General features: G+C 48.9%; 2 protein-coding genes and 2 long non-coding RNA genes across 4 annotated transcripts; all 4 read left to right on the forward strand.

The window, feature by feature from the left end:
- Positions 1-11,213: 11,213 nt before the first annotated feature.
- On the forward strand, positions 11,214-12,437 carry LOC140667019 (uncharacterized). The gene is made up of 6 exons (XR_012046893.1): positions 11,214-11,460; positions 11,550-11,637; positions 11,710-11,826; positions 11,901-12,123; positions 12,190-12,295; positions 12,386-12,437. It is a non-coding gene; the product is annotated as an uncharacterized lncRNA (long non-coding RNA).
- A 6,514-nt stretch (positions 12,438-18,951) lies between these two features.
- LOC140666863 (uncharacterized) lies at positions 18,952-24,119 on the forward strand. The gene is made up of 5 exons (XM_072894408.1): positions 18,952-19,326; positions 19,415-20,024; positions 20,115-20,758; positions 20,907-21,544; positions 22,073-24,119. The coding sequence occupies exons 1-5, from the start codon at positions 18,952-18,954 to the stop codon at positions 24,117-24,119; spliced, it is 4,314 nt and encodes a 1,437-aa protein (XP_072750509.1).
- A 23,615-nt stretch (positions 24,120-47,734) lies between these two features.
- On the forward strand, positions 47,735-48,958 carry LOC140667024 (uncharacterized). Its single transcript, XR_012046894.1, has 6 exons — positions 47,735-47,981; positions 48,071-48,158; positions 48,231-48,347; positions 48,422-48,644; positions 48,711-48,816; positions 48,907-48,958. It is a non-coding gene; the product is annotated as an uncharacterized lncRNA (long non-coding RNA).
- A 6,512-nt stretch (positions 48,959-55,470) lies between these two features.
- On the forward strand, positions 55,471-60,639 carry LOC140666871 (uncharacterized). Its single transcript, XM_072894416.1, has 5 exons — positions 55,471-55,845; positions 55,935-56,544; positions 56,635-57,278; positions 57,427-58,064; positions 58,593-60,639. Exons 1-5 carry the CDS (start codon positions 55,471-55,473, stop codon positions 60,637-60,639), a joined length of 4,314 nt encoding a protein of 1,437 aa, XP_072750517.1.
- Positions 60,640-71,719: the final 11,080 nt, after the last annotated feature.

Consider the following 71,719-nt stretch of genomic DNA (forward strand, 5'->3'; position numbering starts at 1 on the left):
GGGGGAGAAATCTTGGTGTTAGCACGAACCTGGCTCTCTTCTTCTTTCCCTTCTTAGCCGTTTTGTTCCTCTGGCTGTTTTTGGGAATAGTATCCTGCGTCTTGGGCTGAGTTAGCGAGGGGATCTCAGCCTCGGCCTTTTTCCCCATTGGCGGCTGGGTGTGTGCGTTCAGGGGAGCAGCTTGGACCGCCCCCCCTGCCCGTTCGTTGTTTCAAAGAATCGCAGCATCCTTTCCCTCAAGTCAACACCGATTTGTAGGTGTTGATTGAGGGCTTCGTACAGGATTGCGAATTCGCCCTGGACTGGAAGGCGAGTGATTGGAGGAAGGGGTCGAGGGGATCCACTCAAAAAAGGTCCCTGTGCCTCCGTCACGCTCGCGGCCTGCGGTTCTACCTCCATGCATGGGTCCCCAATTAGGCTTGAGGACACGCATGCTGGAGATAGTCTGCCCCTTCTCGAGGCGGTCTTCCTTGGGGAGACTTTTTGGGGTGTTTTCAGCCTAACAAACTGCCACTCTTCGCTGTCGGAATCTGACCCTTGGTCAGATTCTATGCGATTCCGTCCTCTTGTGTTCCTGCACCCTTTCTTCTCACTCTTTGTGGCACTTCCCTCGTTGGTCAGGCGAGTACTGAGCTGGTTCGTCAGCACTTTTATCTGATCGGCGAGTTCCGCCATCTGCTTTTTGAGCTCGTCTCCTTTTTCTTTTCGGCTTTGAGGAGCTCCAATTGGTGCCGAAGTTCCTCCGCTTCAGCGTTGCTCGGTGAGGACGATGCAGTCCTGTCGTGAAGGACTGCTGTGGCAGCCATGATGGACGCCACAGCCTTCTTTATTTCTTCTTCTAGCGGACCTTTGATGTTCTTGGAGACCTGCAAGCTCTTAAAAATGGTCACGCAGTTGGCTATCGTGTCGGACACCACAGCCGGTGTCGGAGAGTGGCGGACCATCTCTCTCGCTACCCTCTGGTTGTTCCGGCATCTCTCCCAGGCCTGTCCTTCGGGCATTGAGGCACCTAGAGCCCAATCCGTGTCCCCTCTCTCTCTGGCCTCTTCCCTCGCTCTGGCCCTTGCCTCCCTTTTCTCCCTTGTCCCTTCACCCGTGGTGATGGGCCTTCCTCTGCCTCTCTTGACGGAGCTGACGTCCGACTGCTCGTCCTCGGAGCCAGCATAATACGACCCAGCGTGCGATTCTGCTTCGTACTCGTCAGGATCACCCGCCACGCTACTGGCGCGTGATCCCACTGGGAACGCCAAGTCCTCGTCACTGGGAGCAGGAGTAATACATGTATCGGTATGTTTCCTCCTTTTCCCGCTCGCTCGGTAGCTATGGCATATATGCCTCGCGTTGTGAGGGCATTTGCTCGTTTTTTTGGCCATTGGAAATTGGAGGTATTTCCTTTCTAGTGCCTCCCTCGCTGCCTTACCATCCTGAATGGCCGTGATGGTAGGTTTGCCGCTAGATGTCGATGGCCCTGTGTACGAAGGCATATCCTTCTCAGAGCCCTCGGGTATTTTGGGGACCTTAAAGGTCTCCTCAGTCGCTCCATCCGCAGACAATTCTGCGGTGGGTTCCGCCTTAGTCTTCTTATTTATTTTTTGGAAATTCATTATTCTGAATAATCCCGCTTCCCGCTGCGGCTCCGTCACCCAGGGTGTACCCTCACCTGCCGCAGAGTGTCCTGGAACATGACCGGCAACACTCCACGACAGGGCCCCAAGTTCCCCCGAAGGGGTGACATACGACACGGGCCGGGGGATATACATCCCCGGCACTGTTCCCCGGCCCCTTACTCACCCATGGAGGTTTTGACGCCTCCATGAGCTTTCGGGGGTTCCCGGCCTCCGACCTTCGGGATACCGCAGCGGGTGGTGCCACCCGGGGGGCCCCATGGACAGTTAATGTGTGAGCCGTTCCCACGAGTGGGAAAGGCCCGTGCTACCTCGCCCTTTCAGGCATACGCCACATTTTTACATCCACTGTCTATCGGAACCGCCCCGAGACGGGCGATGGAAAAATCCAGTAGCGCCTGCTGGTTCGTGTGTGCAGGATGGACAGTTTGGCCACGACGAATAAGCTCATCCTTCCTTCCTTAGGGTGACATAAACTCCGCCGGCTGGCATTCGCCACTATCCGACTCCTTCACCTCTTTATCTTATCCGTCGTGCCCACGGGGACCACGGGGAGGCCTGTCCATTTGCATCCCGACCTGGATGAACGCTTCTGACCCTGTCGGGCGAAGGGAATGGTGGGATAGGTGGGCGTATCAAGGTAATTGGAGTCCTACCTAATTTTATCTAACGCGACGCGAACGCTGCTCGAGAGCGTGGTTGTCCCGAGAAGATTACGGGATCACACCCCCATACCCGAAGGCTCCGACCTCTTCGGTTGAACAACGCGCCTACCTAATATATGATCTACGCTTCGTATCCCTTTAGCCAGAGGGATTCTCGACAAAAATCGGTGAACACGGAAATGGCCTCTGGGTTTGACACGAAGAAGCGTGCCACATCCGGCCACTGCCATTCACCTTCCGGTACGACGCTTCGCATTATCTCTCTCTGCGCGTCAAAGAGGGGACATTCCAGCAAGAAGTGCTGGACTGAATCGATTCCACCTCCGCAAATGCACACGTCACTTTCCGCGAGACCTAACGACGCGAGTCTCTCCCTAAAGTCTCCGTGTCCAGTGAGAACCTGTGTGCTCCAATGATTTATCTCTAACGAACGCGCGGCTAGTCTATCTCGCACGTCCCTAAAGAAGGCGAACGTGGTACGACCCTTACTTGAAGAGTTCCATCGGGTCTGCCACATATTTATCGCCTCATTTTTAATTCCTACGATCGCGGTTTTTCTTTCGGTTCCGGCGGGGATCTCGATATTACCGATCTTGGCGTCTTTTTTCGACCTAACGTTATAACGCGCGGCACTTTCGCGAAGAACTATATCTACAGGAGTCGCTCCTCCGACGACGCAAAGCGACTCCCACGAGGCCGTGCGGTATGCGCCAGTCATTGAAATTAGGACTCGACGCTGCAAGGCTCTCAGAATTCTAATATCTCTCTCCGTACACAGGTCGGCCCACCCCGCAGCAGCATAAGCCACTGTCGGTGCGAACACGCCCCGGTAGATTGTGGAGAGTGTCCTAAAACGCAGGCCCCAATGGGCTCTCGCTACTCTACCTAACTTCTCGAACAGCGGACCGACTTTGCTGTTTAAATATTCGCAGTGCGATCTGACCTTTAAATTTCTATCTAAATAGACGCCAAGATACCTAACCGTTCGCTTAAATCCTATTTTCGTTTCACCGATTTTAATGGTTGGCGGTCTATTCTCGAAGTCGACGGTTTTCTTATTTGTTTTTCGCTTCCTATCCGGTCGTGCTCCTCCCCGTCTACCTATCGGGTTTCTCGCGATCGCGTCGGATTTCAGAATGATGGCTTCAGTTTTACGCTCGGAAATCTGAAGTTTCGCGGACCTACACCATTCTGTTATTATGTTAACTACACGTTGGCCTTCTGTCTCGAGTTCCCTTCGCGAGTTTCCGTTTATGACGACCACGAGGTCGTCCGCGTACGCGGCGAATCTATCTGGAATCACGTCTTCCAGTAATCTCAACAGGCCATCAAACATGAGGTTCCAGCAGGCCGGGCCCAGAACGGAACCCTGAGGGCATCCCCTCTCAGCCCGCTTGGACACCTCCGCGGAGCTAAGAGAAATTTTTACATTTCGATCGCTGAAGTAACTCCGGAGTACTTCGAAAATATTACGCGGACAATCTCGTTTCTTAAGGCTATCTAGCACAAGGGGCCACCAGACATTGTCAAAAGCCCCGGAAATGTCGAAGAGAAGCGCAATGGCGTACCTCTTTTCGGAGGCAGAGACCATCCGTCGCAACTCCACGACAGCTTCCTCCGTCGACCTTCCGGGCATGAACCCGAACTGTCGATCGGAGACCTTCCCCGGTGCCAGTGACGTGTCTAGCAGACGAGCTTTTATAAGCTTCTCGAAAAGTTTTCCTACTGCGGAGAGGAGACAAATGGGTCTGTAGGATTTCGGGTCTCTCTCATCCTTGTCTTCGCCTTTCAGGAGGATTCGGAGTGAACCCTCCTTCCAGACAGAAGGAAAGACGCCCCACTGGAGACACCCGTTAAAAAGCCTAACTAGTTGACCGGGGATTATTTTACAGGCCGCCTTGAGTACGGCGACCTCGACTAGATCTAAACCCGGAGCTTTATTGTTTTTAAAAGTCTTTACCGCGCGAGCCATTTCCGCCTCCGTGAAGAAAGAGGCGTCGGCTGTATCTGGAGCGACCCTGCATTCGTTTCTAATTTCACGCTGTTCGAGCGTGTCTTCTATCTCCCGGTCATCTGGGATGTGCACATCCAGGAGGTAACTAGCGGTCTCCCCTAGTGACTTTGTGGAATATTCACCACACCGGAGTGTGCTTAGCACCCTCTCAACCTGGAGTTTGCTCGCCTGTTGCTTGTAAACGAAGCCCCAGGGCTCCCGGTTGCCGTGCGATGTGACGAACTTCCGCCAGCTAGCGAGTTTCGCCCGCTTCACCTCCCTACAGTACTGCCTTCGTGAAGAACGATACTCCAGCAGTACCCGGAGGTAAGTAGGGTCCTCTCGCCCTCCCTGAAGGGCACGGCGCAACCTATATACCTGTTTCTTAACTATCGTTAGTTTTTTAGTCCACCACGGGTTGGACTTCCTAAATTTGCGCTTTCTGGGCATTGACGCAGCACAGGTCTCTGTGAGCACCACTGTGAGCGTTTCTGCCATTTTCTCTACTTCTATTGTGGAGCACAGATCGATAGCCTCCAGTTGCGATCTTGAAAGATCTGTCAGGGTGACGGAGAACCGTTCCCAGTCGGCCCGACTTGTGTCGAACCTCGTGTTCCCAGCGCCCCGATCGGCACCTGACTCTTTCGGCAATCTCAATCTTATGTCCACGGCCCTGTGGTCACTGGTGGTCCAGTCACACCTTACCTTCCAGTCACAGATGAACTTGTTCATGGAGGGCGACGTCAGGGTTACGTCGATGAATGACGAACCCCTTGTCGTCCAAAAGGTGGGCGGCTGTCCAGCATCGTTGACCACTGACAAGCCAAATGCTCTGATGAGGTCCTCGAATCGGGCACCTCTATCGTCTGTCTCTTGGGGACCCCAGAGTGACGATCGAGCATTGGCGTCTACACCTATAATAAGTCTCTCCCCCCTCAGTGAACGAAGCACCGTTTCGAGGTGGCTGAGGTGCTTCTCAATCTCGTCGCTGTACTGGAAGTAGCACGAGACAACGTAGAAGGAGAAGCTGGGGGCCCGCACTTCCACGCAGACACAATGCGTAGTGCTAAGCTGCGAGACGAAAACCGTATCTAAATTGGGATTGCAGATTACCACTGCTGCCCACGGACGTTGTGAGCGCACTGCGGCAACCCTCATCCCTATGCCTAATCCTACGACTTTGTAACCCGAACCTTGTTTCCCGACGTGTGGTTCCTGCAATGCTAAGACGTCAAGTCGCTTTTCGACTACGAGTTGACGTACCTCGCCCGTTACTACAGCCGAACGTCGCATGTTCAGCTGCAGCATCCTAACACCCGTGGACGCACTACCTAAGCTAGAGCTTATCCTATCTAATTCCTGTGGCGCCGGGCCACTCGCTGTGTGGGGTACGGTTGGGTCCGCGAATCTAACCGTCTTTCGCACCGTTGTCGCAATGTTCGCGGATCTGAGCGCGGATCTAAGCGCGGATCTAATCGCGGGCTTCTCTATTTCGCGCGCTATTTGTTCGGCGCCTGTTCCCGATTCTCGCGCTAAGTTATATGACGCCGACCTAATCGAAGTAATAGCACAACGCTCTAACACGACGTACGCGGATCTAATCCCGGTTATTTCGCGATTCACGAACGCGGTTCTAGCGGCAGGAAGGCCGCAATCTCGGGGCTGTGCGCCATCGCGTATTGTGTCACGGGCCCGCCCGCGCACAGCTCGGTGAGGCGCTCTCGAGGAGGCGGAGGCCGCCACCGAGCACGCGGTCGAGCAGACCCGCGACTCAACGACGGAGACACCCCGCGCTTCCCTACTCGGGGCCGCGCCAGACCGGAAGCGGTCGGCCAGGCGGGCACTCCTCCTCACCACGTCAAAGATTTTATTGAGTTTCATTTTGATTCCCACGAGTACGGTGGAAGGGGTGGTCGAGCGACGTAGAGCCACCTTTACGCCGCCAAGCCTAGATACTCCGGGAGGACGGCAGGTATCCCGGAGCGGACCGTTCGCGACCGCGACATTTAACGTCTACGCGATCATGCAGACCCTAAGCACGGTTCCTAACACCTTAGTCTTTAGACTTTATACGGACCCGACCTCGACGAAAGCGACCGCGACGACAACGACGACCTAATGACCGCCTAAGCCGACGAAGCCACAGACGGCAACATCTAAACCCGATTGTACCTGAAAATAAAATTCCTGAAAATAAAGATAGGATTAGTAAACACACACACACACACACTTACACGTGGGAGTCACTGGGATCGGGGTGGTCCCCGCCTCTGGCCCGGCGGGTGACTGAGTCACCCATCCAGTCCTTCGGGCGAGGGTCCCGATCGGCTCCCACTTTTCCCCACTGAGGGACGCTTCACGGCAGGAGCACCCACCGCTCCGCACCCTCATCCCGCGGGAGCACCCGCATATAATTGGGAGGGAAAAAAAAAAAAAAAAAAAAAAAAAAAAAAAAAAGGGGGGGACGGCCGTAGACCGTCTGAACAACGCACGAGGTGCGCTTGCCACATAAGAGCCATTCGTTCAGCAAGCTGACACCGACTCGTGGCAATGCTGTTTGGGCACGTTGGCTTCACCTTTCGGTTACTAGGCCCCCTCACCACGACAAGGTGTGCCCACGAGGGGGGGGCCCCATGGACAGTTGAGACTGGGTCGCCGCTCCCCGGCCCAATCTTACCCGCCATGGCGGCCAGCTTGCACGCCTCCTTGACGGAAGTTACTTTCCGCCAAAGGGCCCCGACGATGCACCGCTTCGGAAGGGAAACTGTCGCGATGCACCGTCGGGCTCCATCCCGCCGTCGAACCCTGCCTCGGAATACGTCCGAGCGGCTCCGACGGCCGGGCCGACCCGGCGCCGTTGGGCTGTGCCCGTGCGGCCCGCGCCGGCCCTCCTCCGCCTCCCCGACCCCGTCCTCGGAAAACGTCCAAGCGGCTCGGGAGAGGCCCGGCCCGATGGGTCCGGGAGTTCCGGAGTTCCATCGGCCCGTCCGCTCCCCTCGCGGCGCGCACTCAGGGGGCAGAACCCACTGAGCCGCCTGCACGCGAGATGGAGCCCCACGACTGTGGAACGCCAGCCCATGCCAGCACCCACATCCCTCCGAGGGACGCCGCACGGCGGGAACACCCACACGCGCGGAAACCCTCATGTGCCAGGAGCACCCAGCGGTGTGTCACGGGCGGGGAGCAGTCCTCCCCCAACAGTGCCGTACCACCGGGCGATTGCACTTAGGGCCGCCTACCCCTACCAGCGATTGGGTCCGCGCTTTAGACCACCCCCAAGGGGGTGGGCGCAGTCCCTAAGGGAGTCGCTGGGCTCCCCTTGTACTCTTACTAAGGATACGGTGCGCTCTTAGTTCCCCTTCCACCCCGGAGGTTCACCCAACTTGGCCGGAGCCGTGTGGGTGTTCCATGGGGTTTCAGGGTTAAGCCTCCTCACCACGACAAGGTGGCGCACGACGGGGAGGGATCGGGGAGGAACTTAACCTAACCTAACCTAACCTAATTTTTTTTTTTTTTTTTTTTTTTTTACCAAGCAAAGGGAGGAGAAAATGCAGTTAGGTACACCCCCCGGTCCTCCCGGGGGTAGTGTTGGACTCACCCGGCCCGTCGGCGCAAGCGCCCGGCCAGTCCTACCAACTAAACTCTCCCCCCCGTGGGCGGGTGTTGAGACCCAGGTAAGTCCTGCTGTCTTCTCCATGTGTCCGGGCCACGGGTACGCGTGAGCACTCTTCCGCGACCCGGACGGAAGCGAGGCTTGTTTAGCCACCTAAGTTGTAGATCCTCTGTTTTCTTCTTCGGTTGCTTGACTAGAGAGGCCCTCCTTCGGGACCGGGGGTGGCAAATTGGGGACCTGGGATGGCGTAAGGTTCTCTTCTGTCTGGTCCTCCGATTGTACACCTAAAGCCTTGATAGGATCGTCTTCAGGTTCCTCTGTGTTACGTCTCGTTACCGCCCGCGCTCATTCCTGAGCAGGAGATAGGTTCCGTCTTCGATTACTTAATATGTTGGTTCAACCTAGGGTTAAACTTGAACTATGAGTTAAGAGTATCATAAACTACATGCTATCTTTATACTACATATCACTTTAACTATAACTAGTTTTACGACTAGATTAAATATTTCTTGATTATAACAGCTATATATACGCGGTCTCGCACTATTGCACGGCCGGCTTAGACCTACATACAACCGAGCCCATACGGTGCGAAAATTCCAGGCCCGTCTCTTTACACAGTACACACTGTGTCACTACTTTGCAGCCATTGGCCATCAGGCCAGCTTGGCCGCAATTATAGCAACAGCTTCCTCTATCTACTGTAGCTGTGCACTTCACACTGATATGGCCAAATGACCAGCACCTGTAACACTGCACAGGACGCTCCACAATTTTCACTTTCCCTCTGCACCATCCTATAACTAATGCACCTTTTTTGGATATCTTGGAAGCCACCAGCACCGGACAGTTCGCCTATGCTGTACGTGGCATCGCCTTTGAGGTCTTCCTAAAATTGCTCACTTTAATCTCATCCCGATGGCAGTCACCCTCACGGGCTAAAGCCATCGCGACATCCTCTTCAGATGGAAACGTCCAAACCCGAGATTCTCATCTCGGCTCTCAGCTGGGGCCTAGTCACCCTGGCAGAGTCACCCAGAACCCGGGTGATTTTCTCTTTCAGAGCGTCGGCCTTGCTTCCGTCCCCACAGCCAGTGAGTTCCACGATTAGTCCTCCGTTGACAGCTCCTCTGACTTAGGTTCCCTCTATTCCTAAATTCTTCAGATTAATCTGTTCGCGGACCCTACACAGAGCCTGAGCGTACGACGTCTTGGAAGTATCCACTCTAATGAGAACCGCAGCTGTCCTGGCGAGACGAGACTTATTCCTCAGTCTAGCCAGTTCAGGTGACAGGTCTATCCGTCCAGGTTTAATTAATTCCTGCTGATAATTTTCAATCCCTGGAGAGTCCTCTGTAGAATTGTCTCTGGAAGTGCTGGGAGCCTCCAGAGTCTTCTTCTTTTTCCGCGTCTTAGGAGTAATCCACTGTTTTCTTTCCCTCTTTTTTTAGGCATCATCGACAGTTTGCTCTTCGTCGAAGTCGAGTTCGGACTATCGGCATCCTTTTCGACTATACAGATCGTAGGGACCGGTGTACTCGCGTGGGCAATCTCCCCTTTGAGCACAATCTTCCTCAGCTCGCTGACTTCCCTTCTAAGTTCCTGGATGTCGTCCTCATACTTTTGCTTTGCTTCTTTTTTTTGTTCCTTCATGGTAACCTTGACGATATTGGTAAATTCTGTCACTCCATCTTTGATTCCTTGTATGACGTCGTCATTGTCACGTCCTATTACTGGAACATTCTTTTCACCTTGTAGGTCACGCACCTTGGCGTGCAACACTCTATTTTCTTCCCTGAGCGTTTCAACCTCAAGAGATATGGCATCATATTTGTCCAAGGTCCGCAATGCTTCTCTCAGCTTCTTACTTATAGCGTCTAGAGCCTCCTTGTAGTCTTCGCAACAATCTCTTTCGTCGATATTGCCAAGCGCGCTCAGCACGTCGTACGTAGCATAGCACCTGTCAAACATCCTCCGCTGGTCATTTTCGCCTATATCTTGGCGACTCTCCACGAATTGGTAAACCTCTTCTATCCAGGTTTTGCCGGCATCCGTAAGAACATCGTGATCGTAACCGACAAGTTTCTCAAACGCTACAGATTTCCTACCTCTAAGATATCTATCAAGTTTAAGACTAATTACTTCACCATTTTTGTCCTTGACCTCACTAATCACCTCCGCTTCTTTATCGGTAGGCGAGAGGTCTTCTTCATAATAGTAAAACATTTTCCTCATCTTTTGCGTGCTCTTCGCCATTATGACCTCTAATGCCTACTTATTGTCGTTTATTGTTTTGTCTAATTCTATAATTAGCCTATCATAAACTATATCTATTTTAATCAAGTCTCTTAGTGCGCATGCACACAAGAAGACTTTAACACGTAGTCGCGTTTCAAATACGCAGCAGGAAAGAGAGCGTCCAACGAGGATCCCCAGGCACAGCGCGTACTCCCCAACAAACGCGTGATCGTACTGCCGTACTGCGCACTGCAAAAGTCCAATTTTGGGTTAGAATCGGAAACCAGATGTGTTGTGGCCCTCAATGAGAGCCCATGAATAAAACCATATTGATGCGCATGCTAATCTATAACCTCAATTTTAATGCGCACCAATAATTGGGTTTTGGGTTCAGGGATAGTTAGGGGATCTCCATGTGTCTCCAAAAATCCAATTGCGCATCCACAAAAAGTTTCACAGCGTTACTGCGCAACCTCTAAAGTTTGCACCAATGGTATGTGTTATCGTAGTTGCGACACGTTGGTGAACACTACCTTATGTCTCATTTCAAGATTCGAGCTCGGAGTCTCGAAATATTCGCTAAAATACTATTTCCCTATCTGGTTACTTTGGAACGCATGTGAGACTCATGCGAACTCACCATAGTCATCGGCGAGACGCGAACTTACTATCGCGACTGTCGGCACGAATTAATTCTGGTCGTGATTGTATCACTACCCAAAATGGCCGCCAACATCGCGATCGCGCTGCTCCCGCGTCGCTCAATTTGTTCCTTTGTTAATAACAAGGTTTGTGTTATTTCCGCGTGTCGCGCCCGTCAAGGTGGCTATTGGGGGTCACCCGCCTCCCCGCGTGCCCCAACAGTGCTTGACGTAGCTCAACTAAGTGCCAATTATCTTGCGCGACCCCGATGCGCGGTGACAATTATCGCGCTGCTAATGATATGTGCCGTCACTTCATTTAATACACAGCGCTGCCACTGACAAGGATCTCAGCCTCGCAGGGCAGATATCGCTTGTGATTTATCATCCACTACACATGATCGTTTAGTAATTGTACTCCTATTGTCTTCAGGCACCGAGTTCATTTAGGCAGGCCGAACATAACCGCACCTGTCATGCCAAGTATCGTAAGCCGAAGGAAGTATCGATAAATATATCTATACAAAGCGTAATACTTATTCACGTCTATATTATTATCCACGATATTAATTAGTTCTTATTTCAGGTATACAAGTATTCGCAATCGTTTGCTGTTGTGACGCCGGGAACATGCATCAGATGCGCCAGAAAGGCGCATCGACAATACAAAGTATCATCAACAACAGTACGTTCCGGTTTTATTATATTTTACAATCTATTACAGCGGTCAACGCAGTGCAACTACAGATAACCAACAACTTTATCTTTTTACAGGTTACTAATCTTCAGCACTACACCGGAGAGGATGACAACACATCATCGACTCGTCGACGGTGTTAGCTTTGCAACGATTAGCGTTACGGTAAGTATTCGTCTGTTATTTAATAATATATGTAATATTATTTAATATTAAGTATAATGCTTCTTGTTTCAGGTTCCTCATCAGAATTATTTCTGTCGCAAGATGTTTTGCAGTGTCGAAAGCGCTCTAGGCTCATCAACGACGCTGGCAGACTCACCCACAATATTTATAGTTAATAAAGATATTACGGTAAGTATTCGTCTATTATTATTTATTGCAATAATCCTAATGCTCCTAATGAACAAATTGTTTTTTTGTTTCAGCACCTGTCATCGACCAAGATCATCTAACCTGCATGTGTCACTGAACATGTGTGCGACCGCCAAGCTCACCGGAGGATCCAAACACTCAACAGTATCACTTAGTAAGACGGCTACGCACACCGGACACCGCTAATTATGCTCTTCACGTTCCAGTGGAGATTGCTTCAATACTTTCAATATTTCTTCTAAATTAAACGTCTGTTAATCGTACAACATTATTAAGGTAATTATACACTATTATTGTTTCGTTCTTTTCAATATATTATTCCTCTATGTGCATAATTCGCAGATAACCTGTTACCCCATAGCCGTCATTGATATGTGCACGGTCGCCAGACGCACCGGAGAAAATGGTTCCTCAACAGTGTATGCGGCGTACACAATTCATAATTTTGGTAATATAATGGGTATTCGTCTGTTGTATAGTATAAACAACATTCATGTATACAACCATGTATATATATGATAACCCAGTGCATTTACAGGTAATCTACAACTGTCACTATCGCCTTTATTACCAGATGCACCGTAAAACCAGATCCTTCATCACACTAAGTATGAATGTACACAAGGATTCTCTATTCTAATATTATAATAAGTATTTCCTATAATTATGGTCTTTCTCTTTACAGGTAATTAACTATCCAAAAAGAGTCATAATCGAGCGTTTCTAATACTACGGTAAGTAATACTATTTCTATAATAATTCATTATTTATAATATATTCTTCTTGTTTCAGGTTTTACAGGATACTATCTCTCCTGGAATTCCTTCAAATCTGTGCTTCTATCTTCATACAAGATAAGTAACTCTCTGTGCTTATTCGTTGGAGTGAATAAATATACTATTTATTATCTAATCAAGCAAATACGTCTGTGTCATAATAATCATCTAATGTTCTTTTATTTTATCCTTGTTTCAGAAACTCCAACGCGCGAAGCAGACAGGAGGCCACGAATATCACCAGAGTCGAATTCCGCCATGTACAGACACGCCATCGTCAGGAAGTCTTCGCGCGCGAACCAGATCTTCAGATATTTCCTAGAAAGAAAGAGCAGAGACCAGACGAGCGCGATCACCGAAACAAGTTTCAGTGATTAACGGATCATGTTGACATCACGGTCGACAGTTGTTCGCCGAATAAACAACCTTCTGGAGTCCGCACGACGCCGTCCTGCAATAGTCTCCGGCTTCGACAAGGAGCCCATGAAAGAAGCCATTATCGTAAAAAGGGTACGTATAGTCTGTTATTACATTTGTTTATACTATATTAATAAGAGCAAGTGACAGATTTGATAACCTATAAACTTTGTTCTAGGTTACTGCCACTGTCCATCACTGACGCTCCAAGATGAAACCTCAATTTTATAAATAAAAATATAAAAAGATCGTCTATTTTATTCTACCTTAACTAACAAAAATGAAAGTACATGTACCATTGCACAGAGGTTCGATGTTAGTACTAATTTTTGTGTTAATAGTACGGTTATTTCGTCTATTTTATGTCTAATTATTTAGGTCACTTTTTTATGTGTTAATATGTAGTTATTATCTGATCCTATGTTTCTAATATTTTAAAAATCATCCATTTAATCAAGAACATGTAGCATTGTCACTGTTGTACTTGTTTGTTCGCCATTTCCAGTAGGTTTCCCTTTCCACATGTTTCTTGTCTTTTCCAATCGTCACTCCCGTTATCCACTGTTAGGACTACCAACCCCTTAGCAGTTAAGTCAAGTTCCTCTGCCTGTCTTTCTAATCCCTAAATGTGTCACTGTTTCCAAATGTATATTTCATGTCATCCGTTTTATGTCATCCAAGTGTATTTCGTCTGTTCTAGTGTGTCATGTCCTTTGTCAATCGCCAAGAGAACACTCCACTAAAGACAATAAAAAAAATTTTATGAATAAATTATGATGCATATAAATAAAATTAATTTTTTAGTTGTATTAAACTTTGAATAAATATTGAATATTAATATTATATTTTAATGTATTATGAAGCATAAAAATTTTTGAAATTTTTTGAGATAGTTTAAATCTATTAAATATAAAAAAATTAATTTAAATGAAAACATATATAAATTATGTATGATTTATTCTATCAAAATAATCCTTTTATCAGGCATATCATTAAATAAATTTTTAGTTATTAATAAAATTTAAATAGCAAAAATAATTAATTAAATAAGAGAAAGATAAAATTTCTATATTTAGGGTATGAACCTAAAAGCTTAGAGAATTAGCTTACTTACTTTAATTAAATAAATATAAATTAGTATAATATTTTTGAAAATTGACTATTAATCATTAGTTAAAATTAAATATGATAAGTAAATTTAATTTAAAAAAAGGTTATAAGTAAATTTAAATAAATAATTTAAATTAAATTTGTATTAGTAAAAATAATAAAAGAATTTATTAAAATTAAAGTAGTTATAAAGATTAATTAATAAATTAAATAATAAAATATTATAAATAAAATTATTATAAAAATTGATTTTTTAAAAATAATTAGTTATTATAGAATTAAAAAAGTATAATTAGTTAAAATAAAATTCAGAGGGAGAGAGTAATTTTATTTAAATTTAATAATTGACTATTTTAATTATATGTATTTATAAAAAAAAAATATATTATTAAAATTAAAATTAAAAAACTTATCTATAAATAAAATAATTAATAATAATTAAAAATCTTATTTATATAAATTTAAGGAGAGTATTTTATAGAAAGTAAAAAAAATTAAAAATTTAAGTTTTTATTTATATATACATTAATATTATTTAATATTTATTATTTAATGTTAATAAAATATTTTAATTATTTTTATAAATATATAATTAATTATATATATTTAAAATATTTAATTAACATTAATTATTTAATATTAATTAATTAAAACTTATTAATCATTATTTTTAATTTAAAATATTAAAAACCTAAAATATAGAAAAAAAAATTATTTATTAATAAAATATTTTAATACATTTAAATAATTATTAATAATTAATAATAATGATAATAATATAAAAAAGGGGGGGGGGAATATTATTTAATTTTTTTTTTATGTATATTATAAATTAAATTTTATATTCATATTAAATTTAAATTTAAATTATTTTTATAATTTGTTTTTAATAATTAATAAATATAATTACAAAATTAATTTTTTTTTTAAATTTATTTTATAATTTAAAGTATAAATAAAATTTTAAAAAATTATATAAAATTTAAATAATTTAATAATATATAAATTAGTATTTATAATAATTAATTAAATAAAAATTTATAATAGAAAATTATAATTTATTATTAATAAATAAAGTGCCAGCAATTGCGGTTTATACTTTAAATAAAAATAAATTTAAATAATTATATATAAATATAAAATATATAAATAAATAAATATATTTAACTAATTTATTTTTTTATGGTGAAATATGAATAGATATTAAAAGTTAAATAATTTTATTTAAATTAATAATAAAATTAAAAAAATTTATATAATAAATTAGGATTAGATACCCTATTATTTAAATGAAAATAAAATATAATTAAATATTAAATGTTAATCATTAAAAATAAAAAATTTGGCGGTATTTTATGATTTAGAGGAACTTGTTGATTAATTTGATAATCCACGAATAGAATTACTTAATTTAATTTTTATATATTGTTGTTGAAAAATTATATTAAAAGATTAATAATTTAAAAATTTAATTATAATTATAATTCAAATCAAAATGTAGAATAGTTAAGATTTAAATAAGTTACATTTAATTTAATTAATTGAAATAAATTTTTAAAGTTTTATAAATATCGAATTTAATTGTAAAGTTAAAAAAATATTTAAATTGAATTTTAATTAAAATATGTACAAATTGCCCGTCATTTTCATTAATAAAAATTTATGGAAAAAGTCGTAACAAAGTAAATATATTGGAAAATGTATTTAGAATAAAAAAAAATTTTAGTTTAAATAAAAATTTTTCATTTACATTGAAAAGATTAATTAAAAATTATTAAAATTTTATTATAATTAATAAATAAATTATTAATAATAAATAAATATAAGAAAAATATTATAAATTATTAAATAAAATTATATTAAAAAAAAAAAAAGTTTTAGTAAAAAATTTTAAAATAATTATTTTAATTTTAATGATAATGTAATGTAAATGAAAATAAAAAAATTTTTTAAAGTAATTTTAGTTAAATGTACCTTTTGTATTAGGGTTTATTAAAAAAAATTATTGATAAATAAATTTCTCGAAAGAAAAAGAGTTAAATAAATAAATAAAATTTAATATAAAAAAATTATTTTTAATATTTATTTAGAGAAGATACTTTAATCAATTTTTTTGATATCTAATTTTTTTTTTTATATAAATTTAATTTAGATATAAATTTAAATATGTAAATTTTTATTAAAGTTTAAAATAATTTTTATTTACAATAAATATATTGATTTATATTAAAAATTTATGGGATAATCTATAAATTAATTTTAAAATTTAAAAAATTTATTAATATTATTTATAAAAATTTTATAAAAATGGTTTTAGAATTTAAAATTTTTTGAAAAAATTTAATAATTTATTTATTTTAGCATAGTTTAATTATAATTTTAAAATTAAAATAAATTTAATAAATTAAAAAAATATTTTTATTAATTTAAATTAAAAATTAATAATGATAAAATTAGTATTATTTATAAAATTTATTTTTAAAAATTTGATAATAATTAATAATTTATATTTAATTAAAGAATTAGGCAAAATAAATTTATTTAATATATTTAAATAAAATTAAGTCCACCTGTTTAATAAAAACATGGTTTTTAGAAAATAATTAAAGATTTGTTCTGCTCAATGATGTGTATTAAATAGCCGCAGTAATTTGACTGTGCTAACGTAGCATAATCATTTGTCTTTTAATTGGAGGCTGGAATGAAGGAATGAATGAGATTTAAGCTTTTTAAATTAAATAATAAAAATTTAAATTTTGAATAAAAATGTTCAAATAATATTATGGGACGATAAGACCCTATAGAATTTAATATAATTTTTATTAAAATACATTAGTTTTTAAATTTAGTATAAAATTATATTTAGTTGGGAGGATTAAAAAATTTTATAAACTTTTTTAATTTTATTTAATAGATAATCATATATTTATGAAAATATGAATAAGTTTTAAAAAAAATTATTGAAAAATTAATTACCTTAGGGATAACAGCGTAATATTTTTTTTAAGATCATATTATAAAAAATGATTGCGACCTCGATGTTGAATTAAAATAAAAATTAGATGGAAAAATTTAATTATTTAGTCTGTTCGACTATTAAAATTTTACATGATTTGAGTTTAGATCGGCGTAAGCCAGATCGGATTTTATCTATAATTAAAGTGTAAATAAATTTGTACGAAAGGACTTTTTATTTGAAATTTTTTTTAAATTAAAGAATAATATTAATTTTATAAAAATTGTAGATTACTTTGGCAGAATAGTGTAATAAATTTAGAATTTATAAATATATAAAAATAATTTATATAAGTAATAATTAAAAATATTTATTATTATTTAGTTTTAAATTTATTAAATTTATTAATTTTATTATTAATTTTATTGTTAGGGATTGCTTTTTTAACTTTATTAGAGCGGAAATTTTTAGGATATGTACAAATACGTAAAGGTCCTAATAAGGTCGGGTTAGTTGGTATTTTGCAACCTTTCAGCGATGCTATTAAATTATTAAATAAAGAATTATTTTATGTTTATAAATCTAATTATCGATTATTTTATTTGACTCCTTTAATGAGATTTGTAACTATATTATCTATATGATTATTATATCCGTTTGCTACTAATTTTTATTATTTAAATTATTCTATTTTATTAATAATTATTTTTATATCTATTAGCGGGTATTCCCCGAAATACCCGAGGGCTCAGAGGGGAAGGTTATGCCTTCGTACCCAGGGTCATCGACATCCGGTGGCAAACCTATCATCACGGCCATTCAGGATGGTACGGCAGCGAGGGAGGCGTTGGAAAGGAGATACCTCCAATTTCCAATGGCCAAAAAAACGAGCAAATGCCCTCACAACGCGAGGCATATATGCCACAGCTGCCGAGCGAGCGAGAAAAGGAGGAAACATACCGATACAGGTATAACTCCTGCTCCTAGTGACGAGGACTTGGCGTTCCCAGCGGGATCACGCGCCAGTAGCGTGGCGGGTGATCTTAACGAGTACGAAGCAGCATCGCACGCTGGGTCGTACTATGCTGGCTCGGAGGACGAGCAGTCGGACGTCAGCTCCGTCAAGAGAGGCAGAGGAAGGCCCATCACCACGGGTGAAGGGACAAGGGAGAAAAGGGAGGCAAGGGCCAGAGCGAGGGAAGAGGCCAGAGAGAGAGTGGACACGGATTGGGCCTCAATGCCCGATGGACAGGCCTGGGAGAGATGCCGGGACAACCAGAGGGTGGCGAGGGAGATGTTCCTCCACTCTCCGACACCGGCTGTGGTGTCGGATACCATAGCAAACTGCGTGACCATTTTCAAGAGTCTGCAGGTCTCCAAGAACATCAAGGGCCCACTGGAAGGGGAGATGAAGAAAACTGTGGCGTCCATCATGGCTGCCACAGCAGTCCTTCACAACAGAACTGTATCGTCCTCGCCGAGCAACGCTGAAGCGGAGGAACTTCGGCACCAATTGGAGCTCCTCAAAGCCGAGAAAGAAAAGGAGACGAGCGAGCTCAAAAAGCAGATGGCGGAACTCGCCGATCAGGTAAAAGTGCTGACGAACCAGCTCAGTACTCGCCTGATCGAAGAGGGAAGCATCACAAAAAGTGAAAAGGAGAAGGGGGCAGGAACCTGAGAGGACGGAACCGCATTGAATCTGACCGGGATTCAGATTCCGACAGCGGGGAGTGACATTCTCTCAGGCTGAGGACGCCCCAAAATGTCTCCCCAAAGAAGACCGCCTTGAGGAGGGGCGGACTATCTCCGGCATGCGTGTCCCCGGGCCTGGCTGGTGACCCCTGCATGGAGGTAGAACCGCAGGCCGCGAGCGTAACGGAGGCACAGGGGCCCCTCTTGAGTGGATCCCCTCGACCCCTCCCACCGGTAACTCGCCCTACAGTCCAGGGCGACTTTGCAATCCTGTACGAAGCCCTCAATCAGCACCTACAAATAGGCGTTGACTTGAGGGAGAGGATGCTGCGATTCTTCGAAGCAACGAACGGACAGGGAGAGGCGGTCCAATCTGCTCCCCTGAACGCACATACTCAGCCGCCAATGGGGAAGGAGACCGAGGCTGAGATCCCCTCGCCAACTCAGCCCAAGACGCAGGGAATGGTTCCTAAAAGCAGCCAAAAGGAAAAAGCGGCCAAGAAGGGAAAGAAGAAGGGAGAAAGCCAGGTTTGTGCTCACTCCAAAATCTCTCCCCCCCCCTTCTCTGCCGGTACCCGCTGCCGATGAGAGAATACCTGGAAAGAAATCTCGCCAGGATGCGGAACCCTCTGGGGCTCCACCCTCTGGCGGAGGACTATTAGGCCCGGGGCCCTTCGACAAGAAATCGACAGACCCCGGGACATATGACCCCTCTCCGACCACGGAAACTCCGTGGAGCGTGGTGGTCGGACGTAAGGGAAAGAAGAAAGTAGGACAGACTCCCCTCCCCTCCAGAACTGTACCCGTTGCTGCGGCCCAGTCACCGCCCAGTGAACAGGGTAAGCAGAAGCGGGGGCAGGTAGCGGGGGGAGAGAAACCCGGTAAAATGAAGGTTCCCAAAACCTCGGCGGTCATGATAACCTGCCCAGAAGAGAAATATGGCGAGAACATGGCCGCCATCAGAAAGGAGGTAAAACTAGACCAATTGGGTATCAAGGAAGGAAGCCTCAAGATAAGGAAAGGTCTCACCGGTGCCTTAATTCTTGAGATTTTCGGTGAGGACAAGGCACGCAAGGCGGGACAACTCGCTGAATGTGTTAGAGAGGTGACTGGGGACAACGAAGGGGTGCGAGTCAAGTGCCCCCAAAAAATGGCCGACCTCCGCATTCGGGGGCTGGAAGACTCCATTACCCGGGCGGAGATTGTTGCCGCAATCTCCGGGGAGGGTAAGTGAGGGTTCTCGGACGTCAAAGTGGGAGCGTTCGTGAAGGTCCCCCGCACCGGCCTCAATACGGTGTTGGTGCAGTGTCCAATAGACGCGGCCAACAAATTGACACAGATGGGAAAGGTACCGATATCGTGGTACAAATTACCCATCGAGCTGTTGCCGCGGCTCCCCCTTCGATGCTTTAAGTGCATGGAGGAGGGGCATGTGCAGCAACAGTGCGGCAGCGACCGATCCTGTGCCAACATGTGTTTCCGCTGCGGCAAGGAGGGCCACAAGGCCAATTCCTGCTCCGAGCAGAAAGTGCACTGCGCACTCTGTGTTGACTTCGGGGCACCCGCGGGGCACAGGATGGGGGGCATGAATTGTCACCCCCCGAAAAAACTCAACAGGAAGAAGGCCAAATCGATTCCTCCCTCCAAAAAACCCACCCCGTCGGTAGGAGAGGAGAAGGGGAGAATCGAAAACAAGAGCCCAATTCCGTCCCTGATGGAGGTCGTTGTGGGAGAAATCCCACAAGCGAACCAAACGGCTTCAGCCGAGTCTGCGCCCGCGCCGATGGACACATCGGAGTGTCGCAAGCGGCGCGCAAACTCGGTCAGGGAAGGAAACGAGAAGGGTGCGGGGGGCAAAGAGCTCTGCTCCGACTCCCCCAAGCCCCAAAGGAAGCCACGCTTAGACCCTAAGCGTGGTAACGTGAAAGGAGACACCCTTACCCCGGGCGAAATTGAGCCCGTGGGTAATGCGCCATCGAACGCGGATGGAGCCCCCCTTCCACAGCCACGTGGTGCGGGGTCTGAATCGACGGAGGCCCTCTCTACCGACATCAATGAGGGCCTGTAAATTCATACAGGCAAACATTAACCACGCTCGGCGGGCGCAGGACTTACTCCTGCAGACTATCGCCGAGCGTGGTATAGGACTGGCGATCGTGTCGGAGCCGTACCGATCCCCATCAAACCATCCTAATTGGAGGGTGGACGGCTCTGGCACGGTCGCAATCATACGAGGATCGAACAGCCACAACCCCCCCTGTTCCTTACTCAAGTCAGGAAGGGGGTATGTGGCGGTGAAATGGGGATCCATCGCGGTGGTGGCGTGTTACGCACCGCCTAGTTGGGGCCTCTCCCAATTTGAGCTGTATCTGGGGGAGTTGGAGCACTGCATACGCAGCATACTCCCCCAGGAGGTGGTGGTGGCCGGTGACTTTAACGCCAGAGCGCAAGCCTGGGGAGACCGGCTTACCACCCCCAAGGGAGAGGTCCTACTGGACTGGATAGGGGCTCTCGGGCTATGCCTACTAAACACCGGCAACGAGCCCACGTGCGACCGGCTACTGCGGGGGGCGTCTATAGTGGATCTCACTATGATAACCCCCTCCGCGGCACGCCTAAATTGTTCATGGGGGGTGGTCGACCAAGAGACTCTATCGGACCACCGATATATAGAGTTCGGTTGCACCACCCTTCAGCCCGGGAGCCCGACCGGCGGTGCGCCACCGCCGCGATGGAACCTTAAAAAGTTAGACCCGGATAGGTTGACGGCGGCCGTCCAGGCCACCCTTTGACAACACCATCCGCCAGAGGAAAGAGTGGGGAGCCTGGTGGAGGATGTCGCGCGCCTGGTAGACTCGATCACACAGGCGTGCGACTTCTCCATGCCCAAAAGCAGGCCCCACTTGCGCCGGGCTGCGTACTGGTGGACGGAGGAAATCGCGTCTCTTCGCCGCTCCTCCGTCGCGGCAAGGAGACTCCTCAAACGCGCCCAGCGCCGTGGCGACGAGGCCTGGACAACCGAGGCACTCAGCGACTACCGGTCCGCTCGAGTGGCGCTGAGTGTCGCCATTCGCTCCTCCAGGGCGAGATCGTGGGACGAGCTCATCGCGTTTCTTGACGCCGACCCGTGGGGGCGCCCATACAAGATAGTGACAAACAAACTACGTCACTGGGCGCCTCCCGTGACGGAAACCCTCCCCTCGAAATCCCTGGACCAAATAGTCGGGACTCTGTTCCCGACTAAACCCAATCCTCGAGGTCTCGATTGAGGCAGCGCGAACACCGGCGCTGCCGAGGCCTGGTCCAGGGATCTCGAAATCACCGAGGAGGAGTTGAGGAATGCCGTCCGGGGGGTCAAGAACAACAAGGCCGTTGGCCCAAACGGCATCCCAGGGCGCGTCTGGAAGCTCGCCTTGGAGGAGCCAAACCTATCCGGGTGGCTACGAGGCATCTTTAATAGATGCCTCGCGGAGGAGAAATTCCCCCCAATGTGGGGAAGAGCCAAGTTGGTTCTTCTCCACAAGGGCGGTAAGAAGGAGGGTGACCCGTCATCGTACCGGCCAATTTGCCTGCTAGACGAGGTCGGCAAAATATACGAAAGGATTCTCGTTCGCCGAATGGTCCAGCATCTGGCGCGCAATGAGGTCCCTTCCCTTCACGAAGAACAATACGGTTTCCGTGAGGGCAGGTCCACGGTGGACGCCGTACTGCGCGTCAAGGCCCTCACGGAGTCAGCTGTGGAACGCGGGAGGGTGGCGTTGGCCGTCGCTTTGGACGTGTCCAACGCCTTCAATACCCTTCCGTGGAAGGCAATCGGGGACGCGCTTAACACCCACCGCGTCCCCAACTACCTCGTGAAGGGAATTCGAGCCTACTTCGGTCACCGTAGGCTCGAATACAGGGACCAAGAGGGCCAGGGTCACACCCGTCGCGTGTACTGCAAGGTCCCACAGGGCTCGGTGTTGGGCCCGCTGCTGTGGAACCTCGGGTACGACGGGGTCCTTCATACCGCCCTCCCCCTCGACTGCCGGGTCATCAGATATGCCGACGATACCCTGCTGGTAGCCAAGGGGGACAACTGGGGGGAAGCCCTAAACAGGGCCAACAAAGGGGTGGCAGGCCTCGTGAGGGCCATAAGCCGGACTGGCCTGAGGGTGGCCCCCAGCAAGACCGAGGCGGTCTACTTCTACGACCGCCGGGCCGCTAAAGAGCCTTCCCCCACCTCCCGACTAGATGTTGACGGTACTGTTGTCCCAGTGGGGTCCCAGATCAAATACCTGGGGCTCCACATCGACAGCCGATGGAGCTTCGCGGGTCACTTTGACCGCCTGGTCCCGAGAGCACAGAAGGCGGCGGCAGCGATTAGCCGCTTGCTGCCGAATCTCGGAGGGCCGGACGGTCGGGTGCGCCGCGTCTACGCGCACACCGTCCTTAGCATACTAATGTATGCAGCACCGGTGTGGGCGGGCGAGGCGATGGCCATCAGACGCATACAGGACGCGATGCGTCGCGTCCAGCGTAGATTGGCCATTCGTCTCGTTCGAGGCTACAGGACGGTGTCGCACGCGGCGGCCACCATCCTGGCCGGACTCCCCCCTCTGCATATGGTCGCAAATTCATACAGACGTTTGTATGACCGGAAATCCGCGGCACGCAGGGGAGGAGTCGCCAAGATTTCGGCCAGGATACTATGCACTTGGAAGCTCCAGGAGAAAAAGTCCCTCGAGCAGCGATGGATCGCGTCGCTGCACGAGCGCCCCCCAACATCCGGGGAGAGGACTGTATCGGCCGTCCTGCCCTGTCTGGAGGAGTGGCTGGACAGGGCGTGGGGCAACAGTACATTCAGAATGACGCAGGTGCTCTTCGGACATGGGTGTTTCGGAAAGTACCTGCACCGCATCGGACGGGAGGCAAGCGAGACCTGCCACCACTGCGGTCACAAGAGGGACACCGCGCAACACACCCTCCAAGCATGCCCAGCCTGGAGGGACGAGCGCGACGTCCTAACCCGGACTATCGGGGGCGACTTGGCGCTGCCGAGCGTCGTCGTCAAGATGCTCGGCAGCGAGGACAACTGGAGAGCCGTGGCCGCCTTTTGCGAGGCGGTCATGGCCCAGAAGGAAAGCGCCGAAAGGGAGCGTAGACCGGGACGGGCGAGGGGAAGGGCTCCTGGCAGGAGACCCCAACCTCCCCCACCACCTGGGCCCCTCTTGCGTCCGGTGACGGTCCGGCTGGTGCGACTTCCGCCGCACCCGCCGCTGTCATCGTCGCCATTGGCGACGGCGCACCCACCGACACTTACGGGAGCGCCGCCGAGATGACAGTGAGTAGGGGGAGGGAGCAGACTGGTTCTGCTCGCCCTTCCCCTTTTTACCTCCCCCTTTTTTTGCCCTCCCTTTTAACTCCCAGATGAAATGAGGGTCGAGATCCCCAAAGTCTCGACTCCTTCCCCCCACCATCGGGGAGATGAGAAGACACGACGGGAGGAGATAGTGGCCCTCCCGTCGCAGCGTCAAAGTTTGATTTGGAGAGGAGGGGAGTATAAGATATATTCTTTTCTCCCCTCCCTCCCAGGAAGAACTCCAATTAAGGAGTGCGGCGAGGGGAGGCTCCTGAAGTATTGCATCGCTAGTTCCAGGAGTCTCCCCTATAATCGCCAAAGAAGCCACTCGTGAGGTTTTTAGTGGGTATGCCCTTAAATAGGGAGAGTCCCACATACCCCCCGGATACCCACATTCGGGGGGGATGCGTAATGCATTTTCCTCACGTAAAAAAAAAAAAAAAAAAAAAAGGTTCCTCCCCGATCTTCCCCGATGATGCGCCACTGTGACATGGTAGGGAGGCTTTGTCCTGAAGCCCCGGGAAACCGGAGTGGAGGGATAGCTAAGAGCGCATCTTTAGCCGGATTTCCTCTTGGACTTCGGCTCGGGCAGGATGCATAGCACCGGCATGCATACCTGGGTGTTGGACGTTTACAAATCGGTCCCTGCTACAGACGCGACGGTCGCGGCGGAAATGATGGTGAACGCCACATAGTACGCCGAGGGCGAAAGCCCTTAAGCCGGAGCGTGGCTGGGCGGGGGTTGAGGAGTAACGAAGGCACTACGCGAGGACCTTAGCGCGCCCGCCTGAAGAGCGTCCTCCCTTCCGGAGGAGTCCTCTTCAGAAGAGCCGATCGGATGGAGAGGCAACCGATGCTGATCGGGCTCCCCGGGTGCCGATCCTGAAGTGAGGCTTACGCGTCGCAAATCCCAACAAGACGGGAAGCGAGCGGTCGGGGCGCGGCTTCTTGGGGGGAGGCGGACCTACGGGTGCCGACGAGCCTCCCGGGACGGTCGCGCTTCCGGGCCATCTCGGTGTCGGGGGATCCGCCTGCTCCTCGGGGACTGCGGGTTTGGCCGGAATCGCTTTGGTCGTTGTAGGGTAGTCGCAACCCTACGATGCAGGGTTCGGGTTGGACCCGACCTGTTGGCTTGACAGCAGGGCGAGGCATCAGGGGGCCGCTCACCCCTGATTCGGGTTTTGATGGTGGGTGTTGGAGGAATTTTCGGCTGGATTCGAGTCCCAAAGTCACCAAACACCGCAACAGGGGTCCTCTTTCCTCTGTATAGGAATCTCAAAAGACGGATCGGTTAACAGGACGCCCGATGTAAGTTGAAGGACCGCAGTCCCGATGCTATACACGGTACGCACAAGGGTCCGCCTTCCCCCTCGTATAAAAACGCGGAGGCGAAGACACGGTTTAGGAAGCCCGATGTGGGTTGAAGGACATTACCGTCCCGATGCTACACACGGCTCGAACAGGGGTGCGCCTACCCCCTGTACAAAACACGGAGGCGCCCGGTGCAGGGTGTCTATCAGCATGCGATGGCACTCTGCCTCTAGATATAAGGTAGTTCTTCACCTTACAATGTGGGTGCGGGCAGAACCTTAGCAGTTTGTTTCACGTGGAAACAATCCTTGAATTAGCGATGTAATACTTCAGGAGCTTCCCCTCGCCACACTCTTTAACAGGAGTTCTTCCTGGGAGGGAGGGGAGAAAGGAACATATCCTATACTCCCCTCCTCTCCAAATCGAACTTTTACTCTGCGGCGGGAGGGCCACTACCTCTTCCCGTCGTGTCTTTTCTTCCTCCCGATGGGGGGTGGTGGGGGAGAGTCAAGATTTAGAATCTCGACCCTCCCTCTCATCTGGGGGAGGGTTAAATAGAGAGGGCAAAAAAGAGGGAAAAGTAAGGGGGGGAAGGTCGAGCAGAACCAGTCTGCTCCCTCTCCCCACTTACTGTCATCTTGGCGGCGCTCCCATGGGTGTCGATGGGTGCGCCGTCGCCGGTGGCGACGATGACGGCGGCGGGTGCGGCGGAAGTCGCACCAGCCGGACCGTCACCGGACGCAAGAGGGGCCCGGGTGGTGGGAGAGGTTGGGGTCTCCTGTCAGGAGCCCTTCTCTTCACCCGTCCCGGTCTACGCTCCCTCTCGGCGCTTTCTTTCTGGGCCATGACCGCCTCGCAAAAGGCGGCCACGCCTCTCCAGTTGTCCTCGCTGCCGAGCATCTTGACGACGACGCTCGGCAGCGCCAAGTCGTTCCCAATAGTCCGGGTTAGAACATCACGCTTGTCTCTCCAGGCTGGGCATGCCTGAAGGGTGTGTTGCGCGGTGTCCTTCTCGTGACCGCAGTGGTGGCAGGCCTCGCTTGCCTCCCGTCCGATGCGGTACAGGTACTCTCCGAAACACCCATGTCCGGAGAGCACCTGTGTCATCCTAAACGTACTGTTGCCCCACGCTTTGTCCAGCCACTCCTCCAGACAGGGCAGGACGGCCGATATAGTCCTCTCCCCGGATGTTGGGGGGCGCTCGTGCAGCGACGCGATCCATCGCTGCTCGAGGGACTTTTCTCCTGGAGCTTCCACGTGCCCAGTATCCTGGCCTGGATCTTGGCGACTCCCCTGCGTGCCGCGGATTTCCGGTCATACAGACGTCTGTATGAATCCGCGACCATATGCAGGGGGGGAGTCCGGCCAGGATGGTGGCCGCCGCGTGCGACACCGTCCTGTAGCCTCGAACGAGACGAATGGCCAACCTGCGCTGGACGCGACGCATCGCGTCCTGTATGCGTCTGGTGGCCATCGCCTCGCCCGCCCACACCGGTGCTGCATACATTAGTATGCTAAGGACGGTGTGCGCGTAGACGCGGCGCACCCGACCGTCCGGCCCACCAAGATTCGGCAGCAAGCGGCTAATCGCTGCCACCGCCTTCTCCGCTCTTGGGACCAGGCGGTCAAAGTGACCCGCGAAGCTCCATCGGCCGTCGATGTGGAGCTCCAGGTATTTAATCTGGGACCCCACTGAAACAACAGTACCGTCCATATTTAATCGGGAGGTGGGGGGAGGCTCCCCAGCGGCCCGGCGGTCGTAGAAATAAACCGCCTCGGTCTTGCTGGGGGCCACCCTCAGGCCAGTCCGGCTAATGGCCCTCACAAGGCCTGCCACCCCTTCGTTAGCCCTTTTTAGGGCTTCCCCCCAGTTGTCCCCCTCGGCTACCAGCAGGGTATCGTCGGCATACCCGATGACCCGGCAGTTGAGGGGGAGGGCGGTATGGAGGACCCCGTCGTACCCGAGGTTCCACAACAACGGGCCCAACACGGAGCCCTGTGGGACCCCGCAGTACACACGACGGGTGTGACCCCGGCCTTCTTGGTTTCTGTATTCGAGCCTACGGTGACCGAAGTAGGCTCGAATTCCCTTCACGAGGTAGTCGGGGACGAGGTGGGTGTTGAGCGCGTCCCCGATTGCCTTCCACGGGAGGGTGTTAAAGACGTTGGACACGTCCAAAGCGACGGCCAACGTCACCCTCCCGCGTTCCACAGCTGACTCCGTGAGGGCCCTGACGCGCAGTACGGCGTCTATCGTGGACCTGCCCTCACGGAAGCCGTATTGTTCCTCGTAAAGGGAAGGGACCTCATCGCGCGCCAGATGCTGGACGAGTCGGCGAACGAGAATCCTCTCGTATATTTTACCGACCTCGTCCAGCAGGCAAATCGGCCGGTACGATGACGGGTCACCCTCCTTCTTACCGCCCTTGTAGAGAAGAACCAACTTGGCTCTTCCCCACATTGGGGGGAATTCCTTCTCCGCGAGGCATCTATTAAAGATGCCTCTAAGCCACCCGGATAGGTTTGGCTCCTCCAGGACGAGCTTCCAAACGCGCCCTGGGATGCCGTCCGGGCCAGGGGCCTTGTTGTTCTTGACCCCCCGGACGGCATCCCTCAACTCCTCCTCGGTGATTTCGAGATCCCTGGACCAGGCCTCGGCAGCGCCGGTGTTCGCGCTGCCTCAGTTGAGACCTCGAGGATCGGTTTTCGGCGAAAACAAAGTCCCGACTATTCGGTCCAGGGATCCCGAGGGGAGGGTTTCCGTCACGGGGGGCGCCCAATGACGAAGTTTATTCGTCACTATCTTATACGGGCGCCCCCACGGGTCGGCGTCCAGGGACGCGATCAATTTGTCCCACGATCTCGCCCTGGAGGAGCGAATGGCGACACTCAGCGCCACTCGAGCGGACCGGTAATCGCTGAGTGCCTCGGCTTTCCAGGCCTCGTCGCCACGGCGCTGGGCGCGTTTGAGGAGTCTCCTGGCCGCGACGGAGGAGCGGCGAAGACACGCGATTTCCTTCGTCCACCAGTACGCAGCCCGGCGCGAGTGGGGCCTGCTCTTAGGCATGGAGAAGTCGCACGCCTGTGTGATTGAGTCTACCAGGCGCGCGACATTTTCCACCAGGCTCCCCACTGCCTTCTCTGACGGATGGTGTTGCCAAAGGATGGCCTGGACGGCCGCCGTCAACCTATCCGGGTCTAACTTTTTCAGATTCCATCGCGGCGGTGGCGCACCGCCGGTCGGGCTCCCGGGCTGGAGGGTGGTGCAACCGAACTCGATATATCGGTGGTCCGATAGAGTCTCTTGGTCGACCAATTTATGCGTGCCGCGGAGGGGGTTATCATAGTAAGATCCACTATGGACGCCCCTTGCAGCAGCCGGTCGCACGTAGGCTCGTTGCCGGTGTTTAGTAGGCATAGCTCGAGAGCCCCCATCCAATCCAGTAGGATCTCTCCCTTGGGTGTGTCACGTCCAGCGCCTCCGCTTGACACCAGTCGCCGTCCGTTGACTCCATACGTCACCTGTTAAGTAGACATAGTAAGCGTTAAGCACCTATAAAATTCTTTTATTTTTTATATATATATATATATATATATATATATATATATATATATATAGTTATTATCAAAAATAGATTAAGCCGATAAATAACTTTTATTATGTTTCCGGCTAGAACATCCTTTTTTTTTTCTTTTTCTTTTTCTTCTCTTTTCTTGTTTTATCCCCATCACTGGTTCTCCCCTATCACCTACCTAAAAACGAAGGAAAATAATTAATTAGTTGTCCAATGAAAATTCTTACCTATTTTCCGGCCACCCGGTATATCACCTTCTGGTCCGCCTCCTCAGCACCTGAAAAAGGGAAGAGAAACGACCCACCAAGTCGGTCAAACATCTTAATTTTATTATAATTACCCATTTAGTTTTGTCACTCTAGTTGCAGTACCTGAAAAATAAAAAGGAAACATAATATTAAGTACGCGTCAATAGAATAACGTAAATTAAGTAATAGCGATAATATAAACCAATGTTCACTCCACCTCGTCGTCATCACTCTTACTAAACACAAACATACACGTACACATCACCATAGACACACGCATCGAGAATTAACCACCACCCGGTATAACAAAAATATAAAGTAAATCTATATAACAAGCTAAAATCACGCAAGGAAAGAGATCATAACTGCGAATAAGCGGAAATACAACTCCCGATACATGTTCACCTTAATAAATTGACACCCGGTATATAAACTAACATTGTCACATTATCCAAACATTAGTATAAAATAGTGTTTAACAACCGACCGATTCATTTGGTTAAATTCCATAAGCTTCATATAATAAACTCCGATCGGTACTTTCGGGACACCCTGTATATGAACTTTCATTAATTATTAAAACTGAGCAAGCCAAGTAACTCGTATGTGCAATTGCAACTTCCTATGCACAGTCTAAATCACTTTTCTCAATATATCAAAAGTTGTCGCAACATCAAAAAGCACCCAATTTTTAACGGTTTAAACATCACATAAAAAACCCGCTCAGTGACCTTAATTAATTATTTCCTGGCGCCTTGACTCATAAGGAACCAAAAAAGGTAGCAACTTATAGAGCTACAGCCCCGCCATAAAAAGTTAAGCGCACATTGTTATAGACCCATTTTACTTCAGGAACACCTCATATTTTCAACTTTAATAAGTCATTTATTTTAATCCGCACCTCCAATATATAATTATGCCTTCATTATTAAATGCAGTTTTATATCCCAAAGCCGAATTAATACCACAATAACGTACATGTCTAATGATTCTGTCACCCAAATATAATAACTTGTCAATTTTACTCATATTCCATCGCAGCGCAGTGATTTCAGTAAATTCAAATTTTAACAATAATAAAAGATTCGATCAAACCCATCATCTGCATAATAATTCCTTACCATGAATCCAATTTGGTTTGCCAATAAAAATCCGGTCAGCTATCATTTATAATTATTTCATATATCAACCATGGAGATAACTTGGTGCATGCACATATACATATATATATATATATATATATATATATGCGACTCGCTGCAGAAATCATAATCCACAGATGTTTTAAAGGCAAATTATAATGACCTGACAAGAACTCCTCGAGGCTCAGACAATATTTAAGTGATCAATTAAAACCAATAATAATTAAAATGAACTACTCATGATAAATATATATATATACATATTATAGTGAAAACAATATAAATATCCCATAAAGAGTTTAAAACGAATAAAAGCTCTGGAAGATAACTAAAGTTAAATAGTCACACTCAAATATATACAATTACTTAATTAACTCTTACTTATACAAGGTGTCTGAAATAACTTGAACGTGATAATATTCTCAAAAACTTCTTTATCATTTTATTGAGGACGAATGATAATTACAATATACATATGCATAATAAACAAAATGACCATACCTATATATACGGTGGTACGATAATACACACATCATACACTACATAAACCAAGTATAAACGCATAATGAACACCCAGAAATAATTACATAGATACACGCTCCTTAACAAACACACCATAAAATTATATAACAATAGTCACCTAATATACCCGGTGATACAAAAGTACGCGCGTTATAAACTTATCATCTACACAATGTTTAATCAGTATCTGACTATTATAGACATATTATCCACCCAGTAACACGCAAATACACACACTCTATAAATAATTTATATACATAGTGACACATTAGTACGCACAAACGAAGCACTCTCAATAAACCTATTATAAACTTATTACAGGCATATTCATATATTAACATACACATAATCAATGTATCATATACATGGTAACGCAATAGTTTCGGATCTTATAGCTAATTCATACATATTCCATGCGTATCATTTAAATTACACACTCAACCTCTCACAATATAAACTTGTTTTAAATTTATGCATTTATACACACTTACACACTTCTCATCCATTCATTGTAAATATAACACGGCATATTACATGTGCATTTATACCATTATTACTTATATATATATATATAAACTTTTACTACTAGTTATAATAATATACATACATATAGTTATATAATAGCGAGTTTAACGTCTGTAGACTAATTTAGACCTTGTAATCCACGAATAACCTTATGCGACATCATAGATAATTGTTAATTAATAAGTTAATTAGCAAAATGCTCTCATATCTCTACAATTATCTAAGTACAACGGTATAATACAATGCGACGATAAGTAATTAATCAGATAAGTTATCGTAACGCTAGTAATAATTGCGATATATCTAGAAATAACAATATAGATATTATATTATAATGCTAGTCCCGAAGCTTCTAGAACATTCAGGAACCGGATCACGTGAAAATTTCGGACAAACACCGTGACCGCTTACTATTGCTCGGCGCGTGATACCCGTGACAAACAAGCATGACCAGGATCGGACCACGTTGCGCGCGCTACAATTCAGAAGGTGGGAGCCCTCAGCGACCACGGGTATATAAACGGGAGCACCGTGTGCTCAAGATACAGAGTATTCAGTTCTCGCCCAGACAGTTCAGATCATTAGAGTATTCAGTTCTTGCCCAGACAGTTCAGATCATATTGAGTATTCGGCTTTCGCCCCGACAGTAAAATCTGTTGTACGGTTCGTTCCGACCATTCAGTTTTCGCATAATCACTATTCGATCAGCAGTCAATACTCGATTCATACAGTACCCAGTAAATTCATTGTACGTACAGACAGTCATTCATACGATTTAATAATCGGTTATCCTTATAACATTCGATCATACATACGCTCTCGCAAATTTTCGCACAGTGTAATTAATATTATATCTTCGAATCAGTGTTTTCTAGTTCATTACTCGGTATTATTCACACAAAATCATTAACTCAAAGAGACTTCGAGACTAGCATATCGCGAATACTATTAATTAGCCTTCAGTTTCTTACGTTTACTGTCGTATAAATTTATTCTTGATTAATTGTATCCACTGTCACTATTATACTTCCTTTCTCTTTTTCGATTTCCACGGCGCTCACAATACATATCGAATTCTATCTATCACTTTTAAAAACATTTTATCTTAATTTTCATTCGCAGTGAATTACTTCTATCAACAATATAAGCGTATTATCTTTTCCTCTCCAGGCAATTATTAATGCCGCCTATCTATAATATCGTTTACGCGTCCGAAACCAGTCTGCGCGAGAAATCATAGTCAAAGGAAAGTTCTATTAACTAATGTTGTAATACTAATATTGTAGATCCACATTCTCGTGTACACCCGCGTGACAGTGTGTTCCCCAGTGGTTCCTGTAACACATAACAATTTAGTGAAGTGAGTACGTAGTCGTAATTATTAAGATATATTCGTGTAATCATTAATCATATTGTCTACGTGTAATTACTCGAAATATACATACTTGTGTCAGTTCGCGGCCCCTGTCCATTCCGGGCGTCGGTCATCTTTTCGGTGTCAATTCTTCTCGCCGTTAACCTCTCGCGTCTATACCTGTAAATATAAAGACAAGCTTTCTATTCTAATTTTAATATTGAAATTATCGGGCAAATTAGTGCTACTTATCTGACGAGGTCATCCTTCCTTCGAGCCTACGTCGGGCTCTCTCTTTCATCCTGCGGCGACGCGCGCCTCCTCCAGGGCGTTCTTGTATTCCTTATAGCTTCTTCCTTTATCTTTTTTTTCTTTTCTTTTTCCTTATCCGCTCACCAGTGGCAAGGTCCGCGACGTCCGCCTTGACATACCCAGAGCCTCAGATATCTGTAACTTATAATCGAAGAGATTAATATTTTATTCAGACGTCTTCATAGGGAGTGTCATTAGACAGAGAGCGATAACCATCCTTACCTACACCGTAGGGCGCCTCCTCCAGGGCGACCTACATTCTTCCTACGTAGCGCGCCTCTTTCAGGGGGATTCTACGTCCCTTCTAGCAGTGCGCCTCTTTCAGGGCGGCTCTGCCTTCATCCTTCGTAGTGCGCCTCCTTCAGAGCCGGACTACCCCTATCTAGGTCGCACGCCTCTCTCAGGGCGAACGACTCTCACCTCCGAGGAGCGCCTCTTTCAGGGCATTCCGCCTCCTAGCGTGCAGCGCGCCTCGCTCAGGGCGATCTGCCTCCTGTCAGTCCACGAACCGCGCCTCTCTCAGGGCGTCTCTCACAATTCCTCCGATCGCTCTTCTTGGTCTGAAATATAAAATAAATATTAAAGTAAACTCATTAAGGCTCACCCTGTCCCCGCAACTCGTCAGATAAGGTCAAGTCAACTCGTTTACCAATTTACTTTAACGCGTATGTTTTTTTCTTTTTCCCTTTTCATCACTCGCGTTACTATTGCTAACCCCAGTCTATACCCCTCCGCGTATTCAACTATGGCGTTGATTATGATTTCGCTTACCTTCTTAGCTGCGTCATGGGTCGGTCACGTCGAGCAGGGCGTGCTCATCAATTGAAGCGCCTCATCCGGTCACTATACCAAGGCGGCTCCTATCTGACGGTCCGAACAGCTGCGTCTCTACCAGATAGTCAGAGCCCAGCATCCGTCGGGTACTTCACTTACCCTCCACCGGGAAACCATACATCGGAGTCGTCAACCCCTGACCCGTTACACGACGCTGTCACTCCACCGGCATCCAGTAGCGGGGTCGTCGCTTCCTCACATAGGCCCTATCGAATACCGTCCGTGACCCGTGCCCCCGCAGTTGATAGACTTCGGGATTACGCAACCGAGGATCATTTCCTCCCAGGCTTTCTTCGGGCGAGTATGCATCCTGCCGGCCGTTGAAGCACCTATCAATTCGCCTCCCAATACCCGTCCGTAATTTAGTTGTCTAATCGTCTTGAAAATATAATATAACTGTATATATATGTTTAGTATAAAATAATGATAAATACATAAAAATTAGTATACGTAAACAATCTGTACTCATTGTCTACTCACTTCACATCCTCCCTATTATCCATTACGTCCCGACCTCTAATTTCCGGTGCACCGCTACGCTGATCGTGACAGGTTTACCGCTCGGCCACCGCGATCCGCGTACACCAACCACCGCAACCGCACCTCGCTCGCGAACGCAGAGGACGTAACAACTGGTGACAGCGGTGGGACGTAACAGGGGTGGTGAGCCGGTCTCCCCAGGTTTGCGCTCTGGCGTTGAAGTCACCGGCCACCACCATCTCCTGGGGGAGAATGCTGCGTATGCAGTGCTCCAACTCCCCCAGATACCGTTCAAATTGGGAGAGGCCCCAACTAGGCGGTGCGTAACATGCCACCACCGCGATGGAACCCCATTTCACCGCCACATACCCCCTTCCTGACTTGAGTAAGGAGCAGGGAGGGTTGTGGTTGTCCGTACCGCGTACCACCGCTACCGTGCCAGAGCCGTCCACCCTCCAGTTAGGGTGTTTTAACGGGGGACGGTACGGCTCCGACACGATCGCCAGTCCTATACCACGCTCGGCGATAGTCTGCAGGAGTAAATCCTGCGCCCGCCGAACGTGGTTGATATTTGCTTGCAGAAATTTACAAGCCCTCATTCACGTCGGTAAAGTTGGCCACCGTCGTTTCAGTCCCCCCTCCACAGGGCCGTGGAAGGGGGGCTCCATCTGTGTCCGGTGCCACATTACCCACGGGCTCAGTTGCGCCCGGGGTAAGGGTGTCTTCTTTCTCGTTGCTTCGCTTAGTTTTACCTAAGCGAGGCTTCCTTTGGGGCTTGGGGGAGTCGGAGCAAAGCTCTTTGCCCCCCGCACCCTCCTCGTTTCCTTCTCTGACCGAGTCCGCGCGCCGCTTGCGACACTCCGATGTGTCCATCGGCGCGGGCGCAGACTCGGCTGGGACCGTTTGATTCGCTTGTGGGATTTCTCCCACAACGACCTCCATCAGGGACGGGCTTGAATTCTCCTTATCGATTCCCCTCTTTACCTCTCCCGCCGACGGGGTGGGTTTTTTGGAGGGAAGAATCGATTTGGCCTTTCTTCTTGTTGAGTTTTTTCGGGGAGTGGCAATTCATGCCCCCCATCCTGTGCCCCGCGGGTGCCCCAAGATCAGCACATAGTGCGCAGTGCACTTTCGGCTCGGAGCAGGAGTTGGCCTTGTGGCCCTCTTTGCCGCAGCGGAAGCACAAGATCGGTCGTTGCCGCATTGCTGCTGCACATGCACTTAAAGCATCGGAAGGGGATCCGCGGCAACAGCTCGATAAGCAACTTGTACCACGATATCGGTACCTTTTCCATCTGTACCAGTTTGTTGGCCGCGTCTATCGGACACTGCACCAACACCGTATTGAGGCCGGTGCGGGGGGCCTTCACGAACGCTCCCACTTTGACGTCCGAGAACCCGCATTTACCCTCCCCGGAGATTGCGGCAACAATCTTCGCCCGGGTAATGGAGTCCTCCAGCCCCCGAATGCGGAGGTCGGCCATTTTCTGGAGGCACGTGATTCGCACCCCTTTGTTGTCCCCGGTCACCTCTCTTACACGTTCGGCGAGTTGCCCCGCCTTGCGTGCCTTGTCCTCGCCGGAAATCTCTAGGATTAAGGCTCCGGTGAGACCTTTCCTTATCTTGAGGCTTCCTTCCTTGATTCCCAATTGGTCAAGTTTAACCTTCTTCCTGATGGCGGCCATGTTCTCGCCATATTTTCCTTCTGGGCAGGTTATCATGACCGCCGAGGTTTTGGGAACCTTCCTTTTACCAGGTTTCTCCCCCCCCGCTACCTGCCCCCGCTTTCGCTTACCCTGTTCACTGGTCAGTGACCGGGCCGCAACAACGGGTACAGTTTTGGAAGGGAGGGGAGTCTGTCCTACCTTTCTCTTTCCCTTACGTCCGACCACCACGCTCCACGGAGTTTCGAAGGTCGGAGAGGGGCCATATGTCCCGGGGTCTGTCGACTTCTTGTCGAAAGGCCCCGGGCCTAATGGTCCTCCGTCAGAGGGTGGAGCCCCAAAGAATTCCGCATCCTGGCGAGATTTCTTTCCAGGTATTCTCTCATCGGCTGCGGGTGTCGGCAGGAAAGGGGGGGGAGAGATCTTGGTGTTAGCACGAACCTGGCTCTCTTCTTCTTTCCCTTCTTAGCCGTTTTGTTCCTCTGGCTGTTTTTGGGAATAGTATCCTGCGTCTTGGGCTGAGTTAGCGAGGGGATCTCAGCCTCGGCCTTTTTCCCCATTGGCGGCTGGGTGTGTGCGTTCAGGGGAGCAGCTTGGACCGCCCCCCCTGCCCGTTCGTTGTTTCAAAGAATCGCAGCATCCTTTCCCTCAAGTCAACACCGATTTGTAGGTGTTGATTGAGGGCTTCGTACAGGATTGCGAATTCGCCCTGGACTGGAAGGCGAGTGATTGGAGGAAGGGGTCGAGGGGATCCACTCAAAAAAGGTCCCTGTGCCTCCGTCACGCTCGCGGCCTGCGGTTCTACCTCCATGCATGGGTCCCCAATTAGGCTTGAGGACACGCATGCTGGAGATAGTCTGCCCCTTCTCGAGGCGGTCTTCCTTGGGGAGACTTTTTGGGGTGTTTTCAGCCTAACAAACTGCCACTCTTCGCTGTCGGAATCTGACCCTTGGTCAGATTCTATGCGATTCCGTCCTCTTGTGTTCCTGCACCCTTTCTTCTCACTCTTTGTGGCACTTCCCTCGTTGGTCAGGCGAGTACTGAGCTGGTTCGTCAGCACTTTTATCTGATCGGCGAGTTCCGCCATCTGCTTTTTGAGCTCGTCTCCTTTTTCTTTTCGGCTTTGAGGAGCTCCAATTGGTGCCGAAGTTCCTCCGCTTCAGCGTTGCTCGGTGAGGACGATGCAGTCCTGTCGTGAAGGACTGCTGTGGCAGCCATGATGGACGCCACAGCCTTCTTTATTTCTTCTTCTAGCGGACCTTTGATGTTCTTGGAGACCTGCAAGCTCTTAAAAATGGTCACGCAGTTGGCTATCGTGTCGGACACCACAGCCGGTGTCGGAGAGTGGCGGACCATCTCTCTCGCTACCCTCTGGTTGTTCCGGCATCTCTCCCAGGCCTGTCCTTCGGGCATTGAGGCACCTAGAGCCCAATCCGTGTCCCCTCTCTCTCTGGCCTCTTCCCTCGCTCTGGCCCTTGCCTCCCTTTTCTCCCTTGTCCCTTCACCCGTGGTGATGGGCCTTCCTCTGCCTCTCTTGACGGAGCTGACGTCCGACTGCTCGTCCTCGGAGCCAGCATAATACGACCCAGCGTGCGATTCTGCTTCGTACTCGTCAGGATCACCCGCCACGCTACTGGCGCGTGATCCCACTGGGAACGCCAAGTCCTCGTCACTGGGAGCAGGAGTAATACATGTATCGGTATGTTTCCTCCTTTTCCCGCTCGCTCGGTAGCTATGGCATATATGCCTCGCGTTGTGAGGGCATTTGCTCGTTTTTTTGGCCATTGGAAATTGGAGGTATTTCCTTTCTAGTGCCTCCCTCGCTGCCTTACCATCCTGAATGGCCGTGATGGTAGGTTTGCCGCTAGATGTCGATGGCCCTGTGTACGAAGGCATATCCTTCTCAGAGCCCTCGGGTATTTTGGGGACCTTAAAGGTCTCCTCAGTCGCTCCATCCGCAGACAATTCTGCGGTGGGTTCCGCCTTAGTCTTCTTATTTATTTTTTGGAAATTCATTATTCTGAATAATCCCGCTTCCCGCTGCGGCTCCGTCACCCAGGGTGTACCCTCACCTGCCGCAGAGTGTCCTGGAACATGACCGGCAACACTCCACGACAGGGCCCCAAGTTCCCCCGAAGGGGTGACATACGACACGGGCCGGGGGATATACATCCCCGGCACTGTTCCCCGGCCCCTTACTCACCCATGGAGGTTTTGACGCCTCCATGAGCTTTCGGGGGTTCCCGGCCTCCGACCTTCGGGATACCGCAGCGGGTGGTGCCACCCGGGGGGCCCCATGGACAGTTAATGTGTGAGCCGTTCCCACGAGTGGGAAAGGCCCGTGCTACCTCGCCCTTTCAGGCATACGCCACATTTTTACATCCACTGTCTATCGGAACCGCCCCGAGACGGGCGATGGAAAAATCCAGTAGCGCCTGCTGGTTCGTGTGTGCAGGATGGACAGTTTGGCCACGACGAATAAGCCCATCCTTCCTTCCTTAGGGTGACATAAACTCCGCCGGCTGGCATTCGCCACTATCCGACTCCTTCACCTCTTTATCTTATCCGTCGTGCCCACGGGGACCACGGGGAGGCCTGTCCATTTGCATCCCGACCTGGATGAACGCTTCTGACCCTGTCGGGCGAAGGGAATGGTGGGATAGGTGGGCGTATCAAGGTAATTGGAGTCCTACCTAATTTTATCTAACGCGACGCGAACGCTGCTCGAGAGCGTGGTTGTCCCGAGAAGATTACGGGATCACACCCCCATACCCGAAGGCTCCGACCTCTTCGGTTGAACAACGCGCCTACCTAATATATGATCTACGCTTCGTATCCCTTTAGCCAGAGGGATTCTCGACAAAAATCGGTGAACACGGAAATGGCCTCTGGGTTTGACACGAAGAAGCGTGCCACATCCGGCCACTGCCATTCACCTTCCGGTACGACGCTTCGCATTATCTCTCTCTGCGCGTCAAAGAGGGGACATTCCAGCAAGAAGTGCTGGACTGAATCGATTCCACCTCCGCAAATGCACACGTCACTTTCCGCGAGACCTAACGACGCGAGTCTCTCCCTAAAGTCTCCGTGTCCAGTGAGAACCTGTGTGCTCCAATGATTTATCTCTAACGAACGCGCGGCTAGTCTATCTCGCACGTCCCTAAAGAAGGCGAACGTGGTACGACCCTTACTTGAAGAGTTCCATCGGGTCTGCCACATATTTATCGCCTCATTTTTAATTCCTACGATCGCGGTTTTTCTTTCGGTTCCGGCGGGGATCTCGATATTACCGATCTTGGCGTCTTTTTTCGACCTAACGTTATAACGCGCGGCACTTTCGCGAAGAACTATATCTACAGGAGTCGCTCCTCCGACGACGCAAAGCGACTCCCACGAGGCCGTGCGGTATGCGCCAGTCATTGAAATTAGGACTCGACGCTGCAAGGCTCTCAGAATTCTAATATCTCTCTCCGTACACAGGTCGGCCCACCCCGCAGCAGCATAAGCCACTGTCGGTGCGAACACGCCCCGGTAGATTGTGGAGAGTGTCCTAAAACGCAGGCCCCAATGGGCTCTCGCTACTCTACCTAACTTCTCGAACAGCGGACCGACTTTGCTGTTTAAATATTCGCAGTGCGATCTGACCTTTAAATTTCTATCTAAATAGACGCCAAGATACCTAACCGTTCGCTTAAATCCTATTTTCGTTTCACCGATTTTAATGGTTGGCGGTCTATTCTCGAAGTCGACGGTTTTCTTATTTGTTTTTCGCTTCCTATCCGGTCGTGCTCCTCCCCGTCTACCTATCGGGTTTCTCGCGATCGCGTCGGATTTCAGAATGATGGCTTCAGTTTTACGCTCGGAAATCTGAAGTTTCGCGGACCTACACCATTCTGTTATTATGTTAACTACACGTTGGCCTTCTGTCTCGAGTTCCCTTCGCGAGTTTCCGTTTATGACGACCACGAGGTCGTCCGCGTACGCGGCGAATCTATCTGGAATCACGTCTTCCAGTAATCTCAACAGGCCATCAAACATGAGGTTCCAGCAGGCCGGGCCCAGAACGGAACCCTGAGGGCATCCCCTCTCAGCCCGCTTGGACACCTCCGCGGAGCTAAGAGAAATTTTTACATTTCGATCGCTGAAGTAACTCCGGAGTACTTCGAAAATATTACGCGGACAATCTCGTTTCTTAAGGCTATCTAGCACAAGGGGCCACCAGACATTGTCAAAAGCCCCGGAAATGTCGAAGAGAAGCGCAATGGCGTACCTCTTTTCGGAGGCAGAGACCATCCGTCGCAACTCCACGACAGCTTCCTCCGTCGACCTTCCGGGCATGAACCCGAACTGTCGATCGGAGACCTTCCCCGGTGCCAGTGACGTGTCTAGCAGACGAGCTTTTATAAGCTTCTCGAAAAGTTTTCCTACTGCGGAGAGGAGACAAATGGGTCTGTAGGATTTCGGGTCTCTCTCATCCTTGTCTTCGCCTTTCAGGAGGATTCGGAGTGAACCCTCCTTCCAGACAGAAGGAAAGACGCCCCACTGGAGACACCCGTTAAAAAGCCTAACTAGTTGACCGGGGATTATTTTACAGGCCGCCTTGAGTACGGCGACCTCGACTAGATCTAAACCCGGAGCTTTATTGTTTTTAAAAGTCTTTACCGCGCGAGCCATTTCCGCCTCCGTGAAGAAAGAGGCGTCGGCTGTATCTGGAGCGACCCTGCATTCGTTTCTAATTTCACGCTGTTCGAGCGTGTCTTCTATCTCCCGGTCATCTGGGATGTGCACATCCAGGAGGTAACTAGCGGTCTCCCCTAGTGACTTTGTGGAATATTCACCACACCGGAGTGTGCTTAGCACCCTCTCAACCTGGAGTTTGCTCGCCTGTTGCTTGTAAACGAAGCCCCAGGGCTCCCGGTTGCCGTGCGATGTGACGAACTTCCGCCAGCTAGCGAGTTTCGCCCGCTTCACCTCCCTACAGTACTGCCTTCGTGAAGAACGATACTCCAGCAGTACCCGGAGGTAAGTAGGGTCCTCTCGCCCTCCCTGAAGGGCACGGCGCAACCTATATACCTGTTTCTTAACTATCGTTAGTTTTTTAGTCCACCACGGGTTGGACTTCCTAAATTTGCGCTTTCTGGGCATTGACGCAGCACAGGTCTCTGTGAGCACCACTGTGAGCGTTTCTGCCATTTTCTCTACTTCTATTGTGGAGCACAGATCGATAGCCTCCAGTTGCGATCTTGAAAGATCTGTCAGGGTGACGGAGAACCGTTCCCAGTCGGCCCGACTTGTGTCGAACCTCGTGTTCCCAGCGCCCCGATCGGCACCTGACTCTTTCGGCAATCTCAATCTTATGTCCACGGCCCTGTGGTCACTGGTGGTCCAGTCACACCTTACCTTCCAGTCACAGATGAACTTGTTCATGGAGGGCGACGTCAGGGTTACGTCGATGAATGACGAACCCCTTGTCGTCCAAAAGGTGGGCGGCTGTCCAGCATCGTTGACCACTGACAAGCCAAATGCTCTGATGAGGTCCTCGAATCGGGCACCTCTATCGTCTGTCTCTTGGGGACCCCAGAGTGACGATCGAGCATTGGCGTCTACACCTATAATAAGTCTCTCCCCCCTCAGTGAACGAAGCACCGTTTCGAGGTGGCTGAGGTGCTTCTCAATCTCGTCGCTGTACTGGAAGTAGCACGAGACAACGTAGAAGGAGAAGCTGGGGGCCCGCACTTCCACGCAGACACAATGCGTAGTGCTAAGCTGCGAGACGAAAACCGTATCTAAATTGGGATTGCAGATTACCACTGCTGCCCACGGACGTTGTGAGCGCACTGCGGCAACCCTCATCCCTATGCCTAATCCTACGACTTTGTAACCCGAACCTTGTTTCCCGACGTGTGGTTCCTGCAATGCTAAGACGTCAAGTCGCTTTTCGACTACGAGTTGACGTACCTCGCCCGTTACTACAGCCGAACGTCGCATGTTCAGCTGCAGCATCCTAACACCCGTGGACGCACTACCTAAGCTAGAGCTTATCCTATCTAATTCCTGTGGCGCCGGGCCACTCGCTGTGTGGGGTACGGTTGGGTCCGCGAATCTAACCGTCTTTCGCACCGTTGTCGCAATGTTCGCGGATCTGAGCGCGGATCTAAGCGCGGATCTAATCGCGGGCTTCTCTATTTCGCGCGCTATTTGTTCGGCGCCTGTTCCCGATTCTCGCGCTAAGTTATATGACGCCGACCTAATCGAAGTAATAGCACAACGCTCTAACACGACGTACGCGGATCTAATCCCGGTTATTTCGCGATTCACGAACGCGGTTCTAGCGGCAGGAAGGCCGCAATCTCGGGGCTGTGCGCCATCGCGTATTGTGTCACGGGCCCGCCCGCGCACAGCTCGGTGAGGCGCTCTCGAGGAGGCGGAGGCCGCCACCGAGCACGCGGTCGAGCAGACCCGCGACTCAACGACGGAGACACCCCGCGCTTCCCTACTCGGGGCCGCGCCAGACCGGAAGCGGTCGGCCAGGCGGGCACTCCTCCTCACCACGTCAAAGATTTTATTGAGTTTCATTTTGATTCCCACGAGTACGGTGGAAGGGGTGGTCGAGCGACGTAGAGCCACCTTTACGCCGCCAAGCCTAGATACTCCGGGAGGACGGCAGGTATCCCGGAGCGGACCGTTCGCGACCGCGACATTTAACGTCTACGCGATCATGCAGACCCTAAGCACGGTTCCTAACACCTTAGTCTTTAGACTTTATACGGACCCGACCTCGACGAAAGCGACCGCGACGACAACGACGACCTAATGACCGCCTAAGCCGACGAAGCCACAGACGGCAACATCTAAACCCGATTGTACCTGAAAATAAAATTCCTGAAAATAAAGATAGGATTAGTAAACACACACACACACACACTTACACGTGGGAGTCACTGGGATCGGGGTGGTCCCCGCCTCTGGCCCGGCGGGTGACTGAGTCACCCATCCAGTCCTTCGGGCGAGGGTCCCGATCGGCTCCCACTTTTCCCCACTGAGGGACGCTTCACGGCAGGAGCACCCACCGCTCCGCACCCTCATCCCGCGGGAGCACCCGCATATAATTGGGAGGGAAAAAAAAAAAAAAAAAAAAAAAAAAAAAAAAAAAAGGGGGGGACGGCCGTAGACCGTCTGAACAACGCACGAGGTGCGCTTGCCACATAAGAGCCATTCGTTCAGCAAGCTGACACCGACTCGTGGCAATGCTGTTTGGGCACGTTGGCTTCACCTTTCGGTTACTAGGCCCCCTCACCACGACAAGGTGTGCCCACGAGGGGGGGGCCCCATGGACAGTTGAGACTGGGTCGCCGCTCCCCGGCCCAATCTTACCCGCCATGGCGGCCAGCTTGCACGCCTCCTTGACGGAAGTTACTTTCCGCCAAAGGGCCCCGACGATGCACCGCTTCGGAAGGGAAACTGTCGCGATGCACCGTCGGGCTCCATCCCGCCGTCGAACCCTGCCTCGGAATACGTCCGAGCGGCTCCGACGGCCGGGCCGACCCGGCGCCGTTGGGCTGTGCCCGTGCGGCCCGCGCCGGCCCTCCTCCGCCTCCCCGACCCCGTCCTCGGAAAACGTCCAAGCGGCTCGGGAGAGGCCCGGCCCGATGGGTCCGGGAGTTCCGGAGTTCCATCGGCCCGTCCGCTCCCCTCGCGGCGCGCACTCAGGGGGCAGAACCCACTGAGCCGCCTGCACGCGAGATGGAGCCCCACGACTGTGGAACGCCAGCCCATGCCAGCACCCACATCCCTCCGAGGGACGCCGCACGGCGGGAACACCCACACGCGCGGAAACCCTCATGTGCCAGGAGCACCCAGCGGTGTGTCACGGGCGGGGAGCAGTCCTCCCCCAACAGTGCCGTACCACCGGGCGATTGCACTTAGGGCCGCCTACCCCTACCAGCGATTGGGTCCGCGCTTTAGACCACCCCCAAGGGGGTGGGCGCAGTCCCTAAGGGAGTCGCTGGGCTCCCCTTGTACTCTTACTAAGGATACGGTGCGCTCTTAGTTCCCCTTCCACCCCGGAGGTTCACCCAACTTGGCCGGAGCCGTGTGGGTGTTCCATGGGGTTTCAGGGTTAAGCCTCCTCACCACGACAAGGTGGCGCACGACGGGGAGGGATCGGGGAGGAACTTAACCTAACCTAACCTAACCTAATTTTTTTTTTTTTTTTTTTTTTTTTTACCAAGCAAAGGGAGGAGAAAATGCAGTTAGGTACACCCCCCGGTCCTCCCGGGGGTAGTGTTGGACTCACCCGGCCCGTCGGCGCAAGCGCCCGGCCAGTCCTACCAACTAAACTCTCCCCCCCGTGGGCGGGTGTTGAGACCCAGGTAAGTCCTGCTGTCTTCTCCATGTGTCCGGGCCACGGGTACGCGTGAGCACTCTTCCGCGACCCGGACGGAAGCGAGGCTTGTTTAGCCACCTAAGTTGTAGATCCTCTGTTTTCTTCTTCGGTTGCTTGACTAGAGAGGCCCTCCTTCGGGACCGGGGGTGGCAAATTGGGGACCTGGGATGGCGTAAGGTTCTCTTCTGTCTGGTCCTCCGATTGTACACCTAAAGCCTTGATAGGATCGTCTTCAGGTTCCTCTGTGTTACGTCTCGTTACCGCCCGCGCTCATTCCTGAGCAGGAGATAGGTTCCGTCTTCGATTACTTAATATGTTGGTTCAACCTAGGGTTAAACTTGAACTATGAGTTAAGAGTATCATAAACTACATGCTATCTTTATACTACATATCACTTTAACTATAACTAGTTTTACGACTAGATTAAATATTTCTTGATTATAACAGCTATATATACGCGGTCTCGCACTATTGCACGGCCGGCTTAGACCTACATACAACCGAGCCCATACGGTGCGAAAATTCCAGGCCCGTCTCTTTACACAGTACACACTGTGTCACTACTTTGCAGCCATTGGCCATCAGGCCAGCTTGGCCGCAATTATAGCAACAGCTTCCTCTATCTACTGTAGCTGTGCACTTCACACTGATATGGCCAAATGACCAGCACCTGTAACACTGCACAGGACGCTCCACAATTTTCACTTTCCCTCTGCACCATCCTATAACTAATGCACCTTTTTTGGATATCTTGGAAGCCACCAGCACCGGACAGTTCGCCTATGCTGTACGTGGCATCGCCTTTGAGGTCTTCCTAAAATTGCTCACTTTAATCTCATCCCGATGGCAGTCACCCTCACGGGCTAAAGCCATCGCGACATCCTCTTCAGATGGAAACGTCCAAACCCGAGATTCTCATCTCGGCTCTCAGCTGGGGCCTAGTCACCCTGGCAGAGTCACCCAGACCCCGGGTGATTTTCTCTTTCAGAGCGTCGGCCTTGCTTCCGTCCCCACAGCCAGTGAGTTCCACGATTAGTCCTCCGTTGACAGCTCCTCTGACTTAGGTTCCCTCTATTCCTAAATTCTTCAGATTAATCTGTTCGCGGACCCTACACAGAGCCTGAGCGTACGACGTCTTGGAAGTATCCACTCTAATGAGAACCGCAGCTGTCCTGGCGAGACGAGACTTATTCCTCAGTCTAGCCAGTTCAGGTGACAGGTCTATCCGTCCAGGTTTAATTAATTCCTGCTGATAATTTTCAATCCCTGGAGAGTCCTCTGTAGAATTGTCTCTGGAAGTGCTGGGAGCCTCCAGAGTCTTCTTCTTTTTCCGCGTCTTAGGAGTAATCCACTGTTTTCTTTCCCTCTTTTTTTAGGCATCATCGACAGTTTGCTCTTCGTCGAAGTCGAGTTCGGACTATCGGCATCCTTTTCGACTATACAGATCGTAGGGACCGGTGTACTCGCGTGGGCAATCTCCCCTTTGAGCACAATCTTCCTCAGCTCGCTGACTTCCCTTCTAAGTTCCTGGATGTCGTCCTCATACTTTTGCTTTGCTTCTTTTTTTTGTTCCTTCATGGTAACCTTGACGATATTGGTAAATTCTGTCACTCCATCTTTGATTCCTTGTATGACGTCGTCATTGTCACGTCCTATTACTGGAACATTCTTTTCACCTTGTAGGTCACGCACCTTGGCGTGCAACACTCTATTTTCTTCCCTGAGCGTTTCAACCTCAAGAGATATGGCATCATATTTGTCCAAGGTCCGCAATGCTTCTCTCAGCTTCTTACTTATAGCGTCTAGAGCCTCCTTGTAGTCTTCGCAACAATCTCTTTCGTCGATATTGCCAAGCGCGCTCAGCACGTCGTACGTAGCATAGCACCTGTCAAACATCCTCCGCTGGTCATTTTCGCCTATATCTTGGCGACTCTCCACGAATTGGTAAACCTCTTCTATCCAGGTTTTGCCGGCATCCGTAAGAACATCGTGATCGTAACCGACAAGTTTCTCAAACGCTACAGATTTCCTACCTCTAAGATATCTATCAAGTTTAAGACTAATTACTTCACCATTTTTGTCCTTGACCTCACTAATCACCTCCGCTTCTTTATCGGTAGGCGAGAGGTCTTCTTCATAATAGTAAAACATTTTCCTCATCTTTTGCGTGCTCTTCGCCATTATGACCTCTAATGCCTACTTATTGTCGTTTATTGTTTTGTCTAATTCTATAATTAGCCTATCATAAACTATATCTATTTTAATCAAGTCTCTTAGTGCGCATGCACACAAGAAGACTTTAACACGTAGTCGCGTTTCAAATACGCAGCAGGAAAGAGAGCGTCCAACGAGGATCCCCAGGCACAGCGCGTACTCCCCAACAAACGCGTGATCGTACTGCCGTACTGCGCACTGCAAAAGTCCAATTTTGGGTTAGAATCGGAAACCAGATGTGTTGTGGCCCTCAATGAGAGCCCATGAATAAAACCATATTGATGCGCATGCTAATCTATAACCTCAATTTTAATGCGCACCAATAATTGGGTTTTGGGTTCAGGGATAGTTAGGGGATCTCCATGTGTCTCCAAAAATCCAATTGCGCATCCACAAAAAGTTTCACAGCGTTACTGCGCAACCTCTAAAGTTTGCACCAATGGTATGTGTTATCGTAGTTGCGACACGTTGGTGAACACTACCTTATGTCTCATTTCAAGATTCGAGCTCGGAGTCTCGAAATATTCGCTAAAATACTATTTCCCTATCTGGTTACTTTGGAACGCATGTGAGACTCATGCGAACTCACCATAGTCATCGGCGAGACGCGAACTTACTATCGCGACTGTCGGCACGAATTAATTCTGGTCGTGATTGTATCACTACCCAAAATGGCCGCCAACATCGCGATCGCGCTGCTCCCGCGTCGCTCAATTTGTTCCTTTGTTAATAACAAGGTTTGTGTTATTTCCGCGTGTCGCGCCCGTCAAGGTGGCTATTGGGGGTCACCCGCCTCCCCGCGTGCCCCAACAGTGCTTGACGTAGCTCAACTAAGTGCCAATTATCTTGCGCGACCCCGATGCGCGGTGACAATTATCGCGCTGCTAATGATATGTGCCGTCACTTCATTTAATACACAGCGCTGCCACTGACAAGGATCTCAGCCTCGCAGGGCAGATATCGCTTGTGATTTATCATCCACTACACATGATCGTTTAGTAATTGTACTCCTATTGTCTTCAGGCACCGAGTTCATTTAGGCAGGCCGAACATAACCGCACCTGTCATGCCAAGTATCGTAAGCCGAAGGAAGTATCGATAAATATATCTATACAAAGCGTAATACTTATTCACGTCTATATTATTATCCACGATATTAATTAGTTCTTATTTCAGGTATACAAGTATTCGCAATCGTTTGCTGTTGTGACGCCGGGAACATGCATCAGATGCGCCAGAAAGGCGCATCGACAATACAAAGTATCATCAACAACAGTACGTTCCGGTTTTATTATATTTTACAATCTATTACAGCGGTCAACGCAGTGCAACTACAGATAACCAACAACTTTATCTTTTTACAGGTTACTAATCTTCAGCACTACACCGGAGAGGATGACAACACATCATCGACTCGTCGACGGTGTTAGCTTTGCAACGATTAGCGTTACGGTAAGTATTCGTCTGTTATTTAATAATATATGTAATATTATTTAATATTAAGTATAATGCTTCTTGTTTCAGGTTCCTCATCAGAATTATTTCTGTCGCAAGATGTTTTGCAGTGTCGAAAGCGCTCTAGGCTCATCAACGACGCTGGCAGACTCACCCACAATATTTATAGTTAATAAAGATATTACGGTAAGTATTCGTCTATTATTATTTATTGCAATAATCCTAATGCTCCTAATGAACAAATTGTTTTTTTGTTTCAGCACCTGTCATCGACCAAGATCATCTAACCTGCATGTGTCACTGAACATGTGTGCGACCGCCAAGCTCACCGGAGGATCCAAACACTCAACAGTATCACTTAGTAAGACGGCTACGCACACCGGACACCGCTAATTATGCTCTTCACGTTCCAGTGGAGATTGCTTCAATACTTTCAATATTTCTTCTAAATTAAACGTCTGTTAATCGTACAACATTATTAAGGTAATTATACACTATTATTGTTTCGTTCTTTTCAATATATTATTCCTCTATGTGCATAATTCGCAGATAACCTGTTACCCCATAGCCGTCATTGATATGTGCACGGTCGCCAGACGCACCGGAGAAAATGGTTCCTCAACAGTGTATGCGGCGTACACAATTCATAATTTTGGTAATATAATGGGTATTCGTCTGTTGTATAGTATAAACAACATTCATGTATACAACCATGTATATATATGATAACCCAGTGCATTTACAGGTAATCTACAACTGTCACTATCGCCTTTATTACCAGATGCACCGTAAAACCAGATCCTTCATCACACTAAGTATGAATGTACACAAGGATTCTCTATTCTAATATTATAATAAGTATTTCCTATAATTATGGTCTTTCTCTTTACAGGTAATTAACTATCCAAAAAGAGTCATAATCGAGCGTTTCTAATACTACGGTAAGTAATACTATTTCTATAATAATTCATTATTTATAATATATTCTTCTTGTTTCAGGTTTTACAGGATACTATCTCTCCTGGAATTCCTTCAAATCTGTGCTTCTATCTTCATACAAGATAAGTAACTCTCTGTGCTTATTCGTTGGAGTGAATAAATATACTATTTATTATCTAATCAAGCAAATACGTCTGTGTCATAATAATCATCTAATGTTCTTTTATTTTATCCTTGTTTCAGAAACTCCAACGCGCGAAGCAGACAGGAGGCCACGAATATCACCAGAGTCGAATTCCGCCATGTACAGACACGCCATCGTCAGGAAGTCTTCGCGCGCGAACCAGATCTTCAGATATTTCCTAGAAAGAAAGAGCAGAGACCAGACGAGCGCGATCACCGAAACAAGTTTCAGTGATTAACGGATCATGTTGACATCACGGTCGACAGTTGTTCGCCGAATAAACAACCTTCTGGAGTCCGCACGACGCCGTCCTGCAATAGTCTCCGGCTTCGACAAGGAGCCCATGAAAGAAGCCATTATCGTAAAAAGGGTACGTATAGTCTGTTATTACATTTGTTTATACTATATTAATAAGAGCAAGTGACAGATTTGATAACCTATAAACTTTGTTCTAGGTTACTGCCACTGTCCATCACTGACGCTCCAAGATGAAACCTCAATTTTATAAATAAAAATATAAAAAGATCGTCTATTTTATTCTACCTTAACTAACAAAAATGAAAGTACATGTACCATTGCACAGAGGTTCGATGTTAGTACTAATTTTTGTGTTAATAGTACGGTTATTTCGTCTATTTTATGTCTAATTATTTAGGTCACTTTTTTATGTGTTAATATGTAGTTATTATCTGATCCTATGTTTCTAATATTTTAAAAATCATCCATTTAATCAAGAACATGTAGCATTGTCACTGTTGTACTTGTTTGTTCGCCATTTCCAGTAGGTTTCCCTTTCCACATGTTTCTTGTCTTTTCCAATCGTCACTCCCGTTATCCACTGTTAGGACTACCAACCCCTTAGCAGTTAAGTCAAGTTCCTCTGCCTGTCTTTCTAATCCCTAAATGTGTCACTGTTTCCAAATGTATATTTCATGTCATCCGTTTTATGTCATCCAAGTGTATTTCGTCTGTTCTAGTGTGTCATGTCCTTTGTCAATCGCCAAGAGAACACTCCACTAAAGACAATAAAAAAAATTTTATGAATAAATTATGATGCATATAAATAAAATTAATTTTTTAGTTGTATTAAACTTTGAATAAATATTGAATATTAATATTATATTTTAATGTATTATGAAGCATAAAAATTTTTGAAATTTTTTGAGATAGTTTAAATCTATTAAATATAAAAAAATTAATTTAAATGAAAACATATATAAATTATGTATGATTTATTCTATCAAAATAATCCTTTTATCAGGCATATCATTAAATAAATTTTTAGTTATTAATAAAATTTAAATAGCAAAAATAATTAATTAAATAAGAGAAAGATAAAATTTCTATATTTAGGGTATGAACCTAAAAGCTTAGAGAATTAGCTTACTTACTTTAATTAAATAAATATAAATTAGTATAATATTTTTGAAAATTGACTATTAATCATTAGTTAAAATTAAATATGATAAGTAAATTTAATTTAAAAAAAGGTTATAAGTAAATTTAAATAAATAATTTAAATTAAATTTGTATTAGTAAAAATAATAAAAGAATTTATTAAAATTAAAGTAGTTATAAAGATTAATTAATAAATTAAATAATAAAATATTATAAATAAAATTATTATAAAAATTGATTTTTTAAAAATAATTAGTTATTATAGAATTAAAAAAGTATAATTAGTTAAAATAAAATTCAGAGGGAGAGAGTAATTTTATTTAAATTTAATAATTGACTATTTTAATTATATGTATTTATAAAAAAAAAATATATTATTAAAATTAAAATTAAAAAACTTATCTATAAATAAAATAATTAATAATAATTAAAAATCTTATTTATATAAATTTAAGGAGAGTATTTTATAGAAAGTAAAAAAAATTAAAAATTTAAGTTTTTATTTATATATACATTAATATTATTTAATATTTATTATTTAATGTTAATAAAATATTTTAATTATTTTTATAAATATATAATTAATTATATATATTTAAAATATTTAATTAACATTAATTATTTAATATTAATTAATTAAAACTTATTAATCATTATTTTTAATTTAAAATATTAAAAACCTAAAATATAGAAAAAAAAATTATTTATTAATAAAATATTTTAATACATTTAAATAATTATTAATAATTAATAATAATGATAATAATATAAAAAAGGGGGGGGGAATATTATTTAATTTTTTTTTTATGTATATTATAAATTAAATTTTATATTCATATTAAATTTAAATTTAAATTATTTTTATAATTTGTTTTTAATAATTAATAAATATAATTACAAAATTAATTTTTTTTTTAAATTTATTTTATAATTTAAAGTATAAATAAAATTTTAAAAAATTATATAAAATTTAAATAATTTAATAATATATAAATTAGTATTTATAATAATTAATTAAATAAAAATTTATAATAGAAAATTATAATTTATTATTAATAAATAAAGTGCCAGCAATTGCGGTTTATACTTTAAATAAAAATAAATTTAAATAATTATATATAAATATAAAATATATAAATAAATAAATATATTTAACTAATTTATTTTTTTATGGTGAAATATGAATAGATATTAAAAGTTAAATAATTTTATTTAAATTAATAATAAAATTAAAAAAATTTATATAATAAATTAGGATTAGATACCCTATTATTTAAATGAAAATAAAATATAATTAAATATTAAATGTTAATCATTAAAAATAAAAAATTTGGCGATATTTTATGATTTAGAGGAACTTGTTGATTAATTTGATAATCCACGAATAGAATTACTTAATTTAATTTTTATATATTGTTGTTGAAAAATTATATTAAAAGATTAATAATTTAAAAATTTAATTATAATTATAATTCAAATCAAAATGTAGAATAGTTAAGATTTAAATAAGTTACATTTAATTTAATTAATTGAAATAAATTTTTAAAGTTTTATAAATATCGAATTTAATTGTAAAGTTAAAAAAATATTTAAATTGAATTTTAATTAAAATATGTACAAATTGCCCGTCATTTTCATTAATAAAAATTTATGGAAAAAGTCGTAACAAAGTAAATATATTGGAAAATGTATTTAGAATAAAAAAAAATTTTAGTTTAAATAAAAATTTTTCATTTACATTGAAAAGATTAATTAAAAATTATTAAAATTTTATTATAATTAATAAATAAATTATTAATAATAAATAAATATAAGAAAAATATTATAAATTATTAAATAAAATTATATTAAAAAAAAAAAAAGTTTTAGTAAAAAATTTTAAAATAATTATTTTAATTTTAATGATAATGTAATGTAAATGAAAATAAAAAAATTTTTTAAAGTAATTTTAGTTAAATGTACCTTTTGTATTAGGGTTTATTAAAAAAAATTATTGATAAATAAATTTCTCGAAAGAAAAAGAGTTAAATAAATAAATAAAATTTAATATAAAAAAATTATTTTTAATATTTATTTAGAGAAGATACTTTAATCAATTTTTTTGATATCTAATTTTTTTTTTATATAAATTTAATTTAGATATAAATTTAAATATGTAAATTTTTATTAAAGTTTAAAATAATTTTTATTTACAATAAATATATTGATTTATATTAAAAATTTATGGGATAATCTATAAATTAATTTTAAAATTTAAAAAATTTATTAATATTATTTATAAAAATTTTATAAAAATGGTTTTAGAATTTAAAATTTTTTGAAAAAATTTAATAATTTATTTATTTTAGCATAGTTTAATTATAATTTTAAAATTAAAATAAATTTAATAAATTAAAAAAATATTTTTATTAATTTAAATTAAAAATTAATAATGATAAAATTAGTATTATTTATAAAATTTATTTTTAAAAATTTGATAATAATTAATAATTTATATTTAATTAAAGAATTAGGCAAAATAAATTTATTTAATATATTTAAATAAAATTAAGTCCACCTGTTTAATAAAAACATGGTTTTTAGAAAATAATTAAAGATTTGTTCTGCTCAATGATGTGTATTAAATAGCCGCAGTAATTTGACTGTGCTAACGTAGCATAATCATTTGTCTTTTAATTGGAGGCTGGAATGAAGGAATGAATGAGATTTAAGCTTTTTAAATTAAATAATAAAAATTTAAATTTTGAATAAAAATGTTCAAATAATATTATGGGACGATAAGACCCTATAGAATTTAATATAATTTTTATTAAAATACATTAGTTTTTAAATTTAGTATAAAATTATATTTAGTTGGGAGGATTAAAAAATTTTATAAACTTTTTTAATTTTATTTAATAGATAATCATATATTTATGAAAATATGAATAAGTTTTAAAAAAAATTATTGAAAAATTAATTACCTTAGGGATAACAGCGTAATATTTTTTTTAAGATCATATTATAAAAAATGATTGCGACCTCGATGTTGAATTAAAATAAAAATTAGATGGAAAAATTTAATTATTTAGTCTGTTCGACTATTAAAATTTTACATGATTTGAGTTTAGATCGGCGTAAGCCAGATCGGATTTTATCTATAATTAAAGTGTAAATAAATTTGTACGAAAGGACTTTTTATTTGAAATTTTTTTTAAATTAAAGAATAATATTAATTTTATAAAAATTGTAGATTACTTTGGCAGAATAGTGTAATAAATTTAGAATTTATAAATATATAAAAATAATTTATATAAGTAATAATTAAAAATATTTATTATTATTTAGTTTTAAATTTATTAAATTTATTAATTTTATTATTAATTTTATTGTTAGGGATTGCTTTTTTAACTTTATTAGAGCGGAAATTTTTAGGATATGTACAAATACGTAAAGGTCCTAATAAGGTCGGGTTAGTTGGTATTTTGCAACCTTTCAGCGATGCTATTAAATTATTAAATAAAGAATTATTTTATGTTTATAAATCTAATTATCGATTATTTTATTTGACTCCTTTAATGAGATTTGTAACTATATTATCTATATGATTATTATATCCGTTTGCTACTAATTTTTATTATTTAAATTATTCTATTTTATTAATAATTATTTTTATATCTATTAGCGGGTATTCCCCGAAATACCCGAGGGCTCAGAGGGGAAGGTTATGCCTTCGTACCCAGGGTCATCGACATCCGGTGGCAAACCTATCATCACGGCCATTCAGGATGGTACGGCAGCGAGGGAGGCGTTGGAAAGGAGATACCTCCAATTTCCAATGGCCAAAAAAACGAGCAAATGCCCTCACAACGCGAGGCATATATGCCACAGCTGCCGAGCGAGCGAGAAAAGGAGGAAACATACCGATACAGGTATAACTCCTGCTCCTAGTGACGAGGACTTGGCGTTCCCAGCGGGATCACGCGCCAGTAGCGTGGCGGGTGATCTTAACGAGTACGAAGCAGCATCGCACGCTGGGTCGTACTATGCTGGCTCGGAGGACGAGCAGTCGGACGTCAGCTCCGTCAAGAGAGGCAGAGGAAGGCCCATCACCACGGGTGAAGGGACAAGGGAGAAAAGGGAGGCAAGGGCCAGAGCGAGGGAAGAGGCCAGAGAGAGAGTGGACACGGATTGGGCCTCAATGCCCGATGGACAGGCCTGGGAGAGATGCCGGGACAACCAGAGGGTGGCGAGGGAGATGTTCCTCCACTCTCCGACACCGGCTGTGGTGTCGGATACCATAGCAAACTGCGTGACCATTTTCAAGAGTCTGCAGGTCTCCAAGAACATCAAGGGCCCACTGGAAGGGGAGATGAAGAAAACTGTGGCGTCCATCATGGCTGCCACAGCAGTCCTTCACAACAGAACTGTATCGTCCTCGCCGAGCAACGCTGAAGCGGAGGAACTTCGGCACCAATTGGAGCTCCTCAAAGCCGAGAAAGAAAAGGAGACGAGCGAGCTCAAAAAGCAGATGGCGGAACTCGCCGATCAGGTAAAAGTGCTGACGAACCAGCTCAGTACTCGCCTGATCGAAGAGGGAAGCATCACAAAAAGTGAAAAGGAGAAGGGGGCAGGAACCTGAGAGGACGGAACCGCATTGAATCTGACCGGGATTCAGATTCCGACAGCGGGGAGTGACATTCTCTCAGGCTGAGGACGCCCCAAAATGTCTCCCCAAAGAAGACCGCCTTGAGGAGGGGCGGACTATCTCCGGCATGCGTGTCCCCGGGCCTGGCTGGTGACCCCTGCATGGAGGTAGAACCGCAGGCCGCGAGCGTAACGGAGGCACAGGGGCCCCTCTTGAGTGGATCCCCTCGACCCCTCCCACCGGTAACTCGCCCTACAGTCCAGGGCGACTTTGCAATCCTGTACGAAGCCCTCAATCAGCACCTACAAATAGGCGTTGACTTGAGGGAGAGGATGCTGCGATTCTTCGAAGCAACGAACGGACAGGGAGAGGCGGTCCAATCTGCTCCCCTGAACGCACATACTCAGCCGCCAATGGGGAAGGAGACCGAGGCTGAGATCCCCTCGCCAACTCAGCCCAAGACGCAGGGAATGGTTCCTAAAAGCAGCCAAAAGGAAAAAGCGGCCAAGAAGGGAAAGAAGAAGGGAGAAAGCCAGGTTTGTGCTCACTCCAAAATCTCTCCCCCCCCCCTTCTCTGCCGGTACCCGCTGCCGATGAGAGAATACCTGGAAAGAAATCTCGCCAGGATGCGGAACCCTCTGGGGCTCCACCCTCTGGCGGAGGACTATTAGGCCCGGGGCCCTTCGACAAGAAATCGACAGACCCCGGGACATATGACCCCTCTCCGACCACGGAAACTCCGTGGAGCGTGGTGGTCGGACGTAAGGGAAAGAAGAAAGTAGGACAGACTCCCCTCCCCTCCAGAACTGTACCCGTTGCTGCGGCCCAGTCACCGCCCAGTGAACAGGGTAAGCAGAAGCGGGGGCAGGTAGCGGGGGGAGAGAAACCCGGTAAAATGAAGGTTCCCAAAACCTCGGCGGTCATGATAACCTGCCCAGAAGAGAAATATGGCGAGAACATGGCCGCCATCAGAAAGGAGGTAAAACTAGACCAATTGGGTATCAAGGAAGGAAGCCTCAAGATAAGGAAAGGTCTCACCGGTGCCTTAATTCTTGAGATTTTCGGTGAGGACAAGGCACGCAAGGCGGGACAACTCGCTGAATGTGTTAGAGAGGTGACTGGGGACAACGAAGGGGTGCGAGTCAAGTGCCCCCAAAAAATGGCCGACCTCCGCATTCGGGGGCTGGAAGACTCCATTACCCGGGCGGAGATTGTTGCCGCAATCTCCGGGGAGGGTAAGTGAGGGTTCTCGGACGTCAAAGTGGGAGCGTTCGTGAAGGTCCCCCGCACCGGCCTCAATACGGTGTTGGTGCAGTGTCCAATAGACGCGGCCAACAAATTGACACAGATGGGAAAGGTACCGATATCGTGGTACAAATTACCCATCGAGCTGTTGCCGCGGCTCCCCCTTCGATGCTTTAAGTGCATGGAGGAGGGGCATGTGCAGCAACAGTGCGGCAGCGACCGATCCTGTGCCAACATGTGTTTCCGCTGCGGCAAGGAGGGCCACAAGGCCAATTCCTGCTCCGAGCAGAAAGTGCACTGCGCACTCTGTGTTGACTTCGGGGCACCCGCGGGGCACAGGATGGGGGGCATGAATTGTCACCCCCCGAAAAAACTCAACAGGAAGAAGGCCAAATCGATTCCTCCCTCCAAAAAACCCACCCCGTCGGTAGGAGAGGAGAAGGGGAGAATCGAAAACAAGAGCCCAATTCCGTCCCTGATGGAGGTCGTTGTGGGAGAAATCCCACAAGCGAACCAAACGGCTTCAGCCGAGTCTGCGCCCGCGCCGATGGACACATCGGAGTGTCGCAAGCGGCGCGCAAACTCGGTCAGGGAAGGAAACGAGAAGGGTGCGGGGGGCAAAGAGCTCTGCTCCGACTCCCCCAAGCCCCAAAGGAAGCCACGCTTAGACCCTAAGCGTGGTAACGTGAAAGGAGACACCCTTACCCCGGGCGAAATTGAGCCCGTGGGTAATGCGCCATCGAACGCGGATGGAGCCCCCCTTCCACAGCCACGTGGTGCGGGGTCTGAATCGACGGAGGCCCTCTCTACCGACATCAATGAGGGCCTGTAAATTCATACAGGCAAACATTAACCACGCTCGGCGGGCGCAGGACTTACTCCTGCAGACTATCGCCGAGCGTGGTATAGGACTGGCGATCGTGTCGGAGCCGTACCGATCCCCATCAAACCATCCTAATTGGAGGGTGGACGGCTCTGGCACGGTCGCAATCATACGAGGATCGAACAGCCACAACCCCCCCTGTTCCTTACTCAAGTCAGGAAGGGGGTATGTGGCGGTGAAATGGGGATCCATCGCGGTGGTGGCGTGTTACGCACCGCCTAGTTGGGGCCTCTCCCAATTTGAGCTGTATCTGGGGGAGTTGGAGCACTGCATACGCAGCATACTCCCCCAGGAGGTGGTGGTGGCCGGTGACTTTAACGCCAGAGCGCAAGCCTGGGGAGACCGGCTTACCACCCCCAAGGGAGAGGTCCTACTGGACTGGATAGGGGCTCTCGGGCTATGCCTACTAAACACCGGCAACGAGCCCACGTGCGACCGGCTACTGCGGGGGGCGTCTATAGTGGATCTCACTATGATAACCCCCTCCGCGGCACGCCTAAATTGTTCATGGGGGGTGGTCGACCAAGAGACTCTATCGGACCACCGATATATAGAGTTCGGTTGCACCACCCTTCAGCCCGGGAGCCCGACCGGCGGTGCGCCACCGCCGCGATGGAACCTTAAAAAGTTAGACCCGGATAGGTTGACGGCGGCCGTCCAGGCCACCCTTTGACAACACCATCCGCCAGAGGAAAGAGTGGGGAGCCTGGTGGAGGATGTCGCGCGCCTGGTAGACTCGATCACACAGGCGTGCGACTTCTCCATGCCCAAAAGCAGGCCCCACTTGCGCCGGGCTGCGTACTGGTGGACGGAGGAAATCGCGTCTCTTCGCCGCTCCTCCGTCGCGGCAAGGAGACTCCTCAAACGCGCCCAGCGCCGTGGCGACGAGGCCTGGACAACCGAGGCACTCAGCGACTACCGGTCCGCTCGAGTGGCGCTGAGTGTCGCCATTCGCTCCTCCAGGGCGAGATCGTGGGACGAGCTCATCGCGTTTCTTGACGCCGACCCGTGGGGGCGCCCATACAAGATAGTGACAAACAAACTACGTCACTGGGCGCCTCCCGTGACGGAAACCCTCCCCTCGAAATCCCTGGACCAAATAGTCGGGACTCTGTTCCCGACTAAACCCAATCCTCGAGGTCTCGATTGAGGCAGCGCGAACACCGGCGCTGCCGAGGCCTGGTCCAGGGATCTCGAAATCACCGAGGAGGAGTTGAGGAATGCCGTCCGGGGGGTCAAGAACAACAAGGCCGTTGGCCCAAACGGCATCCCAGGGCGCGTCTGGAAGCTCGCCTTGGAGGAGCCAAACCTATCCGGGTGGCTACGAGGCATCTTTAATAGATGCCTCGCGGAGGAGAAATTCCCCCCAATGTGGGGAAGAGCCAAGTTGGTTCTTCTCCACAAGGGCGGTAAGAAGGAGGGTGACCCGTCATCGTACCGGCCAATTTGCCTGCTAGACGAGGTCGGCAAAATATACGAAAGGATTCTCGTTCGCCGAATGGTCCAGCATCTGGCGCGCAATGAGGTCCCTTCCCTTCACGAAGAACAATACGGTTTCCGTGAGGGCAGGTCCACGGTGGACGCCGTACTGCGCGTCAAGGCCCTCACGGAGTCAGCTGTGGAACGCGGGAGGGTGGCGTTGGCCGTCGCTTTGGACGTGTCCAACGCCTTCAATACCCTTCCGTGGAAGGCAATCGGGGACGCGCTTAACACCCACCGCGTCCCCAACTACCTCGTGAAGGGAATTCGAGCCTACTTCGGTCACCGTAGGCTCGAATACAGGGACCAAGAGGGCCAGGGTCACACCCGTCGCGTGTACTGCAAGGTCCCACAGGGCTCGGTGTTGGGCCCGCTGCTGTGGAACCTCGGGTACGACGGGGTCCTTCATACCGCCCTCCCCCTCGACTGCCGGGTCATCAGATATGCCGACGATACCCTGCTGGTAGCCAAGGGGGACAACTGGGGGGAAGCCCTAAACAGGGCCAACAAAGGGGTGGCAGGCCTCGTGAGGGCCATAAGCCGGACTGGCCTGAGGGTGGCCCCCAGCAAGACCGAGGCGGTCTACTTCTACGACCGCCGGGCCGCTAAAGAGCCTTCCCCCACCTCCCGACTAGATGTTGACGGTACTGTTGTCCCAGTGGGGTCCCAGATCAAATACCTGGGGCTCCACATCGACAGCCGATGGAGCTTCGCGGGTCACTTTGACCGCCTGGTCCCGAGAGCACAGAAGGCGGCGGCAGCGATTAGCCGCTTGCTGCCGAATCTCGGAGGGCCGGACGGTCGGGTGCGCCGCGTCTACGCGCACACCGTCCTTAGCATACTAATGTATGCAGCACCGGTGTGGGCGGGCGAGGCGATGGCCATCAGACGCATACAGGACGCGATGCGTCGCGTCCAGCGTAGATTGGCCATTCGTCTCGTTCGAGGCTACAGGACGGTGTCGCACGCGGCGGCCACCATCCTGGCCGGACTCCCCCCTCTGCATATGGTCGCAAATTCATACAGACGTTTGTATGACCGGAAATCCGCGGCACGCAGGGGAGGAGTCGCCAAGATTTCGGCCAGGATACTATGCACTTGGAAGCTCCAGGAGAAAAAGTCCCTCGAGCAGCGATGGATCGCGTCGCTGCACGAGCGCCCCCCAACATCCGGGGAGAGGACTGTATCGGCCGTCCTGCCCTGTCTGGAGGAGTGGCTGGACAGGGCGTGGGGCAACAGTACATTCAGAATGACGCAGGTGCTCTTCGGACATGGGTGTTTCGGAAAGTACCTGCACCGCATCGGACGGGAGGCAAGCGAGACCTGCCACCACTGCGGTCACAAGAGGGACACCGCGCAACACACCCTCCAAGCATGCCCAGCCTGGAGGGACGAGCGCGACGTCCTAACCCGGACTATCGGGGGCGACTTGGCGCTGCCGAGCGTCGTCGTCAAGATGCTCGGCAGCGAGGACAACTGGAGAGCCGTGGCCGCCTTTTGCGAGGCGGTCATGGCCCAGAAGGAAAGCGCCGAAAGGGAGCGTAGACCGGGACGGGCGAGGGGAAGGGCTCCTGGCAGGAGACCCCAACCTCCCCCACCACCTGGGCCCTTCTTGCGTCCGGTGACGGTCCGGCTGGTGCGACTTCCGCCGCACCCGCCGCCGTCATCGTCGCCATTGGCAACGGCGCACCCACCGACACCCACGGGAGCGCCGCCGAGATGACAGTCAGTGGGGGGAGGGAGCAAACTGGTGCCCTTCTGCTCGCCCTTCCCCTCTTTACCTCTCCCTTTTTTTGCCCTCCTTTTTAACCCCCAGATGAAATGAGGGTCGAGATCCCCAAAGTCTCGACTCCTTCCCCCCACCATCGGGGGGATGAGAAGACACGACGAGAGGAGGTAGTGGCCCTCCCGTCGCAGCGTCAAAGTTTGATTTGGAGAGGAGGGGAGTATAAGATATATTCTTTTCTCCCCTCCCTTCCAGAAAGAACTCCAATTAAGGAGTGCGGCGAGGGGAGGCTCCTGAAGTATTGCATCGCTAGTTCCAGGAGTCTCCCCTATAATTGCCAAAGAAGCCACTCGTGAGGTTTTTAGTGGGTATGCCCTTAAATAGGGAGAGTCCCACATACCCCCCGGATACTCACATTCGGGGGGGATGCGTAATGCATTTTCCTCACGTAAAAAAAAAAAAAAAAAGGTTCCTCCCTGATCTTCCCCGATGATGCGCCACCTTGACGTGGTGGGGAGGCTTTGTCCTGAAGCCCCGAAAAACCGGAGTGGAGGGATAGCTAAGAGCGCATCTTTAGCCAGATTTCCTCTTGGACTTCGGTTCGGGCAGAATGCATAGCACCGGCATGCATACCTGGGTGTTGGACGTTTACAAATCGGTCCCTGCTACAGACGCGACGGTCGCGGCGGAAATGATGGTGAACGCCACATAGTACGCCGAAGGCGAAAGCCCTTAAACCGGAGAGTGGCTGGGCGGGGGTTGAGGAGTAACGAAGGCACTACGCGAGGACCTTAGCGCGCCCGCCTGAAGAGCGTCCTCTCTTCCGGAGGAGTCCTTTTCAGAAGAGCCGATCGGATGGAGAGGCAACCGATGCTGATCGGGCTCCCCGGGTGCCGATTTTGAAGTGAGGCTTACGCGTCGCAAATCCCAACAAGACGGGAAGCGAGCGGTCGGGGCGCGACTTCTTGGGGGGAGGTGGACCTACGGGTGCCGACGAGCCTCCCGGGACGGTCGCGCTTCCGGGCCATCTCGGTGTCGGGGGATCCGCCGGCTCTTCGGGGACTGCGGGTTTGGCCGGCATCGCTTTGGTCGTTGTAGGGTAGTCGCCACCCTACGATGCAGGGTTCGGGTTGGACCCGACCTGTTGGCTTGACAGCAGGGCGAGGCATCAGGGGGCCGCTCACCCCTGATTCGGGTTTTGATGGTGGGTGATGGAGGAATTTTCGGCTGGATTCGAGTCCCAAAGTCACCAAACACCGCAACAGGGGTCCTCTTTCCTCTGTATAGGAATCTCGAAAGACGGATCGGTTAACAGGACGCCCGATGTAGGTTGAAGGACCGCAGTCCCGATGCTATACACGGTACGCACAGGGGTGCGCCTATCCCCTGTACAAAACACGAAGGCGCCCGGTGCAGGGTGTCTATCAGCATGCGATGGCACTCTGCCTCTAGATATAAGGTAGTTCTTCACCTTACAATGTGGGTGCGAGCAGAACCTTAGCAGTTGGTTTCACGTGGAAACAATCCTTGAACTAGCAATGCAATACTTCAGGAGCTTCCCCTCGCCACACTCCTTAACTGGAGTTCTTCCTGGGAGGGAGGGGAGAAAGGAACATATCTTATACTCCCCTCCTCTCCAAATCGAACTTTTACTCTGCGGCGGGAGGGCCACTACTTCTTCCCGTCGTGTCTTCTCTTCCTCCCGATGGGGAGTGGTGGGGGAGAGTCAAGATTTAGAATCTCGACCCTCCTCTCATCTGGGGGGAAGATTAAATAGGGAGGGCAAAAAAGAAGGAGAAGTAAGGGGAAGAAGGTCGAGCAAAACCAGTCTGCTCCCTCCTTCCACTTACTGACATCTTGGCGGCGCTCCCATGGGTGTCGATGGGTGCGCCGTCGCCGGTGGCGACGATGACGGCGGCGGGTGCGGCATAAGTCGCACCAGCCGGACCGTCACCGGACGCAAGAGGGGCCCGGGTGGTAAGGGAAGTTGGGGTCTCCTGCCAGGAGCTTTTCCCCTCGCCCGTCCCGGTCTACGCTCCCTCTCGGCGCTTTCTTTTTGGGCCATGACCGCCTCGCAAAAGGCGGCCACGGCTTTCCAGTTGTCCTCGCTTCCGAACATCTTGACGACGACGCTCGGCAGCGCCAAGTCGTCCCCGATAGTCCGGGTTAGGACATCGCGCTCGTCCCACCAGGCTGGGCATGCCTGAAGGGTGTGTTGCGCGGTGTCCTTCTCATGGCCGCAATGGTGGCAGGCCTCGCTTGCCTCCCGTCCGATGCGTTGCAGGTACTCTCTGAAACACCCATGTCCGGAGAGCACCTGTGTCATCCTAAACGTACTGTTGCCTCACGCCCTGTCCAGCCACTCCTCCAGACAGGGCAGGACGGCCGATATAGTCCTCTCCCCGGATGTTGGGGGGCGCTCGTGCAGCGACGCGATCCATTGCTGCTTGAGGGACTTTTTCCTAGAGCTTCCAAGTGCCCAGTATCCTGGCCGGGATCTTGGCGACTCTTCCCCTGCGTGCCGCGGATTTCCGGTTATACAAACGTCTGTATGAATCCGCGACCATATGCAGGGAGGGGAGTCCGGCCAGGATGGTGGCCGCCGCGTGCGACACCGTCCTGTAGCCTCGGGCGAGACGAATGGCCAATCTACGCTGGACGCAACGCATCGCGTCCTGTATGCGTTTGGTGGCCATCGCCTCGCCCGCCCACACCGGTGCTGCATACATTATTATGCTAAGGACGGTGTGCGCGTAGACGCGGCGCACCCGACCGTCCGGCCCTCCGAGATTTGGCAGCAAGCGGCTAATCGCTGCCGCCGCCTTCTCCGCTCTCGGGACCAGGCGATCAAAGTGACCCGCGAAGCTCCATCGGCCGTCGATGTGGAGCCTCAGGTATATAATCTGGAACCCCACGAGGACAACAGTGCCGTCCACATCTAGTCGGGAGATGGGGGAAGGCTCCCCAGCGGCCCGGCGGTCGTAGAAGTAGACCGCCTCGGTCTTGCTGGGGGCCACCCTCAGGCCAGTCCGGCTTATGGCCCTCACGAGGCCTGCCACCCCTTCGTTGGCCCTGTTTAGGGCTTCCCCCCAGTTGTCCCCCTCGGCTACCAGCAGGGTATCGTCGGCATACCCGATGACCCGACAGTCGAGGGGGAGGGCGGTATGGAGGACCCCGTCGTACCCGAGGTTCCACAACAGCGGGCCCAGCACCGAGCCCTGTGGAACTCCGCAGTACACGCGACGGGTGTGACCCTGGCCGTCTTGGTCCTTGTATTCGAGCCTACGGTGACCGAATTAAGCCCGAATACCCCTCACGAAATATTCGGGGACGCGGTGGGTGATGAGAGCGTCCCCAATTGCCTTCCACCGGAGGGTTAAAGGCGTTGGACACGTCCAAAGCGACGGCCAACGCCTCCCGCGTTCCACAGCTGACTCCGTGAGGGCCCTGACGCGCAGTACGGCGTCCACCGTGGACCTGCCCTCACGGAAGCCGTATTGTTCCTCGTGAAGGGAAGGGACCTCATCGCGCTCCAGATGCTGGACGAGTCGGCGAACGAGAATCCTCTCGTATATTTTGCCGACCTCGTCCAGCAGGCAAATCGGCCGGTACGATGACGGGTCACCCTCCTTCTTACCGCCTTTGTGGAGAAGAACCAGCTTGGCCCTTCCCCACGTTAAGGGGAATTCCTCCTCCGCGAGGCATCTATTAAAGATGCCTCTAATCCACCCGGATAGGTTTGCCTCCTCCAGGGCGAGCTTCCAAACACGCCCTGGGATGCCGTCCGGGCCAGGGGCCTTGTTGTTCTTGACCTTTCGGACGGCATCCCTCATCTCCTCCTCGGTGATTTCGAGATCCCTGGACCAGGCCTCGGCAGCGCCAGTGTTCGCGCTGCGCCAGTCGAGACCTCGAGGGTCGGGTTTAGTCGGGAACAAAGTCTCGACTATTTGGTCCAGGGATCCCGAGGGGAGGGTTTCCGTCACGGGGGGCGCCCAATGACGAAGTTAGTTCGTCACTATCTTGTATGGGCGCCCCCATCGGTCGGCGTCCAGAAACGCGATCAATTCGTCCCACGATTTCACCCTGGAGGAGCGAATGGCGACACTCAGAGCCACTCGAGCGGACCGGTAGTCGCTGAGTGCCTCGGCTTTCCAGGCCTCGTCGCCACGGCGCTGGGCGCGTTTGAGGAGTCTCCTGGCTGCGACGGAGGAGCTGCGAAGAGACGCGATTCCCTCCGTCCACCAATACGCAGCCCGGCGCGAGTGGGGCCTGCTTTTGAGCATGGAGAAGTCGCACGCCTGTGTGATCGAGTCTACCAGGCGCGCGACATCCTCCACTAAGTTCCCCACTCCCTCCTCTGGCGGATGGTGTTGCCAAAGGATGGCCTGGACGGCCGCCATTAACCTATCCGGGTCTAACTTTCTCAGATTCCATCGCGGCGGTGGCGCACCGCCGGTCGGGCTCCCGGGCTGGAGGGTGGTACAACCGAACTCGATATATCGGTGGTCCGATAGAGTCTTTTGGTCGACCACCCCCCACGACCAGTTTAGGCGTGCCGCGGAGGTGGTTATCATAGTGAGATCCACTATGGACGCCCCCCGCAGCAGCCGGTCGCACGTAGGCTCGTTGCCGGTGTTTAGCAGGCATAGCCCGAAAGCCCCCATCCAATGCAGTAGGACCTCTCCCTTGGGAGTGGTGAGCCGGTCTCCCCACGCTTGCGCTCTGGCGTTGAAGTCACCGGCCACCACCACCTCCTGGGGGAGCATGCTGCGTATGCAGTGCTCCAGCTCCCCCAGATACAGTTCAAATTGGGAGAGGCCCCAACTAGGCGGTGCGTAACACGCCACCACCGCGATGGAACCCCATTTCACCGCCACGTACCCCCTTCCTGACTTGAGTAAGGAACAGGGGGGGTTGTAATTGTCCGTGCCGCGTATGACCGCGACCGTGCCAGAGCCGTCCACCCTCCAATTAGGATGGTTTGATGGGGGTCGGTACGGCTCCGACACGATCGCCAGTCCTATACCACGCTCGGCGATAGTCTGCAGGAGTAAGTCCTGCGTCCGCCGAGCGTGGTTAATGTTTGCCTGTATGAATTTACATGCCCTCATTGATGTCGGTAGAGAGGGCCTCCGTCGACTCAGACCCCGCACCACGTGGCCGTGGAAGCTCCATCCGCGTTCGATGGCGCATTACCCACGGGCTCAATTTCGCCCGGGGTAAGGGTGTCTCCTTTCACGTTACCACGCTTAGGGTCTAAGCGTGGCTTCCTTTGGGGCTTGGGGGAGTCGGAGCAGAGCTCTTTGCTCCCCGCACCCTCCTCGTTTCCTTCTCTGATCGAGTCCGCGCGCCGCTTGCGACACTCCGATGTGTCCATCGGCGCGGGCGCAGACTCGGCTGAAGCCGTTTGGTTCGCTTGTGGGATTTCTCCTACAACGACCTCCATCAAGGACGGAATTGGGCTCTTGTTTTCGACTCCCCCCTCCTACCGACGGGGTGGGTTTTTTGGAGGGAGGAATCGATTTGGCCTTCTTCCTGTTGAATTTTTTCGGGAGGTGACAATTCATGCCCCCCATCCTGTGCCCCGCGGGTGCCCCGAAGTCAGCACAGAGTGCGCAGTGCACTCTTTGTTCTGTGCAAAAGTTGGCCTTATGGCCCTCTTTGCCGCATCGGAAGCACAGGTTGGCGCAGGATCGGTCGTTGCCGCATTGCTGCTGCACATGCCCCTCCTCCATGCACTTAAAGCATCGGAGGGGGAGCCGCGGCAACAGCTTGATGGGTGATTTGTACCACGATATTGGTACCTTTCCCATCTGTGCCAGTTTGTTGGCCGCGTCTATCGGGCACTGCACCAACACCGTGTTAAGGCCGGTGTGGGGGGCCTTCACGAACGCTCCCACCTTGACGTCCGAGAACCCGCATTTGCCCTCCCCGGAGATTGCGGCAACAATCTCCGCCCGGGTAATGGAATCCTCCAGCCCCCGAATGCGGAGGTCGGCCATTTTCTGGGGGCACGTGACTCGCACTCCTTCGTTGTCCCCGGTCACCTCTCTTACACGCTCGGCGAGTTGCCTCGCCTTGCGTGCCTTGTCCTCGCCAGAAATTTCCAGGATTAAGGCTTCGGTAAGACCTTTTCTTATCTTGGGGCTTCCTTCCTCGATTCCCAGTTGGTCTAGTTTAACCTCTTTTCTGATGGTGGCCATGTTCTCGCCATATTTCCCTTCTGGGCAGGTTATCATGACCGCCGAGGTTTTGGAAACCTTCCTTCTACCGGGTTTCTCTCCCCCCACTACCTGCCCCCGCTTCTGCTTACCCCGTTCACTGAACGGTGACCGGGCCACAGCAACGGGTACCGTTTTGGAGGGGAGGGGTGTCTGTCTTACCTTTCTCTTTCCTTTACGTCCGACCACCACGCTCCACGGAGTTTCGGTGGTCGGAGAGGGGCCATATGTCCCGGGGTCTGTCGACTTCTTGTCGAAGGGCCCCGGGCCTAATGGTCCTCCGTCAGAGGATGGAGCCCCAGAGGGTTTCGCATCCTGGCGAGATTTCCTTCTAGGTATTCTCATCCAATGCGAATGTCGGCAGAGGAGGAAGGGGAGAGATCTTGGTGTTCGCACGAACCTGGCTTTCTCCCTTCTTCTTTCCCTTCTTAGCCACCTTGTTCCTTTGGCTGTTTTTGGGAACAATATCCTGTGTCTTGGGCTGAGTTGGTGAGGGGATCTCAGCCTCGGCCTTCTTCCCCATTGGCGACTGGGTGTGTGCGTTCAAGGGAGCAGATTGGACCGCCTCCCCCTGTCCGTTCGTTGCTTCGAAGAATCGCAGCATCCTCTCCCTCAAGTCAACACCGATTTGTAGGTGTTGGTTGAGAGCTTCATACAGGATTGCGAACTCATTTTGGACTGGTGGGCAAGTGATTGGAAGAAGGGATCAAGGGGATCCACTTAAAAAGGGCCCCTGTGCCTCCGTTACGCTCGCGGCCTGCGGTTCTACCTCCATGCAGGGGTCACCAGCCAGGCCCGGAGACACGCATGCCGGAGATAGTCCGCCCCTCCTCAAGGCGGTCTTCTTAGGGGAGACATTTTGGGGCGTCCTCAGCCTGAGAGAATGCCACTCCCCGCTGTCGGAATCTGAATCCCGGTCAGATTCAATGCGGTTCCGTCCTCTCAGGTTCCTGCCCCCCTTCTCCTTTTCACTTTTTGTGATGCTTCCCTCTTCGATCAGGCGAGTACTGAGCTGGTTCGTCAGCACTTTTACCTGATCGGCGAGTTCCGCCATCTGCTTTTTGAGCTCGCTCGTCTCCTTTTCTCTCTCGGCTTTGAGGAGCTCCAATTGGTGCCGAAGTTCCTCCGCTTCAGCGTTGCTCGGAGAGGACTGTGTAGTCCTATCATGAAGGACTGCTGTGGCAGCCATGATGGACGCCACAGCCTTCTTCATCTCCCCTTCTAGTGGGCCCTTAATGTTCTTTGAGACCTGCAGACTCTTGAAAATGGTCACGCAGTTTGCTATGGTATCCGACACCACAGCCGGTGTCGGAGAGTGGCGGAACATCTCCCTCGCTACCCTCTGGTTGTCCCGGCATCTCTCCCAGGCCTGTCCATCGGGCATTGAGGCACCCAGGGCCCAATCCGTGTCCTTTCTCTCTCTGGCCTCTTCCCTCGCTCTGGCCCTTGCCTCTCTTTTTTCCCTTGTCCCTTCACCCGTGGTGATGGGCCTTCCTCTGCCTCTTTTGGCGGGGGTGAGGTCCGACTGCTCGTCCTCCCAGCCAGCATAATACGAACCAGCGTGTGATCCTGCTTCGTATTCGTCAGGATCACCCGCCACGCTACTGGCGCGTGATCCCGCTGGGAACTCCAAGTCCTCGTCACTAGGAGCGGGAGTTATACCTGTAGCGGTATACTTGCTCCTTTTCCTGCTCACACGGCAGCTATGACATATATGCGTCGCGTCGTGGGGACATTTGCTTGTCTTTCTGGCCATTGGAAATTGGAGGTATCTCTTTTCCAACGCCTCTCTCGCTGCCGTACCATCCTGAATGGCCGTGATGGTGGGTTTGCCGCCAGATGTCGATGGCCCTGGGTACGAAGGCATATCCTTCCCCGCAGGGCCCTCGGGTATTTCGGGGACCTTAAAGGTCTCCCCAGTCGCTCCGTCCGCAGACAATTTTGCGGTAGGTTCCGCCTTGGTCTTCTTATGTGTTTTTGTTTTTAGAGAATTCATTATTTTGAATAATCCCGCTCCCCGCTACGGCTCCGTCACCCAGGGTGTACTCTCATCTGCCGCAGAGTGTCCCGAAACATGACCGGCAACACTCCACGACAGGGCCCCAAGTTCCTCCTAAGGGGGTGACATACGACACGGGCCGGGGGATATTTCCCTTCCGAAGCGATGCACCGTCGGGGCCCTTTGACGGGAGGTAACTTCCGTCAAAGGCGCGTGCAAGCTGGCCGCCATGGCGGGTAAGACTGGGCCGGGAAGCGGCGACCCAGTCCCAACCGTCCATGGGGCCCCCCGGGTGGCACCACCCGCTGCGGTATCCCGGAGGTCGGAGGCCGGGAACCCCCGAAAGCCCATGGAGGCGTCAAAACCTCCATGGGTGAGTAAGGGGCTGGGGACCAGTACCGGGGATGTATATCCCCTGGCCCGTGTCGTATGTCACCCCCCCGGGGGAACTTGGGGCCCTGTCATGGAGTGTTGCCGGTCACGTTTTGGGACACTTCGCGACAGGTGAGGGTATACCCTGGGTGACGGAGCCGTAGCGGGGAACGGGAATTATCAAAAAATGGACTCATAAAAAATAAATATAAATAAGGAGGTGGACGTAACGGGAGGCACTGCGAGTCTCGTGGGAAGAAGAGGAAGGATAGCCTCGGTCGGGGCGGCCGCTAGTGTCCCTGTGGTCAGGGGACAGGTCTGCTCTGCCAGGGGAAAAGAATAAAGCCTGGAAAAAGCTAAAATCTCAAAAGAAGATTGAGGAGGAATTAAAAAACTCTCCGGCAGCTGATGTCTGCGCAGAGATTCTCACCGCAACACAGGCGGTGGAGAAGGTGACGAAGGTCTCCAAGAATCTCAAAGGAGACCTCGTCAGGCTTCTTAAGGAAGCCATGCTGGTGACCTCTGCGGGGGCGGTTACCCTAGCCAGTAGGGGAAACATGTCCTCCGATGAAGTAAGGAGGCAATTGGAAGAGACCAAGGCTCAGTTTGGGGCCCTCATTAAGGAAAATACCAAACTGAGAAGGGACGTCGAAGAATTGAAGGGAGCGAGCGGTTCTCTTCAGCGCCAAATAGAGGAGTTAACGCGGAGAGAGACCGCGCTTAAAGAGGAGAATGTACTCCTAAGAAAAAGAGGAAGGGACACCCATCAGGAGGAAAGAACCTCCCCTGGAGGTGGCTTCAAATACCCCTACCCCTGCCCCTCGTACAAGGAGCAAAGAGGGTATGGGGGTAATTAATTATGCGGAAGAAGGCTCCTGCGAGGAGATGGAAACCGAACCGCTCCTGGAGAAAAGGCCCCAGAAACTGACTCGGTGGCTCCCAAATCCATGGGGACAAACACATCCCCCGCGGGATCATCAAAGAGGGGAAGGTCTCAAATATAAAAGAGGAGGTAAGACTGGACAAAAGAAAGGAGGAGAAAAAAAAGGGTGCGGCGAGGAAACTGGAGGTACCGCAACCCCAAAGTAAAAAACCGCCAATCTCCCTCTCGCTCATGGAGGAGAGGGAGATAAGAATTAAGGCCAACCCCGAGGTGGGTTGGAATGTGGGGGAGGTCGTGTCCAAGGCCCTTAAGATCATCAAAGGGCGGAAGTATCTCGGAGAGGGAGACCTGATAGAGGTCAGGTATGCCGAAAACCTCGCCTCGGGATCGACCTATGTGAGAGAAGATCATGGCTCCTCCAGAGGACAAAAGGAAAGAGGAGCGGGAACTAAAGCCGCCATGCTTAAAGGCGGGGGAGGACCCGTCCCAGGGCCGTCGCGGGCAGCCGACAAGGAGCGGCTCACATATGCGGCGGCACTGGGAAGGAAAGGGAAACTGAGGATCAGGAAGGAGACCGCATTCCTGGCACCCCCGACAGGCAAGGTGAAGGGAAAGGAGAAGGGGGAGAAGAAGAGACCACTGCCACCTGAACTCCATGATGGGGGGAAAAAGAGAGCTGGTGCCCCCAGGCCAATAAGGGTCCCCCGCACTGCGGCGGTTGTCCTGACATGCCCGGATGGGCAGTACAGCGAAATGGTCCGCCATGCGAGGGGCCAGATCGACCTGACTGAGCCCAATATTACAGAGATCAGGAACAGGAGGGCCCTGACAGTGGCGATTATATATGAAGTGGGAGGGGAGAGAGCCAGCCAAAAAGCTATGGCTCTTGTCTCCAAACTTAGGAATGCGTTGGAGGGGGTGGAGGGAGTTAAAGTGTCCCTCCCTACCAAGACTGCGGAGCTCCTGTTCCGAGACCTGGACGACGTAGTCCAGACTTCGGAGGTAAGGGACGCAATCGCAGAAGTCGGTGGATGTGCTCACGGGGACATCAAGGTGGGGGCGATTCGAAGAGCCCCCAACGAGATGGGGTTGGCGTGGGCCAAATGCCCTGCAGCTGCCGCCAATTTGGTGGCGAAAGCTGGCAGAATCAGGGTTAGATGGGCCCACACCAGGGTTGAATTGCTGGAGGAGAGGCCCCTCCAGTGCTTTAAATGCCTGGGTAGGGAACACGTACAGTCTAGATGCACGGCAGCCGTGGAACGGAGATTTGGTTGCTTCCAGTGCGGGGAGGAGGGACACCGAGCGGACTGTAGGGCGGCGCCCAGATGTCCCATATGCGCGGATAGGGGGAAGCCGGCAAGACATAGGGCAGGGAATGCGGCCTGCCCCATAGCGCAGGGAGGCCGCATGTCTGGGCGAACTGCCGGGGCCCCTAGTGGGGAAACACGCAGGCCCGCAGGGGAGAGCCCTGGCGGAAAACCCTCCTCTATAAAGGGAGAAAGACCGGACGCGTCAAAGAGGGCAATGGATGTGGGAACTCCCACGCCTCACGGCGCGTCAACCCCTAGGTCGCAACCGAAGAGGAAAAAAGAGGGAGAATTG

The sequence above is a fragment of the Anoplolepis gracilipes genome, chromosome 6 (assembly GCF_047496725.1).
Source record: "Anoplolepis gracilipes chromosome 6, ASM4749672v1, whole genome shotgun sequence".
NCBI classification, from domain to species: Eukaryota; Metazoa; Arthropoda; class Insecta; order Hymenoptera; family Formicidae; genus Anoplolepis; species Anoplolepis gracilipes.

Coding starts and splice junctions, on each gene's coding strand:
- LOC140666863 (XM_072894408.1), top strand. CDS start 18,952: ATGGAGGTAGAACCGCAGGCCGCGAGCGTAACGGAGGCACAGGGGCCC. Junction 19,327..19,414: donor AGAAGAAGGGAGAAAGCCAG/GTTTGTGCTCAC, acceptor AAATCTCGCCAG/GATGCGGAACCCTCTGGGGC. Junction 20,025..20,114: donor TGCCGCAATCTCCGGGGAGG/GTAAGTGAGGGT, acceptor AGTGTCCAATAG/ACGCGGCCAACAAATTGACA.
- LOC140666871 (XM_072894416.1), top strand. CDS start 55,471: ATGGAGGTAGAACCGCAGGCCGCGAGCGTAACGGAGGCACAGGGGCCC. Junction 56,545..56,634: donor TGCCGCAATCTCCGGGGAGG/GTAAGTGAGGGT, acceptor AGTGTCCAATAG/ACGCGGCCAACAAATTGACA. Junction 57,279..57,426: donor CCCCGGGCGAAATTGAGCCC/GTGGGTAATGCG, acceptor CGGCGGGCGCAG/GACTTACTCCTGCAGACTAT.